Source organism: Capricornis sumatraensis, chromosome 2, assembly GCF_032405125.1.
Source record: "Capricornis sumatraensis isolate serow.1 chromosome 2, serow.2, whole genome shotgun sequence".
NCBI lineage: Eukaryota > Metazoa > Chordata > Mammalia > Artiodactyla > Bovidae > Capricornis > Capricornis sumatraensis.
In genome coordinates this window covers 43,613,424-43,685,512 of record NC_091070.1, presented here as the reverse complement: position 1 = coordinate 43,685,512, position 72,089 = coordinate 43,613,424, and the positions used below count along the sequence as shown (strand labels likewise).

The window sequence follows — 72,089 nt, the reverse complement described above, 5'->3', positions numbered from 1 at the left end:
CTCATCACCGACAGTCATTGCCTGCTCTGCCTTGCTCCAGACTGAAGGGCACACAGAGGCCTGACCCAAAGTGCAGGAAGTTGGGGCCATCACCCTACCCTCTACACTTGGCGAAATCTATACTCTTGGGCAAGTTACTTAATCTCTTCAAACTACATCTCTAAAATGGACGTAATAATAAAAAATCATTACGGGACCAGTTGTGAGGTTTAGATACAGCACAGTAAAGTTTAGCATTCTATAAAAGGTAGCCACTATCATTGTGAATAGCTTCTACCCCTGTTGTTTTGATGCTGCAGGTAGCACATCTGAAAGCACACCTGAAATTCATAATTATGGTGACCAGAAAATGTATTGACCAAAGAGGGGAGTTTTTGAGTAAGGGAGTGCGATTAGTGATGGCACTGGAACAACAGGCATAAATTGGGACTGTTTTGGGTAAACCAACCAGTTCACGATTTTCTACCCATTAGGAAATGTTTTCTCCTTCTTGACATTTCTGTCTTTTGAAAGGCATTTATTTTATTGTGTATATTGCTTAGCTCTCATTGATGGGGGAATGAATATGTGCTAGCCCTTATACCCAGCACTCTAAGGAAATGAACTCTAACACCCTTCTGATCACTATAGGAGGTAGGTGTGACCCCTACTGCACAGCTATGGAATCTGAGGCTCAGGGAGGTTACATAACTTGCCCAACCAAGGTTACAGGTCCACTAAATGGTATCTTGGGGATTTAAGACATTGGCCAAAGCCTATGACTTCTACTGGATCAGAATGTTTAGAGGTGATTTGAGGATGATTTTTGGGGGCCTTCACTCCCACCTCTCACCTGCTGGACCTAAAGGGTGGGTTGAGGTGCATATCTTCCTCCCATGTGCTTACCAATTCCCAGATCATTAGCTCTGAATAACCATTGCCTGCAATCTGATTTTCATAGAAATGGGAGCTTCATACAGTTATTACACCTGCTCCTGGTTTGTTTGTATATGGAATTTTGTGTAGTTTTCATAAGACCTGAAGAGTAATAGCTAAGCTGGCAGTAGATTATATCTCTATTTTTTCTATTTTGATATTCCCTGGGTGGGGTAGGGGCTGGGCAGCAATATCCCTAGTCCTGATGCTCTTCATAGATGAGCTATACAGAAACCCTTGTTTCGGGAATGTCCACTTTGAACTCTGCCCTGGTGATACAGGTGCACTGCCTTACCTAATAAGTAGCTATTGTGGAAAACATTAACCTTTGAAAACTTAGTTCCATGGGAGCAAAGCTATGGCTCCCATAAAACTGGGGAATGATACTCAGAACTCAGCCAAACTTCGAGGACAACTTTATCATTTCTGGGGCCCTAATTTTCAGGATGATAGCTCCCATGGTGTAAGATAATGACTGCTTCCTATAGCAGCAGCATAAGTATGAAAAGTGTTCTTTGGCAAACACGTTATTCATCCATTGTCACAGAGCCTGTCATGTCCAGAGTGCTCATCCAGAAGTAATCTCTACCTACATCCTGTCATAGCAAGCGCACGTTTTCCTCCATACCTTCTGGACCTGGTTTCTCAGGACCACTGATAAGAGCTTCCATTTAGAACTTGGCATCACTAGCAGGCAAGTCACAACTTTTGTCTTAACTAAACTTTGGCCCCAGGGACAGCCTTCATCCAGGGGGTTAAGGGCTTCCAAACTTTCAACAGTGGCATTGATGCCAGTCCTGAGGAGTGGGAAGATCAAAATTCCTCCCTCCCTACCCACTGGGAAGCATGCAAACTGAAAAATCTATTCTCAAATATTCTGTTGAGTAAAGATTCCTTTGTGTTATTTTAACTGGGTTTTTATGGAGACAGGGATTCATTTTTGTGTCCCATGTCATGAGTGACTTTAATGAGAAATGGCAGAAGTCAATTCAGGGGAGCCCACATGCACCTGGGTCTAGGCCCCCACTTCACTCCCCTGACAGGTCAAGAAACCATGCAAGAAATTACAGCCTTACTCTTCCAGAGACCTTCAGCACAAATAATGCCTGCTCCTGATTACCAGAATAATGCCTGCATAATTTGGAAAGAGGGAGATTCCCTGCTTTTGGTACAAGCACTGTCTTCTTAACCATCAGGGGTGTCTGTACACACTGTTCTATCTCCCTGAAATAGGTCACCACTTGGTGGTTTTTTCTTTCGGTAAACACCTGCTATCTTTAAGATTCCGCTTAAGGGGGGCACCTGACTTCACCTGGAGGACTTGGAAGATCTGGAAGTTACATAGGGCCCAACATGCTCCCTTTGACAAACCTCATCTCATTTTTATACTTACTAGTTGAAGGCCTGCCTTCATTCTTGGGTCACGAGCTCTAGCTCATCCTGGACCTGTCAGCCATGTTCCTCACATGGCCATCACCTGGCAGAAGCAGAGAAGGCTCTCAGTGAAGGAGTGGAATATTTGGGAGAATGTGTCTGGTGCAGTGGTGGTAGCATATCAGAACCTTGTAGGGACCCGTGGAACGCTTACCTGAAGCTGGAGATGCTTTCTGTCTCCTTTTCAGGGATCACTAGATGGTTAGTTTCTGCTTTGCTCCTGAAGTCCTAGAGAGTTAGAAGGAGGTTCCAGAAAAATCATGTCTTCCATTTGATTATATCACTTTATGGTTTATATAGATATTTCACGTATGCTATCTCAAGGCAAGGAAGGTTCTCTTATTTCCATCTTACTGGCAAGGACACGGAAGTCTCAGAGTGGTATAGTAACTTGTCCCCAGTCACACACAGTATGGGGTGGAACTGGAAAGTGAATTATCTCCTGCTGCGACACAACTACATTAACAATACAGCATCATTAAAAACTATAACAATGCTGATTGTGTCTTACTTCCAAGTTCCAGCTGGTCACAGATCATTTGGAGCCTTTTTCAAACTGTCTCTACCACTTATCAAGGATTCAATCATTGCCTTTTTGCAAGTTTACCCTGCCTTGAGGAAATTTTTATTATTGGAATTCTTATGCCTGACGAAAATCGCCCATGTTCTGCATTTCATCCATTCTTTGATAAGCCATTTTTACGTGTTTGCATTTCTGCTTGCTGCTCTTTCCTTCAGCCAGGACACTAACCTCCATGTCTAGCCTATGTTTATTCTTCTGGGTCTCCAGGTGTATCTTTTCTCGCTATTCATCCCTTGATACTTCTATGTTACCCTGTCTAACTCTGGACCCCTCCTTAGGTGAGGTCTAGAGTACCTATGACATCAACGATGCTGCTTCAGTGTCACAGGGTCTGGCCTCAGAGCCACATGACTGCTAAGTTAACTACTACGTCAGTCAATTCATGCCCAAACAGGTGATTCTCCTGAAAGCCTAACTACTCAGTCTAATATCACCAAAACATCACTGGAGCACCTTTGTTGGAACTGCTTTCAGAAATCAGTGACACCTTATTTTTAATATCCTCAGTAAGCTTCTGGTTCAAGATGATGGATGAAGCACATGCTACAGCCTTTCCTTGTCACCCCCAGTCTCTGAAAGTGATAGAAAAGATAGTTTTTACCTTCATAAGTGAATTATAAGAAAAGAAGTGTAGCCCTCCTTGGGCCAGAAATTCTGGTAGTGTAAAAAATGTTGGGATCAACCTAATGAAGGAAACAAATCAAAATACATATGGGAGAGAAGAGTATCCCTCCATAAGCAGGACAAAACCCAGTAGGGCTCCACACTGAAGGCCATGGATAAAGGAAGCTGGAGAGAAAGTAGGGACAACCAGCAGATTGAAGAGCTGGCCCCAGGAGCTCTTCTGTATCTTCTCTCCTCCTACCAAGTGGCAGCTGAAGTGGGGCTCTGCCCAAAGAAGCTATGGATAGGGAGGAGTGGGGCTGGAGACACAGAATATACCCAAGCCCTGCAGCCTCGGTACTAAGGTATTCTGACTAGAAGCACGCCTTCCTCTTCTTGAAAAGAGAGTACAATCTGCAGCAGAATATCTGGCTTCTTCCAGTCCTTCCCCAAAAGGTGGGGAACAGAAGCAGCCCAGCTGACAAAGAAATTCAGCCACAAAAACGAGCATATAATTAAGACTCACCAAATATTTGGTGACTGCCAATGCCATGGGAGAAGGCAATGGCACCCCACTCCAGTACTCTTGCCTATAAAATCCCACGGACGGAGGAGCCTGGTAGGCTGCAGTCCATGGGGTCGCTGAGAGTTGGACACGACTCAGTGACTTCACTTTCACTTTTCACTTGCATGCACTGGAGAAGGAAATGGCAACCCACTCCAGTTTTCTTGCCTGGAGAATCCCAGGGAGGGCAGAGCCTGATGGGCTGCCGTCTATGGGGTCACACACAGTCGGACATGACTAAAGCGACTTAGCAGCAGCAGCAGCAGCCAATGCCGTTGGAAGGGAGTTTATTTCACGAACTGTAAACAGAAGATTTTATAATCGATGAAATAGGGCTCTAGAATATGTTGCATCAACAGCCTCAAAGACACCAGCAGACATTGCATCCATAAAAGGATGAACAGACAATGGACATTAATACTTTGGCTTTTGAGATACAAACCTGAATGAATGGACTGAAAAGCCAAATACATAACAGTAGAAGTGATGGCTGGGAAATTCAGTCAAGGAAGTACCTTAGAATGTGGCACAAAGAGATAAAAGAGATGAGAAATATAAAAGAGCAGGTAAGAAACGTGAAGGATGAATCTGTCAGACCCAGTGTTTGTCTAACTGGCAATCTAGGAAATATGCAAAGAAATATTAGCTAAAAATATCCCAGAATTGAAGAGGACCTCCTAAATACTCAGCACTATAAATAAGTCACAGATATCTCAGTGGGGCCAGTTTTTCATCCACTGTAGACAGCCTTGATTTGGGAAGCAGTAGAAAGCCCTTTTAAGCCCAATGTAGTGGAAGAGATCATCAAACTCCATTCTTGTTGACAATGAGATATAAGCTAAATTAGATGGAAATTTAAGACCTTTTTGCAAGACTCATAAATTAGTTCTGAAGAGGCCTGCTGCCTTAGCACCCACACATACAGTTTAGCTAGTAGGATTTCCTGTTCTCTTAACACTTCCTCTAGTTTCCTTGTATAGGAGTATACATATGCTAGCTTCCTAGCAGAAGAGTATGTACACAAATTAGAAGCCAAGGAGTCAAGAGAGCAATGCCTCTCCTGCCTCCTCCCTCAGCATCCTCACCCCTACTTCTGGTTCCACCAGTGGAAATTATTCATGCTTCCCAATGTGACTCTAGCTCCTTTGGTCTCATTATCCCAACCACACTGCTCGGTCCTACCTCCAAGCATTGCCAAAGCCCTCTTTTCTGCTCACCATCAAAATCCTAGCCACATTCCAAGGCTCGGCACAAGTCCCACCTTTCACATAAAGGCTTCTTGGGCCCCCCTCTGTGCTAGTATCTCTTCATGCTTGTGACGGCATCACGCTTATTAGTATTTCCTCCTCCTAGCCTGCAGGCTCCCACAGAGTGGAAAGAGTGCCACACATGAACAATTCCACCGAACTGCTTCAGGTGCCTGTTAAAATGAGAATACCCTCAGGAGACTAATTGTTTTGGTGAGATGATTTCCTCTGACTGGTCAAGGAGAAGGAAGCGGGTGGATAGGAAATGAAGAGAGATAGCACAGCCAAGGAAATGTGGTGGAGAGTGGCTCTAGAGTTGCATTCATGCCACATCAGTGTCCCACGACCACCAATTACTCCATGGCACCAGGGTCACAACTGCTGACACATGGACCACCAAGGGAGCTTAGAGATCATCTCATTCCCAGGCCTCTCAGAGTATCCAAGAAGGTGTGGTTATCTGCCCGCCAGGACACGTTTCTTCAGTGATCACCCCCAAGGACACAACTCCAGTCTAGAGACTCCGCTCTTACCAACTATTCCCATACTATCCCTTGTTATCCACACTCTTGTGGGAGACTGAGGACGAACGGCAGCAGCAGTGTTTACTGAACTCTATGTGTTTCATCCAGATACTCTGGTAAGGCTTCAACATGCTTTATCTCTTTTCCTCCTCACAGTTACCATATCAAGTTCAGTTCAGTTCAGTTCAGTTCAGTCGCTCAGTTGTGTCCGACTCTTTGCGACCCCATATCAAGAAACACTGTTATTTTCCCAATTTTTCTGATAAGGAAACTGAGGCAGAGCTGTAGCAGTAAACATACTCACACAGTGATAGGGAGTCCATCTGAACCCTGGAAATCAAATGGCGCTGGCAGGGGTGCAGGAGGAACTTTGAATTCCCCCTGTCAGTTGTTTTCTCATTCTCTGAACCTGCAATGCCTTTCCCTCAACTTGATGTCTTGAAAACAATACTCCTCCTTCAAGTCCTGCTCATTAGGCCATACCCAGGCTTCCCACGATAATCTCTTTCTCCTCTACCCTACTGTTGATCATGCTTCTGGTTGAACAATTGTAATCTGAGCTTATATTAACAGTAATAGGGCTTCCCTTGTAGCTCAGTCAGTAAAGAACATGCCTGCAGTGCAGCAGAGCCGGGTTCGATCCCAGGGCTTGGGAAGATCCCCTAAAGAAGGAAATGGCAACCCACTCCAGTATCCTTGCCTGGAAAATCTCATGGGCAGAGGAGCCTGGTGGGCTGCAGTCCATGGGGTTGCAAACAGTCAGGCACGACTGAGCGACTAACACTAACACTTAACGGTAATATGGGTGACTCTGTCTTGTCCAAATTAACTTCTTGAGAGCAAGGGCCTCATTTGGTTCATTGCTATATTCCCAGGGACTAGAACACTGGCTGGGTCATTGTAGATATTAAATTTTTGGAGTGAATACAGTAGTCTGCATTTGTACTTGCTCTCCATGAGATAGGCTCCCCATGGCAGAAACCCAGAGATCTCATCAGCCTGGATGCCCACTGAGGCTTAGGGCAGCTGTAGACAGTGTCAGTATGAAGTGGGTCCCAGACATGTCCCTCATTCTCCCTGTAAATATTTCTCACTGGTTCCACTGGCTGCATAATTTACCACTGTATCAAGCCTTCCTCATCTGAAAGATGTTGGGGCCCAGGTGAAAAGTTAAATGACATCAAAGTTAAAGGAGAACTCACTCACTTAACAACCTGGAAATCACACTCTACTGGTCAAACAAAGGTGGTTCTGATCTGGAAAGAGCCTCTGGGACACTGGAAACCTGAAGTAGTAGGTGGATAAAGGATCTTAGGACTTGTAAATCCTGCAGGGAGTCCAGAACCCAGCACTGTATTCAAAGTATATTGATTACTGTGTGTTTCTCCACAGCTTTCCTTAGATTCTGAGAATGCGTCTGGGGCTTTAAAGAATGAGCAGAGCCAGAGGAGATGGCCAAACCTGGCCACTTGCAACTCACATTCCCCGACATCCCAGGTCAGTGCCAAGCGCCTGAGCCTATAGGTGGCACTGGCTGGCCTGAGGGTAATCGTGCAAAAGAGCCGAGAAAGGTGAAGAGGGAGAACGCTGGGGAAAGCTGTGAAGGGAAGCTGAGAGAAAGGGTAAGAACCCTGGGTATCAGATCCACAGCTCAAAGAGGTCATGTGGCCCAATCCCCTTGTTTTAATAGATAAGGAAAGGAGGTCCAGAGAGGTTAGGTAACCCTACAGTTTGAGGTCAGTCAGTGGCTCCCTCACCAGAGATTGGCCCTGCTCTAGGCCATTTCTGTGGCCTCACAGTTTGTTCATTAAACAACAGATAAGCTCACAAGTAAAGGCCGGTATTGCTGCATTTATCTGACTATTTGGGTGGTGGCTTCGGGCCAACTCATTGCTGGAATTTGGCATTTGGAATCAGAGATAGGATAAGGAAAATATCCCTCTGGGCACATGTGAATGCATCATGACCCCAGGCCTAAGAAGCTTATTAGCTTGTCAACTGTTCATTCATTCCCTTCACCAACATTTACTGAGCACATACTAGGTACAGGCACCCACGGTGTCCCCCTCGGAGGCCCCAGAGAGGAGTGAATAGTGAGGATTTGCCTTGGAGGAACTTGCGCTGTGGTGATGATGAAGGACATCCCACTGCAGAGGCAGCTTTGTTGCTGCCCTTCAAAGGACTTATCACAACCAGGTAGGTGAGCCAATGCAAGGCCTCTGGGGACCTCGGTGTGGTAAATCTTGGACACGAAGGCTCAGACGTGGCTATGAATCTTGCCACAAGAAAGAGTTTCAGTGGCCTCTGGTTGGTGGCCCCGGGGCTGCCCCCCTGTTTAGGAACCTTTCAGGTTGCTTTTGAGTCATGGAGTCACACAGCTCTGTGTGCCAGGGAGACTCTGAAGCTTGAGGAGCAACAGCCGAAACTGCTGGTGCCCGGTCCCAGAGGTTTCACTTTGACCATGGGCTCAGTGTATCCTGAGGCAGAGAGGATCCACATCCTTGACCGGGTCCCCAGGGAGCCTTGGGGAGTGAACAAGGTCACAGGGCTAGTTAACCACAGAGCCTAGACTGGAACTTGGGCCCATGACCCCAAATCCCACTACTGTGATACTGTCACTTTTGCATTTCCTCACCTCAGGTAAAAAGTCAAAATTGGGCTGAAAAAAATTCCACTACCAATAATCCTTTGAGGCCAGATAACATGTTGTGAAGCCGTTCAGTCACGTCTGACTCTTTGGGACGCTATGGACTGTAGCCTACAAGGTTCCTCCGTCCATGGGATTCTCCAGGCAAGAATCCCGGAGTGGGTTGCCATTTCCTTCTCAAGATAACATGTTAGATTCTTTTAAAATTGAGTTGAAAAGTGAAGTGGTGGGAAACCTCTTGAAGTGCTGCTATGGGAATGATGCCCAGCCTGGCCTGTTCTGCCTCTCCATGAGACAGACTCAGCCTGCTGGTGAGAAAAAAGTATGGTTTGGATGTCAAGTGACTCCTTACAAAAGGCTCTGAGGATGCCATGGGTCTCCAGTCTCTCGACATCAAACCCCATCCCACCCCCAACCCAACTTGTCTCATGGCCTGAAAAGGCCATCATCTAGAAGGCTCTTCAGGTGGTCAATGCTGATACTTTAAAACAAACTCACCTGGGGCAGGATATCAGATGCAGCCTACTGGGAAGACAATGGATTGGGTATCTGAAGGACAAGGGGGCAGCCTCAGACAGGTGAAGGTGAAAGCTGAGGTAAAGGGGCAGTCAGTAAGCAGCTGTGGAGAAAGGAGCAGTTTCACAAGCATGCATTGGAGTCATGGGACCTCAAAGATGAGCAGGAAAACCCCAGGCCTGCCTGACACTCAAGAGCTTTAGGTCTGTGTGCTCATGTGAAATGTAAATTTTGGTATTTACTAGAGAAACTTGCCTTTCAGGCACTATCAACTGTCTTTCCTATATGTAAGGAAAGCTTGTGGCTGAGGTCTCCCTATGGTGCCCTAAAGGGGAGTCCAAGCCAACTGCACAATCTTTATCCCACCAGATCTCCCTTGTTGGTTTCTATTATCTCTCCTCCAGAAAAAGAAATTCCCAGGGACTCACTTGGATGCCTGCTAGGAAAAATGACATACTCACCAGTGTCATGACCCCAATGCCAGGACATGGAAATCAGATCACAGAATGTGCACACGGAAAACTTTTCCCAGTTTTAAGTGACCACTGACAAGTCACCTTGCTCCTCTGGATCTCATGTGGTTGGTTCAGTTTTCAAAGGAGAGAACTGTGCTATTGTAAGATCTTGGAGCTTTGCTCCCCCTACCACAACCCCGCCTGCCATCCCAGATCTGATACTCTGTGTTTCCTCGATGTAGAAGTTCATGGGCAGTTTTGCCTCCCATCTTAGACTTGTGGTCCTCACATGATGTCCTGGTGTACAGCACCTTCCTCAGAAAACTTTCCACATACCTCCTGTGTCTGAATGTAGCGCCTTGTTCAGACAGGGCCCTTAATGTTTAACGAAAGCCTCCACAACTCTAATGACTTGGCAGTCAAAAGCAAGAGTCTCTCAGGACCCACATCAAAGAGAAAGGAGGAGAGATGTTTCTACTAGGTGAGAAAAGGCTCAAGGAAGGAGAGGAAGACACAGACCGCTCCTGGGAGGCTCGCAGGGCAGAACCAGTTGAACTCGGGTGACATGGGGGAGACATGAGGTAGGTTATCTGTGGTTCAGTGAGGCATCAGAGTGTGGGTAGAGAGAGCCAAGAAATAAGGCTGACTAAGGATAATTCTGGAAGCCTTATAGTTATCTGGAAGCAAAAAAAGTTTTTAACAGGATTGATGTAATGAAAACTGAGTTGGAAAACAATCTGGCAGCAGCGTGCAGGATGAACTGAAGGGATGGTCTGAAGAGCAGGACGTCAGGTGACAATGGAGAATAAAAATCTGCGTAGAGGTGGAAATGCTTCAAACACAGGGGACAGATTTGTAGTGAGCATATGCATAGCCCTGGACACTGTCCCCCCGTGGGACATAGTTGTAAAGGATGTAGATCCAGACGCCCAGCCTTGGGGGACCTCATCTTCCAGGAGCGAAACAGGAGGGAGACAACCCTTAAGAATGCAGACCTCATTTTATTCAGCAAAGGATTTGAGGAAACATACACATCCAATTCAGAAGGATAAATATAAATGATTTTAACTGTTATCCTGAACATCCCTTTAGATGAAACAATGATTTGTGTGTGACTGACCTTATAAAGTCACTCGTAGTTGAAGGCCTGGCACCAGAGCATGACTAGGCAAAGGCAGCTGCAGAAGGGATTTGCACACCAGGTCCAAGTGTGCAACGCCTCAAAGGCTGTGGGGCTTGACACTCAGCAAAGGCTGCAGATGGGCTGGAGTATGGATTGGACCCATGGGAAGATGTTCTCTTTGGCATCACATCTGAAAGTCTGAGAGGAGTCCTAGGCTCTATAACAGCTACCCATCTCCACAACTGTGTCATCCGTGTAGCCCTTAAAGTCATCAGATTTTGGGAATGCCAAGAGTGGAATGAAGGGTCCACCAGAAAACTTCAATTTGGGGAGATTTTTCCCAACAGAGGCTTTTGAAAACCACTGGACATTAGATTTTAAGGTAATTTTTTGCAAACGTCTACAAGGAAGACATTAATTTGCATTCAACTGACCACTGAGAATACACTTTGATCATTAATGGAGCAGAGGGTAGGGTTAAGGTCCATTTCAGAAATGAAGATATGGGTCCAGAGGTAAAGGGAAATCCTGTGTCAGAGACAAGACATTTTTAGGGAATATCTTTAGAACCTTGTGATAATGTGTTCAGACTGGCATACAGAGCAAATAGTCCTAGGGGGTAGGAAAATAAGGGTAAGGGGTAAGTAAAGATTTTGAGAATGACTGGGGAAATGATATATGAGAAAGTTGGGGTGGGAGGAGAAGTTTAGGAGGAAGTCAGTGGATTTGGTTTTAGCCGTTAAGTGTGGAGTGATGGTGAGACATCTAAGTGCTGATGTTCACTAGGCACTTGATGCTTCAGATATGGGGGTAAAGAAAGAGGACAGGGCCAAGAAGGGAACTGAGGGTGGGTACCCACACAGCAGCAAGAGCTAAAGTCAGGAAAAGAAATGAGTTCTCAAAAGGAGTATGAAGCCAAGAGCTAAGCTCTTAGGCTGGGAAATGCTCAGGGAGCTAGGAGCAGGTACAGAGGAATTTCTTATTACAGAGGAGCAGTGGGAGAAAGTGAAAGTGAAGTCGCTCAGTCATGTCTCACTCTTTGTGACCCCATGGACTGTAGTCTACTAGGCTCCTCAGTCCATGGAATTTTCCAGGCAAGAGGACTGGAGTGGGTTGCCATTTCCTTCTCCAGGGGATCTTCCCAACCCAGGGATTGAATCCGGGTCTCTCACATTGCAGGCAGATGCTTTACCATCTGAGCCACCAGGGAAGCCCAAGGAAAAGCCTATCAAAACAGCCATTGGCAAACAGATACAAGGAGAAGAGACAGCCAAATGGGTCCAAAGCCATTGGAGTGAAATCAAATGAACAAAGATGGAAGGGGAAAAGGTACAGTCTAGGGGGTAGGAAGGGCATTAACATCTCTGAGGGACTGATGGGAGCATAGGTAAAGCAGAAGCCAGAAGTTATGAGGAAATGGGTTTAAGGGAAGTGGTAACATGGGTTATTTGGAAGAAAAAGAAGTTAACCTGCAAAGAAGATAGGAGACCAGAGATGTAAAAGGAAAACAAGGAGAGGCAGCCAGGGAAGAACCAGGCATGTAGTGAGAGGACACGGAGAGCACGTTTGGGTTAAGAGGATGGGCTTTCAGCTCGCACAGATTGCTGCTCACCTCCCACTCTACCTACCATTTGCTTTGACATGCTGAGGCTCAGTTTCCTCATCTGTCAAATGGAGGCATAATGAACTCATTCTAGAAAGTTGTTGTGGTGCCTGAGCCCTAGTGCATGTAGAGCACTTGGTGAAACATTGCAGGTGAGAGTGAAACTGATGCTACAGGTATCTGGTCTTGTCCACACTCTTCAAGGGACTCTTGATACCCACATCCAGGCTGTTTGTTTCTCTTGTAAAACAGCAATAGCAGCTGTTACAACTTTTCTAAAAATAAAAAAAAATTATTTTTTGGAAATTCATGCCTTTGAACATTCTCCAGCTTCCATCTTCCTCTTTCTCAATTACCATAGCATCCTAGCCACACCTCCTTGCTCATCATAAAATGCTGGCACTTAGCCATGAGCAGCCTTTCCTGGTTTCTTGTTAGCTTTGGGCCAGTCCTCCTCCCCCACCTTTTTATAAGCTTTATCCTCTATATTCTGTCATCGAGTTTTGGTGTCCCTTAAGATACCCTTCTCAGTCTATACAGTTTCCATAGCCCATAAGTCAGCTTAGACCTCTTTCCTGAATTATAGATTGTATATTACCTCTTGGATATTCCAAACCTCAAAACTGGTCCAGGCTCAGAAAATGGCACATCACCCCTCTAGATACAAAGTGTGGGGACTTAGAAGTCATACTTAACATTTTCCTTTTTCCTCAAATCATTGTATTTATATCATGACTACCATGCCAACTTAACCACCAAATATCTCACAAACCTGTCCACTTGTCTCTGTTTCCCAAGACCACAATACCGCCTTCTATTGCCTGAAAAACTACGGAAGTCTCCCCAACCCTCTCCAGCACCCCTCCCCGCACTGTATTCGTCCCACTCAAGTCAGAGATTTATATTTTTAGAATGCAGGTATGACTTTGTTGATTCCTTGCTTAAAGCCCTTCGGTGGCTCGTCATTTCTCTTAAGAAAAATTCTAACCTTTTTAATATTCCTACAAAACTTTGCACAGATGTATGTTATCACTTCAGCTCAACCCCAGTGCACCCCACACTCCTCCTGCTCTCTGGGCCCCAGGTCCCCAGCCTTCTTCCTGTTCCTTGCTGATCCTTCTTTCTGCTTTACATCATGCTCACCCTTGCTCTGTTCCCATTGGTCCCAGGCCACCAGTCTCATTCCAGAGCCCCTCCTGAGATAGGACCCTCTCCAGCCATAGGTCTTCCTGTCCCCAACTGGATGTTCTCACTCACTTGGGGGAACCATTCAATAAACATCTGTAACTTCTCAGTCCCTGGGGGCTGAGGTCACATCTGTCTTGCTCCGTGCAAGAGCCCCAGTAGTCAGCCTTCTATCTGTGGGGACCGAGATCAGAAGGTGTAGCAGGGAGAACCAAGGTGACTGGGTTGTAGGGGCATGAAAGAGAGATGGGCCAGGTGTACTAGAGAGAATGAGGAGGGCAGGCTTGGCACCCAGAGCTCAGACCTAGGTGGCTGTGTCTTCTCCCTGCTGGACAGGTCACTGCCATGCTGCAAGGTAGGATTTGATAGGGTCTGGCCAAGTTGGACAGCACTTTTGCAAGGTAAGAGCCTGCCTTCCCACCTTGCAGAGGGTCAGGGCTGCATCAGGGGATCTGGGAGGCCCTTCCAGCACTGTGGGGCCCAGAGTACATCCTGACCCCAAGACACTGGTACACCTAGCCTCTGCTGTGCCCCCGGCCGACTTGGCCCTTGCTCACACTGGGGACTCCGTACTGGTATTTCTTTATCTCGAGGTTGTAGGGCATTAAGGTGGCAGGATACCTGTGGTCCATGCAGCATGGGAGCACAGGCCTAGTTCAACAGGAGGCCAAAGTCTCTGCTTGGTACAATGTGGGATGCTTCAATGAAGGAGACCACTCTGCAAACAAATGCCTGGAGAGCCAGGTATGTGAGATGGCTTTTGAAGGTACGTGGCCACATGTGTGTATATGCATGTTTGTGGGTGAGGGGAAACTATTCCTGGCACAGGGACATACAAGTAATCTCTCTGAAGTTCTAGGACCTTACTCCATTCCTGTACCATAACTCAAAGGCCTATGTTCAACCTGTGTGGCCCATTGGAATGTTCTACTGGACAGGAAAACCAATATGCAAGGCAGGGAGAATCTTTAAGGACCTTTCCATTCAGAGGTCAGAAAAGCTAACTTTTAAAAAGAGAGTCATTCTGAATAGCCTGGGAATGAATATACATAACTGAAAGGTCCTTGAATGTAGAGACCAAATGAATCCCATAACAGGCAGCTAATGGCGTGGTTCAGAGCACGGGCTCTGGAAACAGACTCCACAGGCTCCAGGCCCACCTCTACAATAACTAGCTGGGTGCCCAAGGGCAAAATATTTACCCACACTTTGGTTTTCTCATTTATAAAATGGGTACCATCATACTTAGCCTACTTATTGTGAGGATGAATGACTTAATATTTGTAAAGTGCTGGGAAAGTTGTGTTAACACACAGCAAATGCTTTGTAAGCGTTAAAAAAATTCTCATCCTTTGGGTCTTTAGTGCTCTTTGAGGCAACTTTATGACATATTTTTGAGGAAGATGAGGAATCAGGCTTCTTTGCCCCTGCAAACATTTAGACATATAGGCAGTGCTAACATTGTGCCATAGTGCAGGACAGTAAAATGACCGTGCAAGCTGAAACTATGCAAGATAATCCTAAAAATTGTACTGTAACCTATAAAAATTTTGTTGAAACATGAAATATTCTCTTACTATAGTTTTTAAGTGTATATGGCAGTGTAAAAAAATAAAACCAATATTTTAATACATTATAATTTAAACATTTGAAACATTCCAATTCTTAAAGTGTTTTTTTCTTTGTAAAAAATAAGAGTATTTCAGCAGTCCCTGCTGTCTTCTTTTTGTAGAACTGGAACATTTTTTTCTATGCCTTGCTGAACTGTCATACTCCTTTATAAATTTGCATCAGCTTCCAATATTGTATACTTTGTGCTCCCAATATTGTAATATCTCTCTGAGAGTTTCTTAAATGAGAAATTTTTGCTCTCAGCTCTTCCTCTGGGACATCATTCCCCTTCACTCTCTTCACTTATGCTTTTAACACTGGTTTCAGGTTTCATCAATGTAGACAGAAACGCTGAGGGTCTTGACTGTCAGGAGGTCACAAGGAGCTTACTCAGAATGAGCTTTACTTATCAAAATTTCAGTCTGGAAACTGAATACCTAAAAACTCAATCTGTTCAAAGGAACGGCTCACTAACAAAGGGACCAAATGATAATAGACACAAGGCTAACTTTTCAGTCTCAATTTACATATATATTTAAAAGGAAAAAAAACTGCCCAACATATGGGCAAGAAGTTTTAGTGCCTTGCACTTAGCTGTTAATGACTACTTAAATGGTAGACTAATAGGATGAATCAATAGAGTGAATCAGGCAACTGAATGAATTCAACTATGTCATGAAATTTCTGTTCTTGCCAGAAATGTGTCCTTGATTGCATATCTAAGATTTCATACAGATAAGGGGAGAAAAGTAATTATATATACTTCAGGAATCTGATGAAAATTATGGCTTCTTTCCCCCATAAAAGAGCAGATATAACATTTTATTCAGTATTTCAAGGAGTTTGCATAACCCCTGATATCCACTAACAAGACTTCATTAAGAATCTAGAACTTTATTGCTAGGTAAAACCCACCCAATTGGACCATAAAGAAGGCTGAGTGCCAAAGAACAGATGTTTTGAACTGTGGTGCTGGAGAAGACTCTTCAGAGTCTCTTGGACAGCAAGAAGATCAAACTAATCAATCCTAAAGGAAATCAATCCTGAATATTCATTAGAAGGACTGATGCTGAAGCTGAAGCCCCAAAATTTTGGCCACCTGTTGTGAAGCGCTGACTCATTGGAAAAGACCCTGATGTAGAAAAGATTGAAGGCAGGAGGAGCGGGGGACAACAGAGGATGAGATGGTTGGATGGCATCACTGACTCAATGGACATGAGTCTGAGCAAACTCTGGGAGATAGTGAAGAACAGGGAAGTGGCATGCTGCAGTTCATGAGGTCACAGAGTCAGACATGACTTAACAACTGAACAACAACAAAAACCCAGCCAAAGTCTGTTTCAAGAACACTGCAAGTCTTGGAAACTTAGAACACTTTCCAAGGGATGATAATCCTTGGAGTAGTCACCTGGCACTAGGAACTGAATGGAATGGTTGCTCGTTCTTCATTACATAAGATTATTCAATATAAATCTCTTCAACAAACTACAATCCCTGAAACTCTCTTCTGAGATTATAGGTATTAGAAATCCTTATTGAAAAGAAAGACTCAACACTACATTGTTGAAAAACACTGCAGAGTGGAGTTGCCAAGATGGCAGAGTAGGAAGACCTTGTGCTCACCTCCTTCCATGGGCACTCCAAAATTTTGATTATTTACAGAGCAACTATCCATGAAAGTGATTTGAAGTCTAGTAGAAAAGATCTATAGCTCAAGATTTAAAGAAGGAACTATAATATGGGTAGAAGGAGCATATATATAGTACAGTCAAGACCCATATCACCAGGCAGGTGAATCCACCAACAGGAGATAATTAAAATTGCAGAGTTGGCCTCCAATAAATGAGGGGTCCAGGCCTCACATAGGACTTCCCAGTCTGGGAGTTCTACCCTGGAGAGATGAGCTTCCAGAACATTTGGCTCTGAAGGCTAGTAGGGCTTGCTTTTGGGCTTCCCAGGTGATACTAGTAGTAAAGAACCTGCCTGACAATGCAGGAAACTTAAGAGATGTGGGTTTGATCCCTGGGTTAGGAAGATCCCTTGGAGGAGGGAATGGCAACCCACTCCAGTATTCTTGTCTGGATAATCCCATGGACTGAGGAGCCTGGTGGGCTACATAGGGTCACAAAGAGTTGGAAATGACTGCAGCAGCAGCAGAAGCAGGGCTTGCTTTCAGGAGCCCCAGAGGGATGTGGGAAATAGAGACTCCACTCTTAAAAAAGTGTACACAAAACCTCACATGCTCTAGGGTCAAGGGCAGAAGCAGTCATTCAAAAGCTGGCAGGCCCACTGGCAGATTTCAGAGATGCTCCTGCAGAATCAGGAGACAACTGAGCCTCAATGTGGGGAGGAAGCCACTAGCAGCAGCCATTCTGGAATCCTCCGTCTAGCTGGTTAGTGTCAGGCCCTGGCCCATCCCCACCAGCCCATTGATACCAGTCCTGGAAACTCCCAGGTCAGGTGACTAGGCTAGATGGGGACACATCCCAACCTATCAGCAGGCCTGTTTCTATACAGGCCTGAGCCTCTAGACACCCTGGAATATGGCCCCACCCACCAGGGGGCCAACATTAGCCCTGGACCCAGTTTTACTCCTCAGGGAGGAACCAGCCCTGGGATCCCCTGGGCCCCAGCCCTGCCCACCTACAGGCCAGCATCAACACTGGGACCCCTGAGGCCCTACAGCCAAAGACCCCAAAGACAAGATCTGCCCACCACTGAGCTGGAAGTAACCTTGAGACCTGACTTCACCCTCCAATGGGTGGACAACAGCCCTAGGACCCCCTGGGCCATGGTTTTACCCACAGGCAGATGGACACAGCTCTGGGACCACCAAGGGCCTGCAGCTAGCTGTGTCGCAATCCAGTGAACTCATCAGTGTACCAGCACCAGACATGGGAACCCTTAGGCCTACAGCCAGAGAGCCTACAACCTGACTCTGCCCATCAGTGGACTGGCAGTAGTGCCAGGACCTGCCCTTATTGGTGGTTGGGCGCCAGCCCAGAGCCCACCCACCAGCAGGCTAAACAACCACCCCAGGATCACAGTAGCCCCAGAGCCAGCTATTCAAGACCCAATCTACCCACCAGGAGGTTGGCACCACCCAGGAATGCCCTGGGCTCTAACAGCAGGCCTACAGCAGCTCCAGGATCCCCTGGGAGGACACCTCTCAGCTAGCCAAGTCAGGATTTGACTATAAGATATGTCAAGAAGAAATGTTGAGGAGAGGGAGAAAATTCAGAGTTGTTAAAATTCCCTGGTGGCTCAGAGGTTAAAGCATCTGCCTCCAATGCAGGAGACTTGGGTTCAATCCCTGGGTCGGGAAGATCCCCTGGAGAAGGAAACTGTAACCCACCCACTCCAGTATTCTTGCCTGGAGAATCCCATGGACGGAGGAGCCCGGTAGGGTACAGTCCCCAAGGTCACAGAGAGTTGGACACAACTGAGAGACTTCACTCACTCAAAATTCATTCAAACTTAAAAAATCAACTCAAAATGACTATATATATATATACACACATACATATATGCTCATATATATATTACTATATATAAACATTTTGGTAACCAGAAATAATAAATCTATAGTAGATATACACAGAAAAAAAGAGGACTCCACATATAACACTAAAAATAGCCATCAAATTACAAAGGAAGAGAGAAAAAGGAATAAAAAGTCTCACCAAACAAAAGAGAATTAACAAAATAGCAATAAATATATAACAATGAATTATTCTTTTAATCTGTTTTTTGGGGGCTGCGCTACATGATATTCAGGATTTAATCCCATGTAGTTTCCTGATCAGGGACTAAACCTGTGGCCCTTGCATTGGAAACATGGAGTCAACAACTGGATCACTAGGGAGTAATTACTTTAAATGTAAGTGGAGTAACTGCTCCAATCAAAAGACACAGAATGGCTGAATAGATATGAAAACAAGACCCGTATACATGCTGCCTACAAGAAACTAATTTCAGATCTAAAGACACACAAAGTGAGGGGATAGAAATGTGTATTCCATGTAAATAGGAAAGAATAAAGCCAGGATGCCAGTGCTTGTATCTGACAGAATAGACTTTAAATAATGTTACAAGAGACAAAAAAAAAAAAAAAAAGCACTACATAATGATCAAGGGCTCAATCCAGCAAGAAGTTTAACAACTATAGTCATATATGCACCCATCATGGGAGTACCTAAATACATAAAGGGAAATATTAACAGACATAAAGGGAGAAATTGACAGTAATACAAAAATAATAGTGGACTTTAACACCCCTCTTACATCAAAGGACAGATCATCTAGACAGAAAATGGATAAGGAAATATTGGCTTTCAATGACATATTACACCAGAATAAATTAATAGATGTATAGAACAGTCCATCAAAAAGTGATGCATGTGCATGTAAATCATTCCCCAGGATAGATCACATCCTATGCTAAAAAACAAATCTCAGTAAATTTAAGAAGATTGAAATATAATCATGCATCTTTTCCAGCTACAAAGTTATGAGAATAGAACCCAACTACAAAAACACATAGAGGCTAAATAATATACTAAACAACAAATGATCACTACAGAAATCAAAGAGGTAACTTAAACAGCTGGAGACAAATGAAAATGAAAGCAAATCATAAAGGTAAGAGCAGAAATGAACTGCTGCTGCTGCTAAGTCACTTCAGTCGTGTCCGATTCTGTGTGACCCCATAGACAGCAGCCCACCAGGCTCCCCCGTCCCTGGGATTCTAACGGGAGACTTAAAAAGAAAAGATCTATGAAACTAAGAGCTGGTTCTTTGAAAAGATAAGATTGGAAAACATTTAGCCATACATCAAGGAAAAAAAGAGGACCCAAATCAATAAAATCATAAAAAGTTACAACTGACACTACAGAAATACACAGGATCATAAAAGACTACTACCAGTCACATGACTTCCCTGGTGGCTCAGACGGTAAAGCGTCTGCCTGGAATGCGGGAGACCGGGGTTCGATCCCTGGGTCGGGAAGATCCCCTGGAGAAGGAAATGGCAATCCACTCCAGTACTGTTGCCTGGAAAATCCCATGGACAGAGGAGCCTGGTAGGCTACAGTCCATGGGGTCGCAAAGAGTCGGGGACGACTGAGCGACTTCACACAAATATGCCTATAAGGTAGACGATCTAGAAGAAAATGACAGATTCTTAGAAGCATACAACCTCTCAAGACTGCATCAATAAGAAATGGAAAATATAAACAAACCAATTACTAGCTATGAAATTGAATCAGTAATACAAAAACAAAAACCTCCCAACAAAAGTCCAGGACCAGATGGCTTCATAGGTGAATTCTACCAAACAGAAGATATCTAACAGTCTTTTCAAACTATTCCAAAACTTTTCAGAGGAAGAAATACTTCCAAACTAATTCTACAAGGCCAGCATCACCCTGATACCAAAACTAGATTAAGATAACACACAAAAAGAATATTACAGACCAATATCACTGACGAACATAGATGCAAAAATCTTCAACAAAATATTGGAAAGCCAAACTTGACAATACATTAAAAGGATCATACATCATAAATAAGTGGGATTTATACCAGGGATGCAAAGATGGTTTCATATCTGCAAATCAGTACATGTGATTCACATTACCAAACTGAAGAATAAAAATCATAAGATCATCTCAATAGATGCAGAAAATCTTTTGACAAAATACAATATCCATCTATGATTTTAAAAAAACAACTCTCAACAAAGTGAGAATAGAGGGAACATAACACACTAAAGCCATATATGACAAGCCCACAGTTAACATCATACTCAATGTTGAAAAGCTGAAATATTCTTTAAGTTCAGGAGCAAGGATGCCCACTCTTACCACTTTTATTCAACATGGTTTTGGAAGTCCTAGCCACAGCCAACAGAGAAGGAAATGATATAAAAGGAATCCAGATTAGAATGGAAGAAGTAAGACTGTCACTGTTTGCTAATGACTTGATAATACACATAGAAAATCCTAAAGACCCCACCAAAAAAAATTTACTAGAACTCATCAGTGAATTCAGTGAAGTTGCAGGAGACAAAATTAACATGCAAGAATCTTTCTATACATTAATATTTATTAATATTAGTATTTAATAATATTGTGTTTATATACAATAAAAGGTGCACTACTAGAGAAAATTTTAAAAATAATCCCATTCACAATAACATCAAAAAGAATAAAATACCTTAGAATAAATCTAACCAAGGAGGTAAAAGACCTATACTTGGAAAACTATAAAGACATTGATGAAAGAAATTGAAGATGACACAAACAGATGGAACGATATAATGTGCTCATGGATTGGAAGAACTAATATTGTTAAATGATCATACTACCCAAGGCAATCTACAGATTCAATAAAATACCTATCAAAACATAATACTCTTCAAAGAACTAAACAAGTAATTCTAAAATTTGTATGGAAACAAAAAAGACCCCCATTAGCCAAGACTATCATAAGAAAGAAGAACAGGAGGTATCACACTCCATGATTTGAAACAAAGCTATAATCATCCAAATAGTATACTTCTGGCACAAAATCAGACACACGGATCAAAGGAACAGAGTGGGAAGTGCAGAAATGACTCACACTGATATGGGCAATTAATCTACAACAATGAGGAAAAGACAACCTCTTCAATAAATGGTACTGAGAAAACTGGACAGCTACACACAAAAGAATCAAACTAGACCACTTAGACCATATACGAAAGAAAATTAAAACTAGATTAAAAACTTCAATGTAAGACCTGAAAATTTTAGAAGAAAATACAGATTTTGACACCAGTTTTAGCAATATTTTGGGAGATATGTCTCATCAGGCAAGGAAAACAAAAATAGAATAAATGGGAATGCAGTGGAAAAAAAACAATCTTTTGTACAGCTAAGGAAACTACCAACAAAACAAAATGATCATCTACGAAATGGGAGAGGATGATATGTACAACAAAGTGTTAATGTCCAAAATATATAATGAACTCATATAATTCAATATCAAAAAAAACCCCAATTTAAAAATGGGCAGAGGACTTGAATAGACATTTTTCCAAAGATACACAGACGGCCAACAGTCACATAAAAACATGTTCAACATCACTAATTATCCAGGGAAATGCAAATCAAAATCGCAATGAGATATCACTTTATACCAGTCAGAATGGCTATTATCAAAGACAGAACAAATAAGTTTTGGTGGGGATGTGGGGAAAAGGGAACACTTGTGCACTATTGGTGGGAATGTTGATTGCTGTAGCCACTCTGGAAAAAAGTACAAAGTTTCCTCAAAAAATTAAAAATAGAACTACCTATGATCCGGCAATTCCACTTCTGGGTATTTATGGGAAAAGATGAAAACACTAATTCAAAAAGATACATGAACCCCTATGTTTTTTGCTGAATTATTCACAATAACCAAGATATGGAAGCAATCTAAGAGCTTGTAAACAGATGAATGGATAAAGATGATGTGGGGTGTGTGTATAAAATGAAATATTACTCAGATATAAAGAGGAGTGATATATTACGATTTGTATCAACATAGATGAACCTAAAGGGTATTATGCTAAATGAACTAAGTCTGACAGAGAAAGGCAAATACTATATGATTTCACTTATATGTGGAACCTAAAAACCAAAACAAATGAACAACCATAAGTAAACAAACTCATAAATACAGAGAACAAATAGGTGGTTGCCAGAGGGGAGGGGTTTGGGGGAGGGAAATAGTTGAAGGAGATTAAGAGGTACAAACTTTTAGTCACAAAATAAGCTAGTCATGGGTATGAACTTGACAGTGTTGGAACACAGTAATAACTACATAATATCTTTCTGTGGTGACAGATAACAACTAGAATTATTGTGGTGATTATTCTGAAATGTATAGAAATACCAAATCACTATGCCGTGTGTGGTGGTATACTTCAATTAAACCTCAAAAACAAACTCATAGAAAAGGAAATCAAATATGTGGTTGCCAGAGACAGGGGGTGGAAGTGGGGGCGGGGATTAAATGAAAGTGGTCAAAAGGTACAAACTTCCAGTAATAAGATAAATAAGTGCTTCCCTTGTGGCTCAGCTGGTAAAAAAAATCCTCCTGCAATGCGGAAGACCTGGGTTCAATCCCTGGGTTGGGAAGATCCCCTGGAGAAGAGAAAGGCTACCCACTCCAGTATTCTGACCTGGAGAATTCCACGGACTATATAGTCCATGGGGTTGCAATGAGTCGAACATGACTGAGCCACTTTCACTTTGCAGTAGTAAGTACTAGGTAAGATAAAGTACAATATGATAAAGATAATCAACACGGCTGCCTCTTATATACGATTTATTAAGAGACTAAATCCAAAGTGTTCTCATCACAAGGAAAACTATTATTTTTCTATTTCTTCAACATTGTATCTGTATAAGATGATAGATCAGCACTAAACTCATTTTATAATCATTCCAGGATGCATGTAAGTCGAATCATTATACTGTACACCTTAAAATTATATAGTGCTGTATGTCAATTACAACTCAATAAAGCAGAAAAAAAATGCTCTCCAAGAGGAAAAAGGAAAGAGAAAACCACATCAGAACCAGAAAATCAAACTGAAAATTATCCTGTTCAGGAGATTAGCTGCTGTGGAGAGCTTGGTGGCTGGGTGAGACCTTCTGAGCCTTCTGCTGGTGGTATCAATCAAGTCATCTCTTTTCTTCCTGCTTCCCCACTTCTCTTTTTCCTCCTCTCTTTTTATTCTTTCTCTCCTTTTCTTCTTTCCTACTACCTCTGTCGTAGTCCAATGTGTACTGCTTCAACCAGCACATGGTGCAAGAGGTTTTTAAGCTTCATTAAAGCCAATAGGAAAAGATTGTCCTGAGTGAGTCATGTTGAATTCAATAGACTATGGAAGGCTCTGAGAATGCCTCAGTGATGCCTGCGAAATACCTTCCGACTGGAGAAGCCTACCCTTGGGGGAAGTAATCCCAAGCAAGAAAGGTAGTTGGGGATTGCACTTTAAAAAATGTATTTGGCTTCAGGGGGAAAAATATTGCCTAAACAGAAACTGCTGATGAAATCACAGAATGACTCCACCTCTGGAATGAGCTTCATTTTCATATATTTTGGTAAGAAATTTGGCTCTTAATTGAGAACTCAGTCACTCTACCCACTCAAGGGCAAGGTGATAAGGTTCTATCAGACCAAGCGTCTAAACGAACCTGAGACTCTACCAAGGTCAGAAATGCTGCACTTCAAGCCAAAAGATCTCTCTTGGGCTTGCTTGTTTTGACTCGTAACTATAAATTTGTCTTGTCTAAGTGTCCAATCATATTATAAAACAAAGCGCCAATCTCTACGGTACAGCATCCTCTGAAGCAACAGGAGTCCTAAACGTACATTTTGGGGATTTTCTAATTTTTCCACTCTTCTGATCTTCACAGGACTTTAAATTACTTCCCCTGAGATCAAGTAACACAAAATGCTTTTGGAAGTGCTGAACCCAAGGCATTACAATGTCACCAGCATGGTGTCCGAAGTTGTGCCTATTGCCAGCATTGCAATCCTGCTGCTCACTGGATTTCTTCTCTTGGTTTGGAATTATGAGGACACATCCTCAATACCAGGTAAGGCAGTCATCTATTTCAGCATCTAAGGAGATTGTTTCCTTGGGCTTTTGATACACGAGGGTAAAGGCAATTCTACAAAATGACAAAGAGTAAACCTGGGGAGCTGGCTGAAGTCCACAGCATGTAAGCAAATGAGGACTCAGGTGAAAAAATGTTTAGCCAATTATCTGCACATGTTTAATGAAAACATTAAAACAATACCTCAGATAATCTCTTCCAGGCTACACTTTGCTTTGGTAAAATCGACTTGGCACAAGTATCCTTTAAAATAAGTTTAAGATGGGGACAGCAAAGTAAAATTCCAGGAACTTATTTTTCTTTTGATTCAAACGTTCCGACTTTGCTCTGAAGGTGAAAATGTTTCTGGAATGCCTTCTGTTCCCCTTTCTGTCTCACTCCCACTTTGCCTCAGCCATGTCCCCTGCCCTCTCCCTTCTCAAACTTATTCCTTCTCTTTATCCTATTCTTTATTTTCTTTTATTCTTGGATAAGGTGGTGATGTTGATGCCAACATAAGAGCTGGATGGGTCCTGGATAGTGGAAGAAAAATGGGGGACCACTATCATTGTCTTGAAAACCTAAAAACATCTTCAACAAGCTGTGTGGACCAATCAAAAGTAGAGTATAATATAGTTATCCAGATAATTCCAGTAGAAACACCATCACTCTACACTGCTCAGAATTCTCAGAAATATCAGACTACTTTTTAATTTTCAGGGAAAATTCCTCATAGCAAGCATCTGTCTCCAGTCCCATAAGATACTTGATAAGGCTTTATTTCAAGAGCATACTCATTACATACCTTCAAGTGTGCGCCTCTTTGCACAGTGATGGAGAGTGGCAGTGTAGGGCTGCTGCAAAATGCCCTGGGCCTGGTTTCTTTATCATTTTTGAGAGAACGGCCTGTCTCTCTTGTTTGATTCAGCCTGGTATTTTAGGTTACTTTAAATGCCCAATGTAATGGAATGCTTAGTTGGTTTTCTTCTCTACTCCCTGATAGGAGTCTGAAGGAAGACTGTGCCACGGTCTTTAGCTCATTGAACCCCTTTCTCCATCACTGCTCCTTTCTCACTGGACTGTCTTCCCCCAGTGGGCACCCAAGTCAGGGTCCATGAATGGTAGAGGTGAGGGAGGGGCTATTTTTAACAAGTCGCCCCAGAGGTTTGCATTGCAGGTGATGGTAGAACTCCCTTGGAGCTTTGGGGAGGTGGGGGGAGGCAAGCACAGAATAAGCATCCCTGAAGCTCTGGACCAGGAGCCCAAAAGTGGCAGCACCTCTGGGCTGGGGACATGAGGCTGTCACACACTGACAGTCTATGACACTACCACGTAGTGCTGCCGTTCTCAGCCCTGCCTGACGTGGATCCTCATGTGGACTTCTCATTTTCCCAGGTGGTCTTCCTGAGCAGTCAGGGTTGAGAGCCACAGAATGGAGCCCAACCCTTTCATTTGATAGAAAGGGAAAGTGAGCACCAGAGAGGGCCTCTGCCTGGTCCAGGTGGTATGAGTAAGTGCGGAGCCAATCTCTTCTGTTCATAGGTGAGGGGTTAAAGCCCCAGAAGAGAAAAGGCTTGCCAGCATCACAGCTGGAAGGAAACTGCGAATAGGGAGAGCAGGGGAACCACCAGGAAGTCCTAAATCCCAGGTGGATGTTCATTTTGCTACTAGGGAGCTTCTATTGAATAGTTCCATGCTTTCCCTGGGGAAAGGTGAGGTCTGTTTAGAACGCTCTAGTTCTAGAACCCTCTAGGCCAGATCTCTCCAATCACCAGCTCTCTGGACTCTGAGTTTTATGCATATGGGGAATCTCAGGGTCAGTGAAGCCAAAGAGTTGAGAAGGTACAGTGAGCCAAATTCCTCAGCTTAACAATTTTCAAAGCAGTTTCACACCCACTTTCTCTTGTGAACCTCTGGGCACTCTGGTGAGGTAAGTGTGTTGATCCCTACTTTGCAGATGAAGAAACTGAGACATAAAGAGGCCAGCGGTCCACAACTAGTAGATGCTGAAGCTGGGACTCAAATCTAAGCTTCCTAAACCCACATTTACTAAGAGGCCCTGTGTTATCAGGTCATGGGGACAGGGGGTCCAGGAGTGTGCAGAGGTGACACACACAGGCAGAGGACACAGTGCCAGGGAGGGCCGTGAGGGTTGGCGAGGAAAGAATCAGTCCTACTTGGTGATTTGCAAGCTTCAATTTGGGGAAACTGCGCCAGTTCGCTGATCTCTGACAAGACTACGGTTACCTGGCGCCTGGCAGCTCTCCCTCCCCCAAGGTTACAGGGTGATGTCTAACCTTGCACATGGGCCCTCTTCCCCGGACCCTCTCTCTGCCCTGTGCACCACATTCTTTATAGGAGCACTGGGAAAAAGGCATGGTGATACAGTCTCCTTTTGCCCATTAAAAATCTGTTCTACATAAAATGCACAAATAAACATGCGACCACAGATCAGAACAAGAAGGAGGATGCTAGCAGGATCCCAGAAACTCCTCTTGTGCCTTTCCAGTTATACCCTCTGTCACCCCAGAAGGAAATAGCCTTCTATTCTATAATGATCACTCCCCTGCTTTCTGATAGATTTTGCACCTAATTTCATATTCTACACAATATCCTTCTCTAAACAATTATCTGCTCTTGCATGTTTTGGCAATAGGAATCCTATATTGCTTACTCTTCTGTCTCAGTTCTTGCCTTACATTTTTGCCTGTGGGTTTCATTCTGGTTGTGGCATGCAGCTGCAGTTCATATAGTATGCAGTTACATGAAGATCTCAGTGTTTAGTCACCTATTCTACTGTTAATGGACTTTTGGGGTCTCTTCATTTTGGGGCTATTGTGAACCAGTCTGCTATGAACATTCATGTGCACAGGTTTATTTTGTCTAATGAGGTTTAGCTTAAGATTCTCTTCTTAAACCAGTCCATTCAGACTGAAATGATTGAGACCGAAAGGAATTGGTGTGGTGTGGACTACTGTTTTACTTGTAGAGCTGTGAAGAGCCTCATGTTAACTTGTGTTGTTGTTTTAATTATTTTGTATGTATGACTCACCTGTATACATTAGAAATGTAAAAGGACATTTGGATTTATAGAAACGAGAACAGTAATATCTTAAGCAATTGCTCTTTTGAGTGGTACTGAAATACTGATTGTGATCTGATGACTTTCCTAGGTCCCAGCTACTTTCTGGGAATTGGGCCCCTCATTTCCCACTGCAGGTTCCTCTGGATGGGGATCGGCAGTGCCTGCAATTACTACAACAAGATGTATGGAGAATTCATGAGAGTCTGGATATGTGGAGAGGAAACCCTTATTATTAGCAAGTAAGTCTCAATAATTGGAGAAATACCTTAAAAATCAAGGTTGGGATATTTCCTATTAAACAGCAAACTTATTTTGATATTTTGCCATCTTTGTTTCCAATGTTTTTACTACTTAAAAAAGGTGAGTGATTTCCAGGTAAAAATCTAACACTTGAGACAAACAGAATAATTGGGTTTTGCTTGAAACTTGAGCTGTATATAATGAATTCTGGAAAGACTGGAAATTATTCAAAATATCTCTGAGCAGGGAATGTGGAAACAGAATACAGATGATTTGGTTTTGACAAAACACTTGAAGGAAAGGTGTTATCTTTTATACTTCCCTAAAATTTTGGTCTTAACTGTAGAAGTAAGCATGAAAACAAATGAACAAACAATAATAATAAAAAACAAATACCTGAGGAGAGCGGAATTCTGATTGCATCAGCTTGCTGATGTGTTTCTAATGCCAACAGAAGGGTAGACAGCAGACGAAGAAAGCATTCTTCTCTTTACCGAATGCTGCTATCCTAAGGTGACTGTCTGTCAGTGCCCCAGTAAAAGCAATGGTATTCTCCTGCTCCGTTACATTTTCCAGGTAACTTTGGTAGATTGAGTTCACTCCAGTGTTAACAAAATATGGATCAACTAAAGAACTAGCTTTGTGAAATATTAGTTTTCTTACTGACTGATCATAGAAAATGAAGAGTTTAAAATAAAGCACATAGATGTTCAGCTACTTTGCTACAATTTCAGCAAAGCTAACTGCCAGAATGTCTCATTAATGAGATTTTATATTTATAATCCCTGACAAAGATTTACTCAGAAACTAAGACTGACCAGGGTGTTTACTTATGTATTAGAATTGTTTCTTCAGATACATAGACTATTGCCCAGAAATAAGTGAAGCATTTCTGGAAACTACATTGGCTTTTTTCATGCCATGATATTATATATAATTTCTGAAAATACCATGGTAAACATAAAGCCTGAATACTCTGAACCAAATACTTGAAAGAAGGGAGGAGGGAAGAAAAAGATGTTATCCTTTCAAATATTTCTACCTATCCAAGAATGTTATTTTGAACCAAACTAATTCCTCAATTGTTGCCTGGGTGTTTTCCCATTTCATTCAGTTTGGTATTGTAAGAGTCTTAACAGTAACTAAGACAGACCATGTTTATATAACTAAACATGTTTATACAGCTTCAGTGGAAATGCAATTTTGGGTGGAAATGTCATTTCACTGGGTTAAAATCAAACACCCCAGTACAGTGGTTCTCAGACTGTGGTCCCCTGACCAGCAGTAGCCACATCTGGCTTTCCATCCTTGGTCCCTCCCTGACACTCTAAATAAGAAAATGTGGGGTCGGGGCCCAGGGATCTTCGACCATGAGCCCTCCAGGTCATTCTGAGGCACACTCCAGTTTGAGACTCACTGCTCTAATAGTGAGAATATAAGTGCCCTTGGGTTTTACTCCTCTTGGTGTATTGAGCTCTGCTCAGCCAAACTTAAGTGAATTTGACATGTTCTCATTTTCAGAATCAGTACTTCACTCATTTTTGCAGCCAATTTTGAGTCTCAAAATTGTCCTGGAACAGATGACGATTGAACTGGGGGACTGGAACACTGCCTCCTGCTCTTTGATCTCCCAGGGCAGCAAGCTGCCTTCCAGCCCTCCTCAAGTCAGCACCTGCCTGTCCCTCAGATACAGATGAAGGGACCCACAGGATAGTTATCCAGAAGCATGACACCTGCAGCTCGGGATCTAGAGCAGTGCTTCTTGCCCTGGCTTCACATCAAAGTCACCCAGGGGGCTGTTCAACATCCCAATGCCGAGGTCACATCCCAACTTTTATAATCTCTTGATGGGGGGACCCAGGCATTGATGGTATTTAGAGCCCTCCAGGGCTCTAAATTCCAATATGCTGCAGAGCTGGAGGGAGGAGAGGAGGTAAGAAGCTTCCAGGACAGAGGGCTTTTCCCTTCAGTATGGGGAGATACTGAAGCAGGTTGGAGTGGATTTGTCTAATTTTTCCCCCAAAGTCTAGGTCAGGTGGTGGAGGTGCAAGACTAGACCTGGAGGGAAGAATGAAGCACCTGAGAAATGATCAGATGACCAGGACAGACATAGCTTGTAGACAGTAGATACTCAGATCCCCAGATAAATGCCCAGGAACCTCACAGGCAATTCCTGAAATAGGATCCTCATCACAGCACGTGGCATCTGACCAGTCTGCACCTTACAGGAAAGTGACCTTACCATCCCCAAAACTGTCAGGTGCTTACTTCACACTGAGGACACAGACAACAGCCATCTGCCTGCGCCCAGCTCCATCCCTGCTCTCCCAGTTCTTGCCCTGTCCTGTCCTCACAGGCTTTTCTCTGGTTGGAGTCTCTGTGTTCTCTATAATTGCCTCTGAGCTGCTCGATTTTGTTGTTAAGGGCTGAGCTCCCCACAGGAATAGGATGTGTTTGTCCCCATCTCCTTCCCTCGCTGCTCTTCAGATCCTCCCAGAACTTCCTGTACCTCTTGAAGAGAGCCCACTGGACCCCAGAGAGCTTTTTCTTTGAATAATATGCCAGGCCTTTTCTCTTCTGAAAGTTTGATATCTGTCATCATTACAACTGTGCCAAGATTATGGCCCAACTTTTCAATTCAGCTTAGTTCTGAAGTGGTGAGGGCTGCAGAACTTTGGGTGGGGAGATGTCAGGCACCAGGGCTGCTGGGCTTCTGCCTGAGCAGCGTGGGGCGGCAGGGGGAGGGCATCTGATCATCTGTAGGTAAAGTGTGCACAATTCCCCAGGCAGGGGTGCTGTAAATAATGAGGGGCCACAGACACTTCATGCCATAAGTATATATTGGTGTTTGCAAGAATATCATAAAGAAGAATGTGGGTAGCATCAATAAGGGAATAGCACTTAATACACTAACTGGGGTCAAACTGGCCCATCTGCTACCAGTTTAAATACTATCTATCGTTATAGTGTTTATATCTGTTTTACTAGTGCATAAATTTATCCCCATGTTGTGGGATTTTTATAGTAAAACTCAGATAGTTCCAGGCAAACCAGGATGGTAGCCCACACTATTACCAGGTAGATATGTGCTGTATAGAAGACGAGGTGGGTGGAACATCTTTCGGATGGGGAAAAATCAGGATTCCATTTCAGATATGTTGACTTGACTTGCCTAGTACCACTGAATGGGATATTAAGAAGGAGATTCTGACCATTCAGACCTTCCACTGTACTCACAAACCAGCAAAGGAGCTGAGGAGGAGAGCCAAACAGGAAAGGGAAAACCAGGAGAGTGTGGTGGTCTGACAGCAATGCACGTCAGGGAGGATGGAACTGTCAAGTATCCAGATAGTGCCACAAGGCTAGACAGAGATGTGAGCACTGCATTTAGCACCAGGGAGGTTAAGGGTGGCCTTGACAAGAGGAGTTTCAGTGGCATTCTGGGGGCAAAATGTGACCACTCTGGAAAATAGGGAGAGAAAAATTGGAGGTGGCAGGTATAAACTCTTCAAGGAGTTTGCCCTAAAGGAGGCAGAGAAATAGAATAAGGCTGAAAGGGGTATTTGGTCCAAGTCTTTTTATTTGCTAAGATACAAGATACCATGACATGTGTGCTTTGATGGTAATGATGAGTCACAGAGGAAAAGCATCGACGCAGCAGAAAGGAGGAGTGTGCCAGGTGAGACGACAAAGAGGTTCAGGTGGCAGGTGGAACTGGCCTTGAATAGGGACCTGGAAGTTCATCCCCAGTAACAGAAGTGAAGGTTGAACGTACGGGCACTGATCCTGATGGTTGGACTTGCAGAGGTTTTAGTCGCTTCTGTTTTCTCATTAAAATAGGAAATCAAGTCTCTCTCTCTGTGTTAGTTGTGTCCAACTCTTTGCGACCCCATAGACTATAGCCTGCTAGGCTCCTCTGTCCATGGGATTCTTCAGGCAAGAATACTGGAATGTGCAGCCATTCCCTTCTCCAGGGGATCTTCCTGACCAATCAAGTCTGTAGCTGAGATTAAAGGTGAGGAAGTAGAACAGTGGAGAAGAGAGGAGGCAGGATATAACAGTCTTAGAGGAGACAAGAGCATTATTGGACTCAGAAAATGTACTAGAATGGGCAACTGCACTATGGGCCCATTTGAATTTAACTGCGACTTCCCCCTGTGTGTATGTGTGTGTGTCTTTGTGCATGTATGGTTTTACCCTGGCCCCATTCAGCTGCCAGATGCAAGCAGAGTAATCTAAGAGTTGGCTTTAGCAGGGCTGAGATTTTACCAGGGATCCAGGACAAAGTAAGCAGAGGTTCAAGGAGGTGAGGATGCATGACAGGGAGAGACTTTAACGACAAAGAAGAAATATTTTTCCACCTTTCTAGTAAGAAAAGTTCAAATGAACAAAAAAGTTAGGAGAACAGTCTCCCTACTTTTTGCCCCCTGACCTTGACCTTCTGAAGAGACCATGTCAGTTGTCTTACAGGATGCCCCACATTCCATATTTCTTTCATTGTCTCATTATGGTGTCATTGAACATACTCTTCTATTCCTGGTATTGCTTATAAACTGAACACTAGGTTTATAAGCTCAATTCAATTCAGATTAACTGTTTTGTAAGAATATTTTCCTGTTTAGTCTTAGATACTTCATATTACATCATAATCAAGAGCCCAGGGAAGGTAGTCCCATATTATGAATACTAAATCTGATCAGCTTAGGGTGGTTGCAGTCAGGTCTCTGTTATATTCATTTTCTCTTGCAGTGACCTCAGTATTACAGCTGCATAAGAATATTAGAGGGCAAAGGACAGAAAAAATGTGATAGGATTGATGGAGTGTGAGTGACAGGCACAGAACAGGTCTACAGGAAGCAAGTGTTTTTGAATGTTTGGTACCAGTTGTTCCATTGATTATCTCCCCATATTTCTAGTACTCATCAGTCTTGAACCTCACCATGGGTCTGTGAGTTCTTTAAACTCAGTAGAGTTGTTTTTTTTTGTTGTTGTTGTTTTACCACCTAAACTTCTTTTTTACCACCTAAACTGACTTCCTGGCTACTTTTCATTCTGAAGAGACAAAAGATTTGCCTTCTTTGGAGATAGCTTTTGACTTCAGTCATGTTTTGAGAAGAATAGTAACTCCAGGGACCAGGCATCTTAAACTACCCAGTATCCTTTCTGAGCCTGGGGACTCTGGTCTCTTCTCAGTGGTGAGAGACCCTCACTCTCTCAGTCAATCAATGTAACATCCCCCTTACCTAGTGTTATAGCTGGTACAATTATGGGAAGGAGGTCTCCTCTGTCCTCCTAAATGTCAGGAGAGCTCTGGGCTGATGTCCTGAGCGCCTCACCAACCTTCCCTTCTTCGCTCTCCTGATTTACTCTGGTTAGATAAAACCAGCCTACTTCTGAAAAGTGATCTTATTTTAAACTGCTTGTCTTTAGCCACACTTTCCTTGCTGTGTGTATCACCTCTGTCTTGCCTGTGTGTGCATGCTAAGTTGCTCAGTCGTGTCTGACTCTTTGCGACCCTTATAGACTGTAGCCCGCCATGTTCCTCGGTCCATGGGATTCTCCAGGCAAGGATACTGGAGTGGGTTGCCATGCCCTCCCTGAGGGGATCTTCCCAACCCAGGGATCACTTGTACCTCCTGCATTGACAGGTGGGTTATTTACCACTAACACTACCTGGGAAGCATTCTTTGCCAAGTTAGAGCCTCTGTCTCAGCATAAGTAAGATATTGGTGTCCCTTAAAGAACATATTGCCTTTAAATGTTAGCTCTTTATTAACCAGCATTTAGTTGGATTAATTTGGGATTTCTTATTCTCTTTTTTTAAACTGATGAGGTAGTTTCTCAAAACATGGAAAGACCAATATCTTTTATGAAATATGCCAAAGCTCTAGGAGTCAGAGTAGAAAAATACTGTTCTGCCTGTTTCCTAATTAAAATGTGAATACTAGTTTGTGAATAATAAGGAAACAAATTACTTGCTTTAATTATAGAATGAGGAGGGGGAAGGTGAGAAAGCTAGAGGCCTAAAATCTTTTAATTAATAAGAGTTTCAGTCCTTTCTATAGCATATTTCCACACAGGACAAAGTTTGGCTAGTTGGTCAAACTAATTCCCTGAAACACAAATAGAAGCATCTGGATATTTGTTTTTTTGCTTTTATAGTTGCTAGGAAGAGAAACTTACCCAAAACTGAGGATAATTTGGTTAATATTATCTGGGATTAAATCAAGAATATATGTGACTTAGAGAGTATTTTGGTTTGAAAATAAGATTTTGTTCCTAAAATGTATATCAAGTAAATTCATTCATATGATAATTCTGTTTTCATTTCATAGTACTGCCATTATTTCAGGGGTTTTCTTTTAAAGTTTAAATGAGAACTTGAAATCCATCACAGATGTGCGGGTTTGGCTAGTACTTAGCCCACCACCTAATCTACTCAGCTGGAGCTGAGCTCCTTTAGCCTGGGGTCTTCTACAGCAATGTGTTCTCACAGGCATTCACTGAACAACCTCATTAGAGCTAAATCATCCTTTTAGGAGCCAACTGCAACTTGGAGAGAGAGGAGCTAATGAGATGACCACCCTAGCCCACTGGAAGAATAAATGCATAGGGTATAGTAGCCACTCCCAATCTTTGAGTGTTGTCTGTTCAGAAAACAGCCACAGTAGGAGAATTTGCAGTTGAGAAACAGAATTTTAGTATAGAAGGAAGGAAGAGCCCAAGTAGTAGTGAGTACATGAAAATCTCTACAATATCAAGCACACCAAAATAAGGGAGAAAATAACATCTAAAGTAAAGCTAACATCAGAAATACGTTATGCATCCAGAATTTGCACAATTGAGCACTGTGTGATTCTTTCCAACCTCTATCCCCTGCACACCAGGAAAAGTCCAGATTCTCCCTCTTTTGCAATGTCAAAAAGATGTTTATAAATATATCCTAGGGATTTCCCTGGCAGTCCAGTGGTTAAGACTTCACCTTCCAATGCCTGTGGTGTGGGTTCCATCCTTGACGGGGGAGCTAAGATTCCACAGGCCTTGCAGCCAAAAGAATCACAACATAAAACAGATACAGTATTGTAACAAATTCAATAAGGACTTTAAAAATGGTCCACATCAAAAAAAATTTTTTTGTTTAAAAATATATTTACTTTCCTGTTATAATGTGCATATTTTCCTTTATTCCTTTGCTCAAATGTTTGATCCCTTTCTGATGTCATGATCTGTGTCTCTTCTGAACTCCACTCTGGCCTTGGACACATGAAATAGTGGGAAAGCTTTGGAAGGTCTATTTTAACTTCCCTAGCGCTAAGAGTTGGACACGACTGAGCGACTTCCCTTTCACTTTTCACTTTCATGCACTGGAGAAGGAAATGGCAACCCACTCCAGTATTCTTGCTTGGAGAATCCCAGGGACAGGGGAGCCTGGCGGGCTTCCATTTATGGGGTCGCACAGAGTTGGACACGACTGAAGCGACTTAGTAGCAGCAGCAGCAGAGTTGAGCAGGTTGGCTCTTGAGCCCCAAATTTAAGGGTTATATCATTTTAGCTCTGCCTATGGCAGCTCCTCACCGAAGCACACAAAGTGGGCATCTTTTATATGCATCCTGGCTCCTGTCTTGTAAATACTGCTGAGACTAATATCGGTTCACCCTGCACTGACTTTCTTCATGTCTCCAGCAGCTGCACTGCAAAAAACCTCTACTTCTCTGCTCACCACTCTGTCCCTCTTTTTAATTCCCAAACTCTGCTTCTTTTTTCTGATTATCTCTGTGATAAAATGGCTGTCAATTTGAAGATACTCAAGTGGAAATTTTTTGAAGTTTCAGAAACATATAGGGAGGAAAGTCACTCTGCTATGCTTATGTGTTACTAAGATGGATTTACACTTGGCCACGTGATCCACATATAAATACTGAATACTGTGACATAAACTCTGTAATCTGAAGAGCCTGTTGTCCTGCCCTACAGAGGGGTCTGGGTAACAAGCTTGGAACAGCTGTGCTAACACAGGGAGGTGGAAGGTGATACATGAGACCTAAGGTTGGTCCAGCAGTTTGTGTAAGCTTTGTATAGGGTGAGATTTATGCTGAGGTTTTTTTTTTTTTCTCCTCTGATGGGCAAGGCTGAGTGAGGTGGTAATCCTGTCTGCTGATCACTGGGTTTGTATTTTTGCTTTGTTTGTTGTTTAGATGAGGTGTCCTGCACAAGGTGCTACTGGTGGTTGAGTGATGCCGGGTCTCGTATTCAAGTGGTTTCCTTTGTGTGAGTTCTCACTATTTGATACTCCCTAGGGTTAGTTCTCTTTAGTCTAGGGTCTTGGAAGTCAGTGCTCCCACTCCAAAGGCTTAGGGCTTGATTGCTGGTCAGGAACGAAGACTCCACAAGTGGTTTGTTATGGCATTAAGTGAGATTAAAATAAATACCTCCAAACGAGAAACCAAAGATGAATCCCAGACAAATGGCAGTACAAAATCAGGCAAATAATAATTATGATAATGGGATATACATATACATACACACCCATAAGCAAAATCAAAACAGTCCAACAAAAATAAAGTACAGTAGATTGATCTGGTGAACAAAGGAAATAATTATATCTACCAGTTAAGAACAAAACTAACTAAAGCACAAGCTGGAAAACAAAACTAAAGCACAGTGCCAAGTGGGGAATAAAACAATGGAAACAAAACTAACAAATACATTGGGAAGAAAGGAAAGAAAGAATAGGTATGCAACGTTAAATAGAGGTAGATAAAGAAGAATTATATACATTAAAGATTAACTGCAAGGGGAAAAGAACAGTAGGAAAAGCAAATAAAGGGATAAATGTAGAAAAAATAATAATAGGTTTAAAAAATTAAAATTAATAAAAGAGGAACAAAAAGGAAGAAGGGGGAAAAAAGGCAAACTCCATTGAACTGCAAAAACCCAACGGAGAGGCAGAGGTTTATAACAACAATAAAAAATGTGACTGAGAAAAAAAAAGCTCAAAAGCTTAATTAGATTTCATAGTGTCAATAAAATCAACAACTACAACAGAGGGGGGTGGGAAGGGAAAAAAAAGAAAAAAAAATCCAAAGAATCTACAGAACAAGTCAAAACATAAGAATAATAAATGTTTTTCTTGAGTCACTGCTGTCAGAGTCCTTTCCCCCTCTGGGAGTCACAGTCCACCTCACCTCCCTAGGATGCCCTCCAAAACTGTGCTGTTCTCTGAACCTGCTGTGGGGCAGGTCAGAGTCTAATTTGGTCCTATTCCTGTGTGTTCTTTCCTCCACTGTCCACAGCTATCAGAACTAGTGTGTTTTCTTTTGTGGGAGCTCTCAATGTCCTTTTATATATTCCATAGACACAGAGTATGCCTAGTTGATCGTGTGGATTTAATCTGCAGCTTGTACAGCTGGTGGGAAGGTTTTGGGTCTTCTTCCTTAGCCACACTGCCCCTGGGTTTCAATTGTGGTTCTATTTCCACCTCTGCATGTGAGTCATCCATTGGGGTTTGCTCCTGAGGACTTGGGTCTGTCTCTGTGAGGGCCAAGTGTGGAGGTGGTACAGCTGCTTGGGTTGCAGGGGTTCTGGCAGCACCAGGTACTCAGGGGAGTTGGCAGCTAGGACAACAGGAAATATAGAGCTCTAGAAGGGTACTGCAACCAGTATTGGCCAATACACTCCAGTATTCTTGCCTGGAGAACCCCCCTGAAAGAGAAGTCTGGCAGGCCACAGTCCACAGGGTCGCAAAGAGCTGGACATGACTGAAGCAACCCTACATGCTTAGACGCAAGACTTTTTTTTTTTGCCTGTGGCAGCTCTGCCCCAGTAAGGGTGGGGCGTGAAGGTGGCGCAGCTGCTTGGCTTGTGGGGACCCTGGCAGCACCAAATGTGCAGGGACACAGACTGCTTCCACCGCAGGAGTTCTGGCCCTATCAGAGTCTTTTTTTGAGCCTCTTGTAACTGGCAATCGGAAGGCATCTTTGGCCAGTCTTTCTCCATAGCTCTGCCCATTCAGGCACTTAGAGGGCTCCCTTGCCTGGGGTCCTCCTCAGTTGTTCCACACATCAGGCACATAGACATGGCTGGGGTCCTATCTGTAGATCGGCATGTCAAGCACTTAAAGGGGCACCCTGGATGGGGTCCTACTCTGCAGTTCAGTACATCAGGTGTTTGATGGGCCAGCCTCTCTATTGTCCAGCTGTGGATGCGAGTTTTGCATGGTTCTATATATTAGTTTTTGCTGGTCAGGTACCCTTGTCTGCTCTCAGCTGGTGTTCTGCATGCATTTCTGTGTCTGAAGGTGTATTCCTGATGTATCCGTGAAGAGAGATGTACTCCACGTGCACCTACTCCTCTGCCATCTTGTCCTCCTAAAATTTTTTATTGAAGTATAGTTGATTTACAATGTTTTGTTAGTATCAGGTATACAGCACAATGATTCAGTTATATATATATACATATATATACTTTTTCAGATTCTGTTTTCTTATTTGTTGTTGTTTATGACTCTTTATGACTCCATGGACTATAGCCCAGACGCTCCTCTGTCTGTAGGATTTCCCAGACAAGAATACTGGAGTGGGTTGCGATTTCCTTTTCCAGGGGATTTTCCTGACTCAGGGATCAAATCTGGGTCCCCTGCATTGGCAGGCAAATTCTTTAGCACTGAGCCACTAGGGAAGCCCAGTTTTCCTTATACATTATTAAAAAATATTGAAGATAGTTCCCTATGCTATACATTAGGTCCTTGAGGGTTATCTATTTCACATATAGTATTGTGTATATGTTCATCTTAACCCCCTTTCACCTTTGGTAACATTAAGTTTGTTTTCTAGATCCATGAATCTCTTTCTGTTTTGTAAACAAGTTCATTTTTATCCTTTTTTTCCCTTTAGATTCCACATATGAGTGATACCATGATATTTTTCTTTGTCTGGTTTACTTACTATGATAATCTCTAGGTCCTTCCAGTTCAGTTCAGTCGCTCGGTTGTGTCTGACTCTTTGTGACCCCATGGACTGCAGCACGCCAGGCTTCCCTGTCCATCACCAACTCCCTGAGCTTGCTCAAACTCATGTCCATCGAGTTGGTGATGGCATCCAACCATCTCATCCTCTGTCGTCCCCTTCTCCTCCTGCCTTCAATCTTTTCCAGCATCAAGGTCTTTTCCAATGAGTCAGTTCTTTGCATCAAGTAGCCAAAGTATTGGAGCTTCTATTGGACTATTGGAGTATAGGTCCTTCCATGTTGCTGCAAGTGGCATTATTTCACTCTTTCTTATTTCTGAGTAATATTCCACTGTGTATATGTACTGCATCTTCTCTATCCATCCATCCAACAGTGGGCATTTAGGGTGCTTCCACGTCTTAGCTATTGTAAACAGTGCTGCTGTGAAAACTGAGGTGCATGTATCTTTCTGAATTATGTTTTTCTCCGGACATATGAATAGGAATGGGATCATTCGATCATAATGAAGCTCTATTTTTAGTTTTTAAAGGAACCTCCTTACTGTTTTCCATAGTGGCTGCACCAACTTATTTAATACATTCCCACCAACAGTGTAGAAGGTTTCCTTTTTCTCCACATACTTTCCAGCATTTATTATTTATAGACTTTTTCATGATGGCCATTCTGACTGGAGTGAGGTGATACCCCATTGTAGTTCTGATTTGCATTTCTCTAATAATTAGCAATGTTGAACACCTCTTCATGTGCTTGTTGACCATCTGTATGTCTTCTTTGGAGAAATGTTTATTTACCTCTTCTGCCCATTTTTTAATTGGGTTCTTTGATTTTTTAAAATATTGAATTGTATAAGCTATTAGTGTATTTTAGAAATCAATCCCTTGTTGATCTCACCACTTGCAAATATGCTCTCCCATTGGTAGTTTGTCTTTTTTGTTTTGTTTACGGTTTCCTCTGCTGTGCAAAAGTTTTAAATTCAATTAGGCCCTATTTATATTTGTTTTTATTTCCACTGCTCTAGCAAACACATCCAAAAAGATATTACTATGATTTATGGCAAAAAGTGACCTTCCTATGTTTCCCTCTAGGAGTTTTATACCAACAGTGTCTGGTCATACATTTAAGCGTTTAATCCATTTTTAGTTTATTTTTTATATAGAAAGAAAGTGAAGTTGCTCAGTCATGTCCAACTCTTTGTGACCCCATGGACTGTAGCCTACCAGGTTTCTCCGTCCATGGGATTTTCCAGCCAAGAGTACTGGAGTGGGTTGCCAATTCCTTCTCCAGGGGATCTTCCCAACCCAGGGATCAAACCTGGGCCTCCCACAGTGTAGGCAGATGCTTTTACCATCTGAGCCACCAGGGAAGTTGCTTATATAGTATAGAGAAGGTTTTAATTCATCCCTCTACATGTAGCTCTTCACTTGTCCCAGCACCACTTTAATTAAAGAGACTGTCTTTTCTCCACTGTATATTCTTGCCTCCTTTGTCATAAGCTAATTGACCATAGGTGTATGGGTTTATTTCTGGGCTTTCTCTCCTGCTCCATTGATCCATATGACTTTGGTCCCAGTATCACACTATTTTGACTACTGTAGCTTTGTAGTATACTCTGAAGTCAGGAAACCTGCTTACTCCAGCTCCATTTTTCTTTCTCTAGGTTGCTTTAATTACTCAAGGTATTTTGTGTTTCCAAATTAAAAAAATTTTTAGTTCTAGTTCTGTGAAAAATGTCATTGGTAATTTGATAGGGATTACGCTGAATCTGTAGATTGCCTTGGGTAGTATAATCATTTTAACAATATTCAATCTTCCAATCCAAGTACATGGGTATATCTTTCCATCTGTGTTGTCTTCAATTCAGTTCATCAGTGTCTTTAGTTTTCAGAGTACAGGTCTTTTGGCTCCTTAAGTAAGTTTATTCCTAGGTATCCTATTTTCATTGATGTAATTGTAAATGGTAGTGTTTTCTCAATTTCTCTTTCTGATCTTTCATTGTTTGTATATTTTTGCAATATCCACAAATCAATCAGTGTGATACACCACATCAACACATTGAAGAGTAAAAACCATGTGATCCTCTCAATAGATGCAGAAAAAGATTGATAATAAAGACTCACCAGAAAGTAGGCATAGACGGAATCTATGTCAACACAATAAAAGCCATGTATGAAAAATCCACAGCAAACATCATACTCAGTGGTGAAAAGCTGAAAGCTTTTTCTCTAAGAAAAAGACAAGGATGCCCACACTTGCCATTTTCATTTGCCATAGTTTTGGAAGTCCTAGCCACAGCAATCAGAGAAGAAAAAGAAATAAATTCAAATTGGAAAAGAAGTAAAACTGTCACTTTTGGAGATCACATGATATTACATAGAAAACCCTATCCTTTGATTATTAAATTATTTAAATGATTTATCTATACTTCCAATGCCATAGCCTAACTTATAAGCAGCCTTAATAAAAGAGCTTCTCACCAAAGTGAGCCTCTCTGCAGAAGAATTCTGTACCACTGTCCTATGAAGACAATATTCTCCTCACATGTGGAGGCCCCATGATGCGTTCAGCTAGAATTTTAAAAAATTCTATAATACTCAATGTCTTATCATGCCTTATTCTACTGAGATTGGAGGTAGGAAGCAAGCCCTGGAGGAGATCTGTGGGGAGGGGGCTGCCTCCTTCCTACCTACTTGTTCTAAAGGCTGAGACTAGGCTGTAAGAACTGGTCCGGGAGCGAGGGTAGAGGGCAGAGTAGCGGAAGAAGAACTGAGAAGTTGAAGGAAGCCTAGCCTATTGGCAAAGTCCCAGGGATGCCACATCAAGGGCTATCTAATGGATCAACATATCCTACATCTTGGGAGAATTCTGTGACCCTCTAGACCCTGGTGATTCATGATGGAAGCAGAGCCCCAAGAGAACTGCTGTCACCACCACAGAGAGCCTTCCAGGTCCACCCAAGTCAGTCAAGCTCAAGGTAGAGGTACCCAGGTATATCCTTCAGTCCCAGAGTGATACCCCTGGAGGGACCAGGCCTGATTAGAGACTCTGGGGAATAGGTGGTACAAGGCAGAACTGCCGCTTCCAGACTGAAGTAGTGAGACTTCAAATATTCCAGCATCTTCCAATTCTGAGATTCACTTCTGTGGCGGGTGGTGGAGAGGGGAGAGAAGGGCACCATCTGGAGTGAGGCTGCTTCAGGGCTGGAGGCTCTTGGAAACATGGTGGTGTGGAGGGTGCAGTTTCTTACAGCCTTGCAGCTTTGACCACATTAGTGGGTAATATTTTAGAGACTTGGTGTTAGAGAAGAAGGGCAAATAACAAATAACTCTGTGTGTGTTGTTTGTTGATCTTTAGTGATGCCCAAACAGAGAGCTAGTAGGTAGAAATGTTTTAACTGGAGGAGGAGGTTATTGTGCTAACACAAATACTTATTTAATCTGAACACTAGAAATCATGCATTTTTGTCTAGATCAAGTGCATTTGCTACAAGAGCCAACAGGTAGTCAAACTCATCATTTTGAGTTCTTGACCCTTAAAAATCAACACCAAGTTTTGCTTTTGCTGCAGATCCTCAAGTATGTTCCATGTAATGAAGCACAGTCACTACATATCCCGATTTGGCAGTAAACTTGGGTTGCAGTTCATCGGCATGCACGAGAAAGGCATCATATTTAACAATAATCCAGCACTCTGGAAAGCTGTTCGACCTTTCTTTACAAAAGGTATTCAGGTGCCGGGCACATTCTGCTGCTTTGTCTATGAACATGTCTGTTTTGAAATCATTTTTAACTTTTTCTGCTTCATAGTCTTAAAATGGTTACAGCTAACATTCATTACACATGTATTATATAGTAGGTACTATTTTAAACACTTAATTCTTAATTCCACAGCAACCCCATGTAGTAAATAATAATATCACCTACATTTTGCAAGTGAGAAAACTGAGGCATAAAGAGGTTAACTATCTTGTCCAATTTCCACCATTAGTAAATGGTAGCACAGAAGACAACCCCAGAGCCTACATATTTAACCACTTTGATCTGGTTCTTCCTGTTTCTACATCCATCTCATGGATTTTAAAAGAATTGGCTCTCTATACACTTAATGTCACTTCAATTAAGAATTTAGTGTGTCAGCCATATTTAGCATAGCCAACATGTTTGCTGAACCATTGGTTGACATCCCACATGTTTTAACAGGAAACAATTTGCAGATAACTTAGAGAATTTTAAAACTGTGAGTGGCTATGTATGCATTTCTTCCAGGCTCTGAGTTTTTTACTTAAGTAAACACATTTTTAGAGAGCTTGTGACTTTTCCCCAAGGCAACATAGCCAGATATGGAATAGCAAAAACTAGATTCCAAACATCTTTATCTAGTGATTTCCCTCTTTACCATCTGCCACTGGAATTGAAGTCTTTCTTATAGTTTTATGGGTCAAAAGTCTGATGTGGGTCTCATAGGGCAATAATCAAGATACTGCTGCTGCTGCTGCTGCTAAGTCACTTCAGTCGTGTCTGACTCTGTGCGACTCCATAGATAGCAGCCCACCAGGCTCCTCCGTCCATGGGATTCTCCAGGCAAGAATACTGGAGTGGGTTGCCATTTCCTTCTCCAATCAAGATATGGGGAAAACTCTTATTCCTTTCTGGAGGATCTAGGGAGAAAACGTTTCTTTGCCCCTTCCAGCTTCTAGAGGCTGCCCACATTCTTTGGCCCATGGCCCTATCAGTGATATTACATTCTGTTTATACATTTGAAATGTGGCTTCAAACTTTTGAGCTTAGAGGAAAATCAGACATCAGCCTGAAACTGATATTCAAGGCCAGTCCTTTCATGCAAAGGATTGATTCATGAAGGAATTAGTTGTCCTACTTGTGGATGTGACAGTCACCCAGAAAACAGCATCCCCACCTTCCATACCTCCAACTCCTTCCTTAAGTCAGAAAGTATGCTGCCAGCCCAAGCTTCCTTTTTATACATGGGTGGAAATGCTTAGAGTCTAGAACCACTTACAGGTCTCTTTCTTATTTGTAAAGTGTGTCTTCAGGGGCTCTGTAGCACAGCTGATTTGCTTTGTTTGCGCACTCTGAATTTAACAGCAAATCTGAATAATCAAAGACATAAAAAAGCAATTACTCCTAAAGAAAACTCAGAGAAACTTAGAACAAGGAGAGAAATAATTTTAAGAGTTAAACTCTCAAGTTAGACCATCTACCATCATGACCCACTAGCTGCTAAGACAGTCAGGAGCAGGGCAAAGGGAGAGAATAGAGCTAATTAACTCTACCAGGTTTCATTCATTCCTCTATCTGACAAATACATTTGGAGAGCCACCATGTACTATGGACTTGAAGTACAAAGCTAATAGGTTATCATTGCCCTGAGAGAGTGCCAGTTCTATGAGAAAGACTGCTCAAACAAGGATTTGTTTTGTTGTTATGACATTGATTGAGTACAATAAATGATTGTAGCTTGAAGAGAAACTAAGATTAAGAGAAGGTTATATTTGGTAAGGGCTTCCCAATTGACTCAGTGGTAAAGAATCCACCTGCGAAGCAGGAGACGCAGGTTCGACCCCTCGGTCAGGAAGATCCCCTGGAGAAGGAAATGGCAACCCACTCCAGTATTCTTGCCTGGGACAGAGGAGCCTGGTTGGCAATAGTCCATGGTGTTGCAGAGTCAGACATGACCTAGCGACTAAACAACAATAAAAACATTTGGTAATTTAGAAAATTAGCTGCAACCCCATAGACAGTAGCCTACCAGGCTCCGCAGTCCATGGGATTTTCCAGGCAAGAATATTGCAGTGGGCTGCCATTTCCTTTTCCAGGGGATCTTCCCAACCCAGGGATCAAACCTGGGTCTCCTGCATTGCAGACAGACACTTTACCATCTGAGCCACTAGGGAAGCCCAATCTATAATTAAACAGTAAGCACCTTAGATCAAAAGAGTAAGATCCAATTTGAATAGTTCTGTAGCAATAGCACCCGACTCCAGTACTCTTGCCTAGAAAATCCCATGGATGGAGGAGTCTGGTGGGCTGCAGTCCATGGGGTCGCAAAGAGTCGAACACGACTCAGCGACTTCACTTTCACTTTTCAATTTCATACATTGGAGAAGGAAGTGGCAACCCACCCCAGTGTTCTTGCCTGCAGAATCCCAGGGACGGGGGAGCCTGGTGGGCTTCCATCAATGGGGTCGCACAGAGTCAGACACGACTGAAGTGACTTAGCAGTAGCAGTAGCAATATTCTGCCACCCAATGAAACATAAAATATCCCACAAATCTTCTTTAGAAGGGTATATAATAAACATGGAAAATCACAGATTTGTGATTTATAACCACAAGTATTACATAGTTCATTTGCAGTCTCACAAAGGATTTGTTATCATATAAAGAAAAGTATAATTTTGAATAGTCTGTTTTTAAAATATTTATTTTTTCATTTTAAACCATAAATGTGATGACCTGCTGTAGCAAATTAAGCGAATACAGAAAAAGCATAAAGAAGAAAATGAAAATTTCCACCCACTTATTGAATAAAAATCTGTGGTCAGTTAAACTCTGAACATAAAAAGCCAAAATTGCCTGATTGCTTGTGTGCCTTGGAGTTGGAGGTAGCTCACTCTGATGCTGTCCCCTTCAGCTTTGTCCGGCCCTGGCCTGGTGCGCATGGTGACCATCTGTGCTGATTCCATTACCAAGCATCTGGACAGGTTGGAGGAGGTCTGCAATGACTTGGGCTATGTGGACGTGTTGACCCTCATGCGGCGCATCATGCTGGACACCTCTAACATGCTCTTCCTGGGGATCCCCTTGGATGGTACTGAAATTTTCATTCTCATGACTTGACATTCAGCCCTTTACTAAACAGGGTATGAGAAGGATAATGAACTCATGGAAAGATACCCTCTTTTGTACACTGTTCTTTAAATCTTTCTAAGTATTCCTAAAGTGTTTTCCTAGTGTGTCTGCATTCTTCACTTATAACCTCTTAAATATTCATAGCAAGAGCCATCTTCTGTTTCTTTTGTATCTCTTCTCATTGCTCTAGGAAATAGGATAATTCTACCCACAGCTGAAACTTAATAGATGTGATCATTTCATTTGGTCATAAATATATCCTACCACCAAACCTATGTATTCAGCCATTACCAACCATTCTTTTGCACATGATATATGCATACACACATACACACATACAAACCCATAGCCACATTCAATCTATTTAAGTTTCTATGTATATATACAAACACATACACATAAATACATGCATACACCTCTCCCTCAAGCCACTAAGTATGAAAACTTCAAGTTGATGCTGCTGAAAATGATGATGATAACTACTGTAAATTTAGTGTCTACAATGTGCCAAGTAGTATAAGAAATTGCTTCACATAAAGCTTGTGATTTAGCATTTATAACAATCCTGGCAAGATATCTCACTCAAGAAGATGATTTCCTTATTATATTATAGAAACAAATATTAAACACATCCATTTAACTCTACCACCAACAAAAAAAAAATACAAACATTAATCACATGGATTCATTCCATTCTGCTGTTGTCAGCTTAAAGAAATTTCTCCCGATTTGATTTCTAACAGTGTTCACTGATTCATCATTTATTCAACTAATATTTATCAATTGCCTATTTTACGGCAGGTTTAGGTTCTGGGGTTACAGCAATGAACTAGAAAAAGTCTTTGCCTTCAAAGAGTTTATATCCCAGTGGACATATAAACAGTAAACAAGTTACTATCTAGTAATATTTTAGGCAATAATAAGTGCCTTGAAAAAAAAAAAAAAGTAGGGCAAAGGGCTAGACAGTGAAGGGGGGCAGTTGGAGAGAAGCCAAAACTATAGAAGGGGTGATCAGGGAAGGTCTTTGATCCTCTGATGTGGAATGGACATCTGAACAAAGCCCCAGATGAAGCTTAGCCCTGAACCCCCTGAAAATCTGAGGGAAGAACATCACAGGAATAAGAACAAGGCATGATTTTCACTCTTGCCCACACCAACTGAGCTGTCACACCTGCTCCCTGATCGACCACATTTGGACAAGCAAACACTCTCCTCGCCTCCTGTCCCCACTCTTTAATTATTTCTTTCAAGAGGACATTACAGTCTGATTGACATCAGGATGGGTGTCTCATTCACTCTGAGGACCTTAGTCACAGCCTCTTGTCTGCACTCCTTTCAGACAGGCACTGTAAAAGTCCTATTTGCCTGTTCCACACTCCTAAGGTTTGACAGGTACCTATTTTAGAAGTCCCTTTTCCTTGATTCCCAAACAGCCTTGAATCTTAGGAGGGGTAAAGAAAAGTGCATTGTCCAACTCTCTGTTAACTTATGGATGCAGATTTTGTTGCTAAGAACCTGCATAATCCATACAGAGTTATGTGTACTTCTACCTGCTCACTGGGTCCTTGTTAAACTGTCAATGGGCCTGGGGGACACGGTGCACCAAAGAGGAAAGGACATGGCTCTGAGGTCAGATAGGACGGGGCTGCCAGCCACACTGGCTGTATGGTGTTGGGCAAACTTCTTCATTCCTATGAATTGCAGCTTCTGCATCTGCACAATGAGGACACTCTCACTCTCTTCGCAAGACTCTAAGGATGAAATGAAGTTTCTTTGTAAAGCACCTTACCCTGCGCCTGGTGTTTAGCAGTTGAAAATACATGTCTCTTCCCTTCCCTTGTGTATAATTTGAGAAAAGCAGTGTTTTTCTTTCCTCTAGTATTCAATGTAATTCAAGAAAATCATTTAAGAACTGACTGTTCAGGAGACTTAGAATAAGGCATTGAAGACTACAAGATAAATGCTATACTCTGAACTGAAATATAAACAGAAGAATAGTAAGGCTTTTTGCCTTTGGTGCCAAATTGAGGCCATAATAGCATTAATTACTTTTTATTTTTCATGGTCAGGAAAACAGAAGGTGTTGGATGCTCAGCCAAGGAGAAACATGTGAGATTCTAAGCTGGAGCTCTACCATAAACATGAAAACTGCCAAATCTCTGGTTAACTTGGCCATTTAGGTGCTAAGGTAGAATGAATTAGTGTTGATTTCTTTGGTGACATTCATGTGGCTGTAACACCCACTGAAGAAAGAACCTTGTCCTGCTTAGAGTCCAAGACGCTAGGAGAGTCTACAGGGGATCTTCTTTCATTGGCATACCCTTCTTGGACTCATATTTTTGCTCATCTGCTCTGATGTTTTTCCAGAAAGTGCCATCGTGGTTAAAATCCAGGGGTATTTTGATGCATGGCAAGCTCTCCTTCTCAAACCAGACATCTTCTTTAAGATTTCTTGGCTGTGCAGAAAGTATGAAAAGTCTGTGTAAGTAACACATTTTGGAATAATTATTGATGAGACTGATTTGTGTGTGTCTCAGATATTTCTGGCCTCTTTGGCAAGCTTTCTTGCCCCCAGAACCACAGGGAGCTGTTGATTAAGATGCTGGTGAAGCACTTCTTACAGCGCTTTGGGCACATGTGGCCAGACCACAGTGGAAAGGCAGCCTTTTGCCCAGGGATGCGTTTCATCTAGGAAGCTAAGAACCCCAAATCTAGAACTAGGACACGGCAGTGTGTTTTGAGTTGAAGACAACGGGGTTGGCTGAACCTATCATTATTATTTGTCAAAATTTTCTTTGCATGTCTAGAAAAATGGACACATGAAATCATTTATTGTATTACATTGAAACAATTTAATGCAATTTGTAAGAATTGACAGTAGTCACAGAAAAATTTTTTCATGATGAACTTTTATAAGGTGTGTTTTTTGTTTGTTTGTTTGTTTAATTATACATCTTATGTCTTGGGGAATCCTAAAATTTTCATTAAATGGCTTTGCCTTGGTCTCAGACTAGTCTAGCAGAAGACTGGACAAATGCCCAATGGCCTACTGGATAATCATTGGGTTTTCAGGGTGCAAGTGTTATTGTTGTTTAGTCACTAAGTCATGTCAAACTCTTTTGCAACCCCATGGATTATACCCCACCAGGATCCTCTGTCCATGGGATTTCCAAGGCAAGAATACTGGAGTGAGTTGTCATTTCCTACTCCAGGGGATCTTCTTGACCCAGGGATCAAACCTGTGTCTCCTGCTTGGCAGGCAGATTCTTTACCATTGAGCCACCAGGGAAGCTCCAGTGTGTAAGTTGCCAGCCACTAAACATGCCACCTCTAACCACCAATGGAAAACCCAGGGGATTTAGAGGTAGACAGACCTGATTTGTATCCTATCTCTACCACTTAGTAACCAAATGGTCTTGGGAAGTTCTTTAAAATAAAATATAACCTACTTTACAGGGTGGGATAGGAGTTAAAGAGATCCTCTATGTAGGGCAATTAGCACAGCACATGACACATAGGAGACAATAAACATGTTAGCTCTCTTCATACTTCTGTTCATCTTACTCAGATGTCCAGACTGTCTTAAATTCTCCAACTCTTAAAGTTCCCAAACTTGGTTGAACAGCTAACTTCATCCATTTGCACATTTTGAAATTCAATAATATTAGTCTCCAAGGAGGAAGTCAGCTTCATGTCGCTCTTACATGTTCTCAACTGGTCGATGAGTATCAGGTAGATGATTTGGACACGTGGTCCTTTAAACACTTCTCTTCGTCTCAACCAGAGCTTAGTGTGACTTGAATCAATAAGGTCAATTATTCATCTCTTCACTCTGGTCAGATTTTGTGGTGGTCTAAAGAGTCATACTGGTCTGCAGCTACATTTGGTCACTATTTTATCTTCACTATTGTCAGCAGGCCCACAGAAACTTATCACATGAGACTGTATAACAGTTCCTCTTTGTTTTCTTTAAAATTAGCTCAGCAAGTCTCTCGATATATAAAATTTGCTAATGGATAGCGAACTAGGTTAACATCTACTATGACTGGGAGCAGTAAAGATCTAGAGAAATTTTTTAGTCTTCTTCCCGATATGCCCTTGCAATATGCCAATATTAGTTTTTTGTTAAGATATCAATAACATATACAGTTATGTTTCAGTTATACAACATAATGATTCAATATTTGTATATTCGGCAAAATTATCATCATAGTAAGTCTAGTGTCTGTCACCACACACAGAAAATTTTTCTTGTGATGAGAACTTTAAAGATCCCTCTTGCTGCTGCTGCTACTGCTAAGTAGCTTCAGTCGTGTCCGACTCTGTGCGACCCCATAGACAACAGCCCACCAGGCTCTGCCATCCCTGAGATTCTCCAAGCCAGAACACTGGAGTGGGTTGCCATTTCCTTCTCCAATGCATAAAAGTGAAAAGTGAAAGTGAGGTTGCTCAGTCGTGTCCGACTCTTTGCGACCCCATGGACTGTAGCCTACCAGGCTTTTCCGTCCATGGGATTTTCCAGGCAAGAGTATTGGAGTGGGATGCCATCATCACCTTCTCCAAAAGATCCCTCTTAGCAACTCACAAATATACAACACAGGAATACGAACACATACTGTTCATGACATCTCAGTGACTTATTATAACCCAAAGTTTGTATCTTTTGATAATCACCACCACCAGTTTGCCCTCACCCTCAACTTCATGCCTTGGTAAACAACAATCTGCTCTATGTGCCTATGAACTCCCACTTTTATTATTATTTTTAAATTAATTAATTTATTTATTTTACTCTACAATATTCTACTGGTTTTGCTATCCCTTTTAAAAAGATTTCACAGGAGGCTTCCCTGGTGGCTCAGTCGTAAAGAATCTGCCTGCCAATGTAGCAGCACAGGTTCGATTCTGGTCCAGAATGACTCCACAGGAGCCAAAGCAACTAAGCCAGTGGGCCACAACCATTGAGCCTGTGCTCTAGAGCCTGGAAGCCAAAGCTACTGAGTCCAAGTGCTGCAACTACTGGAGCCTGCATGCCCCAGAGCCGCAAGGCTGTGCTCATCACAATAAGCCCACACCGCAACGAGGAAGTAGCCCCCACTCACTGCAGGTTGAGAAAAGCCCAGGCAGCAGTGAAGACCCAGCCCAGCCAAAATGAATAAATAGAACTAAAGTAGAAAGATTCCACATACAAGTGAGAAAGCCAGTATGTATTTTCTCTATCATGCCAATACTTGAAAAAATACATTGGATTTAGCCTTTTGGTAACAGTTCTCAACATTTAACTAAGGTTATAGCCTTGATTTTGCTACCAGGAGCTAGATATGTGGATAACTCTGGTTCCTTAATATGAATTGTAATGTATACATAATTTAAGGATATTTGCAAATAATTAAGTATAAATTTGGTTATTCATGAGTACTAATAGCTTCATCTACAGCATTTTATTTTATTTAAATGGCAAATAAATCCATTTTTTGGTGTCTTAACTGAGTACAGGTAGATTATATTTTCACTTTTATTTCCAGCAAGGACTTGAAAGATGCCATGGAAATTCTCATAGAAGAAAAAAGACACAGGATTTCAACAGCAGAGAAGCTGGAAGACTGCATAGATTTCGCCACTGAGTTGATTTTTGCCGAGGTACAGACCTACACTAACCATAATTCCCACACAACGTATGTATATGACTGTATGCAAGCGTACTCAGTCGTTCAGTCATGTGCTACTCTTTGTAACGCTATGGACTGTAGCCTACCAGGTTCCTCTGTCCATGGAATTCTCCAGGCAGGAATACTGGAGTGAGTTGCCATTTGCTCCTCCAGAGGATCTTCCTGACCCAGGGATTGAACCCAAGTCTCCTGCATTACAGACAGGTTCCTTACCACTGAGCCACCTGGGAAGCATGTATGGTTATGTATAGGTATCTAAAAATTCCCCCTTGTTAACTGGTGCATGTTTCTGCTTTTAAGTGTTTGCTTTAGTGTTTATATAATACCCAAACTAAATAGCTCAGTATTAGACAATCTGATTGGACTGACCCTTAAGATTTAAACATCTCTGTGTCTGTACAATACAAAACATGAAAACCAGGGAGTGCAAAGACATTAAATACATAGATAAATGTCTAAATTGTTCAGCTTTGAGCTGAAGATTATTAATAAAAATGTCCATTGTCAATTCCAGAGACTTGTAATTTCTACGATTTCATTTTGTTGAGGTGATTGATCCTTGAGTGCCACCTCCCTTCCTGTTCTGAACCTCACTCACTTTCCCAATATTTCTCTCCTTCCTATTCTTCAGAAACGTGGTGAACTCACAAGAGAGAATGTAAACCAGTGCATATTGGAAATGCTGATCGCAGCGCCAGACACCATGTCTGTTTCTGTGTTCTTCATGCTATTTCTCATTGCAAAGCATCCCCAGGTTGAAGAGGCAATAATGAGGGAAATCCAGACTGTTGTTGGTAAGAATTTATCAAACAAACAATAGAGCTCAGAAAACAATTTCTTGATATTAGCTTCTATGTCCTAAAATTTTCATGTCAAAAACTCTGTTAAAATCTGCTCAGAGAACAATAAGGCAAGTCATTGGGTTGTATTTTCATTATGCCAGACAGGTTAAAATGATAGTTCTTCCTGTGTTTTCCTAATTTTAAAATAGCACATACTCATTGAAACAATCCAAATAATGGAGAGATGTATAAAGCAGAAAATAATGTCACCTGAACCCAACCACTCTTCTCCTCAGCCTCATCCCAATTCCCAGAGGGAATCACTGTTATTATTTTGTGTATTCTTCAAGGTCTTTTTAAAGGGCCACATAAGCACATGCATGTGGTTTTATACGTCTGTGTTTAAAACACATGAGATCATCCACAAGGATTTGCTACCTTGTAGGTACCAAAGGCTTTTGAAGGTCCACTTAGGGAAATGGCTATCATTTAAGGCAGTGTTTCCGGGTTTCAAGCAGTCCTTTCTTCCAGTTGGGAGCAGAGGGAGGAAGAGAGGGTGATAGCAAAGGCAGGGGAGTAATCAGTTTCCCTCCCCCACAGTCCTGGGCTGTCAGGCCCTTCCTCTCCCTACCCTCTCCTCCTCTGCAGGGGAGCCCTCAGGTCCCTGCTCAGCTCTTCCCAACTCCATCTTCTCCTGTTCTGCCTCTGCTTCACATCATTCTTGCACTGCTTCTGATATCCCCGCCTTCCCCTAGAAATGCTGCCACATTCAAGTCAGAATTGCTTTCTGGGAGAAAATGAAATGCTTTATTTGGAACATGCTTCACATAAGTAATCTCTTTAGGAGTACATTTCAGACACATGTGAAGAGATATCTGTAATGATAGACTTTTCTTTGTTGACTTTAAAGAGTCCCTGTGAAACAACCTATTTTGTTGATGAAAGGCAATACATTAAAAAAAATTTTTTATCTTATTACCTTTAAAACAATTGAGTGCTGCTTGAAATAGTTGACAATAAGGTGAGATTTCATACAAGTATTAAATATGCGAAAGAAGGTTTCTGCAGACGTGTTGTTGTAGGAGGAAAGCTGCCTGGGAAGGTAGATAGCGAGGAACCAAAATAACCTCCAGGCTTCAGTTCTGGAATATTTTCTCGAGCACCCATTTCAGGTTATGGGTTCTGTGCCAGGTGCGGGGCACCGTGGTGAACAAGCCAGCGCCATCTCTGCAGTCCTGGGGCTCTCAGTATCACGAGAAAAAGAGAACTCGACAGGCAGGCTCGCTGGAGTGAGAAGGAGACCCATAGAATGACAGACTGCAGGCAACAAGGAGGAAATTGCTCTTGAGATCATAAGCCTTTAATACAGTTTCCTTGAGAGGTGAAAAGGGCTTGTGCTCCATGATGCCTCCCTGACAAAACAGTCCTCTTGAAACATAAAACCGGGGTAAACACTACTGCGTGTACACGTGCTCCCTCTAGACCCACACACCTGGTCATTCCTAGGAAATGACTTGGATTACCTTCCCCATCATCTGCCCTCTACCTCCCCACCCCAGACAAACACAAAGAGCAGTACATGAAGGGCTGGGTCAGTAGAGTTCTCTGACCAAGTAAGACCTCTCCTGGATAGCATAGTTATACAAGAGACAGACCTGCCTCGGGACTCTGGGTTGATTTTCATTCTACAGAAGTGATAGTCCATTTGAGAATGCTTTAAATTTTTGCCAATTCTGAGAGTTATCTGAGCCTGTCTGACCAGTGTTGGGCCATGCTGAGGCTGTAGAGGTGTCCATCAATCCCCAGCTCACCTAGGGCTTATTTTGTGTGGTAAGGATAGGGAGTTCTTGGCACCCTACCACACCAGGTTGTCCTGGATGAGATGGGGAGGAGGGATAATCTAAGACATTTTCTGACAGATGACTGCACAGGGTACCATAAGAGAACATTTCTTTGAACATGATTGAACTTACTATCTCACTTTGACTAAAGAAGAAATTAACATCTTCTAGAATTTAGAGTAGGGAACCAAACTCAAGAACCACAGAGGTGGCAGATAAGTGTTTGAAGTAGACTGGGTAGGTCTTCATCATGCTGCAGAGAGGAGTTTCTCTATAGGGCTCCTCAGACACAGCCTCAGCCAACTGCGGCCATGTGGGATGTAGATCCAATGTTTTTTGTTTTTGTTTTCTAGAAATTTAGACTTAACTATGAAACCCACTCCAGTACTCTTGCCTGAAAAATCCCATGGATGGAGGAGCCTGGTGGGCTGCAGTCCATAGGGTCGCTAAGAGTTGGACTCGACTGAGTGACTTCACTTTCACTTTTCACTTTCATGCATTGGAGAAGGAAATGGCAACCCACTCCAGTGTTCTTGCCTGGAGAATCCCAGGGATGGGGGAGCCTGGTGGCCTCCCATCTATGGGGTTGCACAGAGTCGGACACGACTGAAGCGACTTAGCAGCAGCATGAAACCCATAGGTGTTAAGATAATAAAATTCAAATCAAAATTTTCATAAGACATTCTATGGAACAAGCACAGGATATTTTACTCCAGTTACTGGTTTACATTAGAATTATAGATATACATTTTATACATACATTTTATATTAGAATTATAATATACATTTTTTAGAATTATAGATACACATTATAGGCTGCCTGGACTGCAGCCTACCAGGCTTCTCCATCCATGGGATTTTCCATGGAGAGCAAACTGTTCTGTGGAAAATGTATGATTTTAAACACTGACCATATATTGAAACTAACATGAGCTGTGTCTTTTTAATCTTATTCTACAGGTGAAAGAGACATAAGGATTGATGATATGCAAAAGCTAAAAGTGGTAGAAAACTTTATTAATGAGAGCATGCGGTACCAGCCTGTTGTGGACCTGGTCATGCGCAAAGCCTTAGAGGATGATGTCATTGATGGCTACCCGGTGAAAAAGGGGACTAACATTATCCTGAATCTTGGAAGAATGCACAGACTCGAGTTTTTCCCAAAGCCTAATGAATTTACTCTTGAAAATTTTGCCAAGAATGTAAGAGTCCTTCCTTAAAACTGAGTGTGCCACCCTTGAAAGCATCAACTGTTAAATCCCCTCTGTATTTGTGTTTGTACATTTCATTTTATTTACTCATCCCCTCCAGCCTCACCAGGTATATACATTTCCCCTGACCAGAACATGGCCACCAGTTCTGTCCTCAAGCCAAGGAGGCTGGCTCTCCAGCTCTTGGAAATGTCTTCATGGAGGGCACAAGAGAGATCAAAGTGTGAACAATTCAGGCCCTTAATTTGCCTAAAATGAGATGAAGTTTGTTTAACCAACCCACTTTTCCATTTAAACTTATCACATTGCCATCATGCAGATTCAGCTGAAGCATCATCAATGATGATCAGATGGAAATAAATGAGAAGAAAGGATTTGGTTTTTGCAGTCTGCCTTTGGTTCTTCAAATGGCCCCACAAGTACTAGTCTCTATTCTAAACAGGACTTGGTAATCAGAAGAACTCCCACCTTGTTCTTAATTGAGGTGTACTAGAGATTCTGCCTCTGTTATATCAAATTCTAGGCAATTTTTAAAAAAATCTGAATTATCCATATAGTTCCCTCTGTGCCCCCTTTTCCATTGCCATATAGGGAAGAGATATGATCTAAGTTAAACCAGTTCTCTAATTCGTTCTGCTTCTATATAAGCAACCCATGCCATGTTGCCAATTGGTCTAAAATAACTAAGCATCTATTAGGTGCCAGAATCCAAATGGGGACAAGACAGAGAGGTGTGTCCCTTTAAATATTTGTATAACAAAAAATATTTAGATTCTTGGCATTAAAAGGACAGGAATCTACACTTTTGCCTAAATTTGTCCTTGTCATCAGGTTATATGGCCTGGCACAACAACAGTCTTTGCCTCAGTGACTGGCAGAACAGCAGTAAAGATGTGGCCTTCCCACAGAGCTAGCCGGGTACTTTACATGAAAATGTAACTGGGGATTGTCGAGGTTGTGTCTGTATCACAAAGTGTGAATCAAACTGGACGGAGAAAGTCTTATCTGAGTCATAGTCACTCCTGTCTGTGAAGAAGCAGTATGGCTAAATCATCAAAACCGAGCATGCTGACTGACTGGTTTCAGGGTGAATCAAATGGAGGTGCATGACTCTCGGCTTTACTACTCTGGCTAATGTCTACTCTCTTTCCCAGGTTCCTTATAGGTACTTTCAGCCATTTGGCTTTGGGCCCCGGGCCTGTGCGGGAAAGTACATCGCCATGGTGATGATGAAGGTCATCCTGGTCACCCTTCTGAGACGCTTCCACGTGCAGACTTTGCAAGGTCGGTGTGTTGAGAAGATGCAGAAGAAAAATGACTTATCCTTGCATCCAGATGAGACCAGCGACCGGCTGGAAATGATTTTCATCCCAAGAAATTCAGACAAGTGCCTCGAGTGCTAAAGAAGTTTGGTCAGTCCCTGCCCCAGAGCACTGCTCAACAGAATTCCACATGGGAACCACCCATCTTTGCCAGGTGGTCCTGCTCACATGAACAACCATGGCCTGTGCCATTTTATAGGCTTACTTCCTGTGGGTTGTCAGCTACCCAGGAGACACGGTTCACCTGACCAGATCCAAACCAGACAGCAGACTGCAAGAGAAAACAGACGCCAAGAGTTTGTACCGGAAACGGCAGCCCTAAAGACCCAATTCCACAAAACATGCTTTGCATGAAAGTGAAAAGTGAAAGTGAAATCGCTCAGTCGTGTCTGACTCTTAGCGACCTCATGGACTGCAGCCTATCAGCCTCCTTCGTCCATGGGATTTTCCAGGCAAGAGTACTGGAGTGGGTTGCCATTGCCTTCTCCGTTGGAAAAGACAAGTCACCAGCAAAACTCACTCCAGCTCCTTACTGTCCTGCACTGAATTGGGAGCTTTTTAACATCTGGGGCAGAAGCACTCAATTTGATTACAAAGGCCAGGCCAACATCTGCGTACCTCGGATCAAAAAGTTTTCATTTGCTTTTTGGTGGGGTGGGGACTACAACATCCATACCCTTGGAGAAATGCTTACAAATTCAGCATTTGATTTTTCCTACAAACTATATTCAATTAACTCTTGTTTATCTACATGTGACTTGTCTGTGGAAAAAGTTAAATTAAAGACTATCCTTTCCCAATTTCTCAATTTATTCATCTCTTACCTCTGATACAACAGGTGTAGATTCAGGTATATGAATACAAAGTAACTTATTAATAGCCTGAATAAGATATAATTAGTACTATTCATCTGCCATACTAAAAAATTCACACAATGCATTTTAAATTAAATAAAATTCCTCTTTTCATGTCTGCATAGTTGCTTAGCTCCAGGAGTGTAGTAACCAAGAGATAAATTTAGATAATGTCACCTATTAACTCTTACTGAAGCTTCTGTGATTTTCAGTGAGGGTAAGACTCTTGAATGTATAGCTAAATCTACAACCCAGTGGGTTCAAACTTCTAAGGAATGCTCCTTCTACCATTATCCTTCTCTCTCACCATTTCTTCCCTCCTCTTTCTTTCCATGACCCCAAGCCAAGAGCAACAAGCATATCAGGAGAGAACACAGCCAGGGTAGAACCCCTACAATCACATTTTATCCTAGCTCCAATTTAATAGTTACCAATGAGATTTAACAGTTAACCTGGTTTACTGAATCACCACTATATGTAACTGTGGAAAAATGCACATCTTGGAATTAGCGCCAAATCAAACAGATGAGTGAATTTTCCAAGTAATAATAGTACTTTCCTTGTGTATTATTGATATGACCTTACAAGTGTATCTGCTGAATGCCACATAAAAACTAAAGCACTAAATTCATTTACAAACATGTAAATGTTTGCCATTGAGTCAACCTGAATATTCTTCTCATCCTGCTGTTTGGCAGTAGGGCAGTAGCTGAGTATAAAATGAGAACATAAGCTCCTGAGAGTGGAAGCTCTTTTCTTTTGTAATCCATGCCTGTCCCTTATTCTTACTCCCCATATTTGTTTTCAAGATCAATACTGAATTGACACTCTGGCCCAGAGATATTCTAATTGACCCAGAAATCAAGTAAAGGAGAAGCAGGTATCCTAAAAATTAAAAGATGGGCATTAATAAAGCAAATATTTGAAATTGAAATTATCTAGATCATCTATATGACATAAACATATGCAGAAATATATCTGTGTATCTGGATATATCTGTGTAGTCAGGTCTAGAAAGTGAAAGTTGCTCAGTCATGTCCAACTCTTTGTGACCCCATGGAATTCTATACAGTCCTATACAGTCCATGGAATTCTCCAGACCAGAATACTGGAGTGGGTATTCTTTCCCTTCTCCAGGGCATCTTCCCAGGGATCCCAGGGATCGAACCCAGGTCTCCCACATTGCAGGCTAATTCTTTATCAGCTGAGCCACAAGGGAAGCAGCCAGGCCTAGATGAGTATCCAAACACTTCAAAAGCCTGAAAGAAAAGAATTTTAGACTTAATGTATCCTCATTAATTCACCTGGTGATTATTAATGGTTTACTTTGGCTGGCTGGAGCTACATAGTAGAGCAAAACAGACTTTGGATTCCTGTACTTCATCCATCTAATTCTCTTGGACACCTACTGTATTTAACATACATATATGCAACCAAGGTCATACTCTGCCTATACAAAGTGAAATGGAAGGTGAATATAGTTGTATAGAGATAATGCAGATACAAAAATATGCTTGGGGAAGTCTGGGGTGGGGTGGGGGCAAGGGGAGAAGGAAAATATTGGTTAGCATTATCTAAGCAAACTCTCCTAGAAACAAGTTATCTGGGTAATTGTTCAGCTTGTCACTCTTTTCCCGCTATTGACAAACCTCATAAGTATGTACAGACTTGACTTAAGGATATGGAATGTCATTGACTTTACACTGGGTTGATGAACGTATATTTGAAACTCCTGTTTTCGCTTCAGAATTTTGCCTTATTGTTAAGTACTTAATTGTGACTCTGAATGTGCTGTGTATTCTGTCTTCACCAACTCTCAAAGAACTGGAATGTATAAATTATTAGTGAAATGCATACACATGAGGGCTCTATCATTTTCAACCTATGAGGAAAATTCTAGTTTCTCATCTTTGGAAGTTCCAGACACCTGCCTCTGCCTTCGTTGACCTCTTACTTTTCCCTCCCCCAAATGGAAAATCATCTAATTTAGAAAGACTCCACATAATGGGAAATGCCAGTTGGAAGCTGTCTCTTTTTATTTCTAAGCAGCACCCCTCACCATTCATGGTGCTAATATTCCACAGAAGTGTGGGGCACTGGTCCACTGGAAAGAGTGCTAGCTGGGCCCTCCTCAATCTCCTGTATTAGTTGGTCTCTGGAACTGAATTTCTCATCTGTATTTTCAAAAAGACTGGCTAAATTAAACTTTGTCAAAGTATGGAGTTGAATGGAATTTGTGGTACTTTAACTCAGCTCAAAAACAAAGTCAAGAGCTAAGGGCAAAGACAAACTCTCCGTGGCTCATCTCAAGATATTAGTCATTCTCTTACTGAAGTTTTTAGCAGGTTTTGACCTATGTCTAGGGAGTCACTGCCATACCATTTCCACCAGGTCAACAAGACAAAAGGAATGCATATGGATAAGGCAATCTGGTCATCAAACCCAGCCCATCAGGCATACATGCCTCTTTTATGTTCCATCAAGAACATAAAGCATTACAGGAAACCCAAACAGGGGCTCTGTATCAACCTAGAAGGGTGGGATGAGAGGGAGATAGGAGGGAAGTTCAAAAGGGAGGGGATATATGTACACCTATGGCTGATTCATGTTGAGGTTTGACAGAAAACAACAAAATTCTGTAGAGCAATTATTCTTAAATAAAAAAATAAAAAGAAAAAACATTACAGACTACAAAACAAATTAAAATAATTATGAGAGTTTTTATGTTAAAGTTAATTAAAGTTAAATTAAAGTTCTTATGAATGATTACTGCAAGAATAATCTTAAATGCACTGTACTTACAGCCTAAAGCAAATTTTTCACAGACTTTAGCATTTTAACTTATTGATAAAACATTTCTTGTAATAAAAATTGTAAGTCACAAGACCTGGAAGCTGAGCCTGCAGTCCAAGTGTTTTTTAATGTTTCTTTCACCTACAAATCTACAAATAAGGAGGCAGTAAAGCCTTGACTCTGGGCCCAGCCTTTTTACAAATGTATATGTGGGTCAAATGTTTATTTACTTTCTCATATCTCAGTTTTCTCATCAATCCAATAGAAATAATAAATTCCTCAGAAGGTTGATGTGGCAATTACAAGGGATAATTTAGGTGCCGCTCTCAGCACAGTGTCTGGTATAGGGCAACCTCTCAGTAAGCCTTGCACCTGATAATGGGGATGCTCAGTAATTAGGCTGATGATAACACTCTGAAACCTCTTTTCATGCAGTGGGGGGGCAGAAGATGTGCCAGATGCTTCTGCATTCATGATCTCACTTTAAATTTCCTGACAACTCTCACATTAGTATGATTGCCTGGGAAGGCCCACACTGTATTGATGACAAGGGAAACATGCCCATAAGGACTCAGCCAGTAAAGGAGTTAGATTCTTGCCCATTTCTCATTCCAAACCCTCAGCCCCTCCATCATGCTGCCTCTCTGCAGCAGGACTCACTGCTGGAAGGCTGAGGAGTCTAGTCCCAGGTTCTGGGCTCTCACCCATTCAAGTCTCATTTCACCTCATGTTCATCTCATTACCCAAAGAAAATAAGTCAGGAAATATTTTGGTTTCTTCATCCATAAAATTTGGATGATTCTACCTGCCTTACTCACTTTCCATTAATGCTTGGAGGCTCATGCTCAAGATAGGTATTTCATGGGAATGTGCTGTAAAACTTCACTTAGTATAAGGTGATGGTATTAACATGTGGATTGCACCAGCTGCCTCAGCTGGAAATTATCAGATTCCACTAAGCTATTACCTAACCATCAGGAACATTCTTAGTTTTGCATAATCTCAATTCATGTGGTATTGCAAGAAAAAAAAGAGTGGAGGAAAAAAGTAGTAATTTACTATTATCAGAGGGAAAACCAGACCTCAAGATGGCCATAAAATCCTCTCTATTTTGGCCAAATTGAGAAATGCTAAGAAACCCATGTGAAATCAAGTGGGCCTTAGAAAGCATCACTACAAACAAAGCTAGTGGAGGTGATGGAATTCCAGTGGAGCTGTTTCAAATCCTGAAAGATGATGCTGTGAAAGTGCTGCACTCAATATGCCAGCAAATTTGGAAAACTCAGCAGTGGCCACAGGACTGGAAAAGGTCACTTTTCATTCCAATCCGATAGAAAGGCAATGCCAAATAATGCTCAAACTACCACACAATTGCACTCATCTCACACGCTAGTAAAGTAATGCTCAAAATTCTCCAAGCCAGGCTTCAGCAATACATGAACCATGAACTTCCTGATGTTCAAGCTGGTTTTAGAAAAGGCAGAGGAACCAGAGATCAAATTGCCAACATCCGCTGGATCATGGAAAAAGCAAGAGAGTTCCAGAAAAACATCTATTTCTGCTTTATTGACTATGCCAAAGCCTTTGACTGTGTGGATCACAATAAACTGTGGAAAATTCTTCAAGAAATGGGTATACCAGACCACCTGACCTGCCTCTTGAGAAACCTATATGCAGGTCAGGAAGCAACAGTTAGAACTGGACATGGAACAACAGACTGGTTCCAAATAGGAAAAGAGTATGTCAAGGCTGTATATTGTCACCCTGCTTATTGAACTTATATGTAGAGTACATCATGAGAAATGCTGGGCTGGAAGAAGCACAAGCTGGAATCAAGATTGCTGGAATCAGATATGCAGATGACACCACCCTTATGGCAGAGAGTGAAGAGGAGCTAAAAAGCCTCTTGATGAAAGTGAAAGAGGAGAGTGAAAAAGTTGGCTTAAAGCTCAACATTCAGAAAACGAAGATCATGGCATCTGGTCCCATCACTTCCTGGGAAATAGATGGGGAAACAGTGGAAACAGTGGCTGACTCTATTTTTTGGGGCTCCAAAATCACTGCAGATGGTGATTGCAGCCATAAAATTAAAAGACGCTTACTCCTTGGAAGGAAAGTTATGGTCAACCTAGATAGCATATTGAAAAGCAGAGACATTACTTTGTGAACAAAGGTCCATCTAGTCAAGGCTATGGTTTTTCCAGTGGTCATGTATGGATGTGAGAGTTGGACTGTGAAGAAAGCTGAGCGCTGAAGAATTGATGCTTTTGAACTTTGGTGTTGGAGAAGACTCTTGTGAGTCCCTTGGACTGCAAGGAGATCCAACCAGTCCATCCTAAAGGAGACCAGTCCTGGGTGTTCACTGGAAGGACTGATGCTGAGGCTGAAACTCCAATACTTTGGCCATCTCATGCGAAGAGTTGACTCACTGGAAAAGACCCTGATGGTGGGAGGGATTGGGGGCAGGAGAAGGGGACGACAGAGGATGAGATAGCTAGATGGCATCACCAACTTGATGCACATGAGTTTGGGTGGACTCCGGGATTTGGTGATGCACAGGGAGGCCTGCCGTGCTGTGATTCATGGGGTCATATTGAGTCGGACACGACTGAGCGACTGAACTGAACTGAAATGAAGAAACCCATTATGATGGAGACAGATATCAGGCAAACTCTTCTTTTGGCAAAGATGTCAGATATGAATGAAATAGTTCCTCATCTGGTTATTTCCAAATATCCAGATATTTAACCCAGCCAGACATAGGCATGGGGGTTTCCTCTTCTAGCCTAGTTCAGCTTGGATAGATTAGGACCTGAGAACATGTCATTCTTCAGCCTTTCTTATTTCAATTTATTGTGAAGTGTGTTTTTTCACACCAAGAAAGCAATCATAACTGTAGGCACTTTCTTATTGTATTCAGCCCTTTACAAAATTATTTCATTTAATTCTTCTAACAATACTACAAAGCAGATATCTCCCCCATTTTACAGATTAATTCTGCCCTTTCAGTGATTAAAATCTTGCTGCTAGCTTTGTTAGCTGTTCGCTGTGCTTAGTCACTCAGTTGTGTCTGACTCTTTGTGATGCCATAGACAGGACCCTGCCAGGCTCCTCTGTCCATGGGGATTATCCAGGCAAGAATATTGGAATGGATTGCCTTGGCCTTCTATAGGGGATCTTCCCAAACCAGGGATCGAACCCAGGTCTCCTGCATTGCAGGCAAATTCTTCACTGTCTGTGCCACGAGGGAAGCCCAAGAATACTGGAGTGAGTAGCCTATCTCTTCTCCAGGGGAACTTCCTGACCCAGGAATCGAAATGGGGTCTTCTGCACTGCAGGCAGATTCTTTACAAGTTGAAATGCTTGCTTCATAGAGTTTCTCAAACCTCCCCATACAAACTTCAGCATACATTCTCTGTGTCTCAGGTTCTCTTATCAACACCTGCCCCCTCCAGTTTTTCTTGATCTGCTGAACTTATCTACCTCAGTTATAAAACATACATAAATCCAAAATCTTTTCCTCCTTTCAAACATAGCTATTTTCCCAAAGAACTGCTTAAGAAAATTATAAGCATCAGCAAGCAGGACTTGTGGAAGGAAAGGAGGTTCTGCCTTCCAGATACCCCTAAAACAACAGCATTTCCTTTACCCAAAGGTGAGGCTGGTCCTACCTGTACAGTCTAGGTTACAAGGGTTCCCCAGTCAGAATGTCTAGAGGAGCAAGGCACTTATGATCTGTAAGTAGAGCTTGTGGGGAAAAAGGAGCATGTCTCACCTGTAGGCACTGAACACAGGTTCAACATTCTGAAATACAGTGTCAACCAAACCAAGTCATCCATGACCCAGACTGGCTCACTAGCACCTCCCTTCCCATGGGAAATTAACACTTTCCCTGACCATCAACACTTTCCCTCAGGCAAGCTTACCACCCTCCACAAACATAGCTGCATGCGTTTACTACTCGTTGTTGTTCAGTTAAGACATATCTGATTCTTTGCAACCCCATGGACTGCAGCACACCAGGTTTCCCTGACCTTCACCATTCCTGGAGTTTGCTCAAATTCATGTCCATTGAGTCGGTGATGCCACCCAATCATCTCATCCTCTGTTGTCCCTCTCTCTTCCTTCTCTCAATCTTTCCCAGCATCATGGTCTTTTCTAATGATCTGGCTTTTTGCATCAGGTGGCCAAAGTACTGGAGTTTCAGCATCAGTATCAGTCCTTCCAATGAATATTCAGGGTTGATTTCCTTTAGGATTGACTCATTTGATCTCCTTACAGTCCAAGGGACTCTCAAGAGTCTTCTCCAACACCACAGTTCAAAACCACAAATACTTCAGTGCTCAGCTTTCTTTATGGTCCAACTCTCACATCCATACATGACTACTGAAAAAATCATAGCTTTGACTATACGGACCATTGTTGCAAAGTTATGCCTCTGCTTTTTAAATGCTGTCTAGGTTTGTCATGGAGAAGGCAATGGCACCCCACTCCAGCACTCTTGCCTGGAAAATCCCATGGATGGAGGAGCCTGGTAGGCTGCAGTCCATGGGGTCGCGAAGAGTTGTGCATGACTGAGCGACTTCACTTTCGCTTTTCACTTTCATGCATTGGAGAAGGAAATGGCAACCCACTCCAGTGTTCTTGCCTGGAGAATCCCAGGGACGGGGGAGCCTAGTAGGCTGCCGTCTGTGGGGTTGCACAGAGTCGGACACGACTGAAGCAACTCAGCAGCAGCAGCAGCAGCAGCAGCAGGTTTGTCATGGCTTTTCTTCCAAGGAGCAAGCATTTTTTAATTTCGTGGCTGTGGTCAACATCCACAGTGATATTGGAACCCAAGAAAATAGTCTCTCATGGTTTCCATTTTCCCCCCATCTATTTGCCATGATGGGACCAGATGCCATGATCTTAGTTTTCTGAATGTTGAGTTTTAAGCCAGCTTTTTCACTCTCCTCTTTCACCTTCCTGAAGAGGCTCTTTAGTTCCTCTTCACTTTCTGCCACTAGGGTATTACCTGCGTATCTGAGGTTGTTGATGTTTGTCCTGGCAACCTTGATTCCAGTTTGTGATTCATCCTGGAATCAGGATGTGATTCAGCCCGGCATTTCTCATTACGTACTCTGCATATAAGTTAAATAAGCAGGGTGACAAAATACAGCCTTGACATTGGTCTGTTATTTCTATATCTTTAAGAATTTTTCACAGTTTGCTGTGATCCACACAGTCAAAGACTGTGAAATCAGTGAAACAGAAGTTAATGTTCTTCTGAAATTCTCTTGTGTTTTCTACGATCCAGTGGATTTTGGTAGTTTGATCTCTGGTTCCTCTGACTTTTCTACATCCAGCTTGTACATCTGGAAGTTCTCAGTTCGTGTACTGTGCAAGCCTAGCTTGAAGGATTTTGAGCATAATCTTGCTACCATGTGAAATGAGTGCAATTGCATGGTAGTTTGAACATTCTTTGGCAATGTCTTTCTTTGGGAATGGAATGAAAACTGACCCTTTCCAGTCCTGTGGCCACTGATGAGTTTTCTGAATTTGCTAGCATATTGAGCACAGCACTTTAACAGCATTATCTTTTAGGATATTAAATAGGTCAGCTGGAATTCTATCACCTTCATTAACTTTGTTCATAGTAATGTTTCCATATGGCCCACTTGACTTCACACTCCAGGATGTCTGGCTCCAGGTGAGTAACCACATTATTGTGGTAATCTGGCTCATAAAGACTTTTTTTTTTTTTAACAGCTTTTCTGTGTATTCTTGCCACCTCTTCCTAATCTCTTCTACTTCTGTAGGTCCATACCATCTCTGTTCTTTATTGTGCAAATTATCCCCAAACTCACCACCATCAGTCAGTCATTTATTATGCTCATGGATTCTGGGGTTTAGGAATTTAGACAAGGTGTATCAAGAATGGCTTGTCTCTGCTCCATGATGTTGTTGGAGGTAGCTGAAAAACTTGAAGCCCAAAGGCTAAAATCTTCTGAAGGCTCCTTTACTCACATACGTCACATACATCTGCCCCTGGAAGCCTCAGATCCCATACATGTGGCCAGTGGGCTTCCTCACAGGATGGTGGCTGCCTGGGTTAACTATTATACAGTTACTTCTTCTCACTTTGTTATTACTAAGTAGCTTATAGGGAGATAGTATGAGACTGAATAAAAACTCTGTATCTCAATCATAACTTTTTCACTACTTTTAGCATCTACTGATGATATCTGCCTACAGTAATTCATGTACTATTGTTGTAAACTCTATTTTTAAATGCCAGTTCACTTCACAGACAACTACATTTCTTCAAGAAGCTCAAAATCCAAACAGATTACAGGTTAAATCTCGGAGACATAGAATCCCTCTTGCTCACAAAACTTCATCATTGATAAAGCCTCTTGTTTTTCTAGTTTGACAATCTTTGTTAATCCAATAGGCTACCAAAAATGATATCTCATTATACATTTAATTACACTTCTATTATTATACACTGAAGTTGAGCATCTTTTCATATTTGAACCATTTACATTTCCCTTTTGATAACTGTTCATACCATTTTTCCATTTCATGTGAACTTGCAGGATGCTTTTTATATATGGGCTTCCCTGATAGCTCAGTTGGTAAAGAAGCCACCTGCAATGCAGGAGACCCTGGTTCGATAGCTGGATCAGGAAGATCCGCTGGAGAAGGGATAGGCTACCCACTCTAGGACTCTTGGGCTTCTGTTGTGGCTCAGCTAATAAAGAATCCGCCTGCAATGCAGGAGACCTGGGTTTGATCCCTGGGTTTGGAAGATCCCCTGGAGAAGGGAAAGGCTACCCACTCCAGTATTCTGGCCTGGAGAATTCCATGGACTATACAGTCCCATGGGGTTGCAAAGAGTCAGTCACAACTGAGTGACTTTCACTCACTTTTATATAAGCAGAAGTAATTATTATATAAAAATATATTATGAAAGATAGCCCTTTATCAGTTACACAGGTGGCAAGTATTTTTTTCAGTTTTGTGTTTGCCCTTTCTCTTTTAATTTTGCTTGAAAATTCTTTCTCATGCACACTTATTTTTGTTATTTCTATGTAGAACTTACTAATTTGTGTGTATGTAGTTTATTAAAAGATTACTTCACATTCTGCTATTATTAGTTAAATCACTCATATTTTCACATATTACATTTATTATTTTATTCTTTATGAATTTTTTTTTGGTCTATCTGGAATTTGTTGTTAAAAGTAAGTTACAGATCCAACTTTTCTTTTCATATAATGATGTATTTAATAGTTGTCTGAACATCATTAAATGAATAATTTACCTTTTCCCTACCTGATACAACTTTTATAATGTAATAAATTCCAGCATATGTCTACCTTACTTTTTAGTCTATATTAGTGATATAGTCATGTTTTAATTATCATATTTATAATTTTTAATATTTGGTCTCTCCAGTATCTTTTCATTATAATTTTTCTAAGAATATGCTTTTTTTCCATGTGAACTTAGATTCAGGTTATGTGCAGAAAAATATGAATTTAATCATATAAACAGATATACATCAAAAACACATTTAGAATGCTATGTTAAGCCACACCAAAGAGGATACCATAAAAGTCTTGAGCAGTAGAAAGGTCTGATATGTTTGAGCTTCTATGGATTTGAAAAGACTTTGATACTGATACATCTGTGTGAAAAGATGTAAAGTCTCCCTAAATTAATCCAGAAATATATTACTTTCATGATAACATTTATTTGGGGAATATTTTATCTGCTTCTCACTTCTATAAGTGAATTATTTTTTCCCACCCTATCTTCTAATTGCAGCTTCTATATAGTTAAGTGTTTATAAGTACTTCAAGAGTTTATACATTCCATAAGTTTGTATCACTTAATGGAAGAGCATATCATTTCTTTCAACATCAATCACCAACACACTAAGTAGGAAATGAATCTAGGGCTCCACACAAAAGCAGAAGACCACTTTTTGTCCTCTTCTTACCCATTCTTCAAACGACCTCATGAGGGAGATATTATGATAACTCTAACTTTTCAAGAAATATAAAATCAGCACAGTTGTATGGCTTCCTTGACCTCTACAAAGTCAATGCTTCTGCTCAGCCAGCTTCAACAACTTTCTCTGTCTGTCTCCAGCTGGTTCATCAAGTAACCACTATCACAAGGCTTGGTCCCTACTGTGTGTGGAAACCTATATAGGAAGAAAAGGAAAAAAAGTAGTTTCTTTCAAGCCTTAGAAGAGGCAGAGATAAACTTCATAAAATCCTAGAAAAGAAGCTGAGATAGATGGGCAGAACTCAGGAAAAGAGCCACCTAGAACTCCTATATGAATGAGTTCCTCAGGAAAGTCAGGCAGGATAGTGGATAATGCCTGGTTAGAGAAAAATGGTCATTACATTTATTTGTAGGTTTATTCTGAATGGTTTTACAATCCTTAAATACGTCTTTGATAAATTTTCCACTGTTGTATATAATGAAGCTTTCAGTGGTATTTTACAAAGAGAAATTTGTTTTTATGGAGCTGAAATACAATGAGGCTAATTTTGTAGTTTATTTTTAAAAAGCAAGTGTTCTGCAGGGAGTCCCTTGGACAGCAAGGAGATCAGGATCACTCCTAAAGGAAATCAACCCTGAATATTCATTGGAAGGACTGATGCTGAAGCTGAAGCTCCAATACTTTGGCCACCTGATGCGAAGAGCTAACTCACTGGAAAAGACCCTGATGCTGGGGAAGATTGAGGGCAGGAGGAAAAGGGAACAACAGAGGGTGAGATGGCTGGATGGCATCACTGACTCAATGGACGTGAGTCTGAGCAAACTCCAGAAGATGGTGAAGAACAGGAAAGCCTGGTGTGCTGCAGTCCACGGGGTTGCAAAGAGTTGGATGTGACTGAGGGACTCAAGAACAACTGCAGGGAGGCAAGTGAGTCTCTCTCATGACTTAGGAAACATTTCTGAATGGGAAGCAGCAAAGGAAGGTTCCATTTGACAGCCACTGAGAGGATAGAGAAGTCTAGACAGGAAACCCATAGTTGTCGTTTCTGAATGGAAAAATCTTGAAAAACTGCTCAAAGTATTTAAAGTGAAGCATCACAAACAGAACAGGAGCTCTGACCTGACCTATGTACCATGCTTCTCTTCTGCTATATAATATAATTTTCACATTTTCTCTTATCCAGAGTCCTGCTTTGTTGACTTAAGTATTCATATTCAGTGGATGGACCATGTGAGCTGACCATAACTCAAAGTTCAAACCTTACTTACTTGACTCATCCACCTTCAAAACTGCCTTCTGCTCTGGCACGAGCCCTCCTTGTTCTCCAGATTCTACAGCCTGTCATCCAAGGCTATCATTTCTACATTTAAACTATTTTAAAATTAACACTTCCTTCCTACTGCAACATCCCAGTCCTGGCCTTTATCCCTGAATTCTAGATTCTCATTTATTCAACACATTTTGGCCAGGCACTGACTGCTGGTATATTCAGCCACACACTGGGCAGGGGGTAGGGACAGGAGGCAGCACCACCTGTGGACCAGGGAGAGGGCTTATTCACAGAGGGTTTCAGGTGAAACTGGGCAAGTCGAGAAGGATGAGGAGCTTCCCTGCTGGGCTTCTTGACACGAACTCTTTCTAATTCAATCCACCATAACTTCTCTTCAGCCTGACTGCTCTCTTTCATTCCTGAGTCAAAGCTTTCAAGTTCCCTCCTTCATCCAGGCAGCTCATCCACCGAATCTGTCTCGCTCTGTGCTCAGAGATACAGATGGGGTGATATCCAGTCCCTGGCCTTAAGGAGTTCAGAAGGAGAAAGACCAACAGAACCACAAGTAAGGAGCTGTCTGAGGCAGGGATAACAGGTGCTCTAGGGGCCCAGAGAGGGCATAAGGAGTTCTGCTAGGCACTGGAAAGAGCTGGACTGGGGGGGCCTTGTTTTCCAGGAGAAGGTGACATTCACACTGGACCCTGAAAGATGAGGAGGTTACAGCTAGACGTGGGGGAAGGCTAGGCAGAGAGCATCCCAGGCAAAGGGGGCTGCAAGTGGAAAGACACAGAACAAATGGAGGGGTCTGTAACTGCAGTCCCTCTCCATGGTGGGAGAGGAGGTGCACAGTTAGTGGGGTAATGACCCAGATTCTGACCACCTCAGAATGGTCATGATGGCCATATATTCCCTCCAGCGGGCAGATTTATCATTCCTGAGGGTGCCTGATGCAATAACAACTAATAATAAGGTTTCAAATGAATGAAATCCCATGCATCCACTTCTGACTCATTTCACACGCCACTGCACCGATATGGCTGGGCTTGTATGGGGCTCAGCAGTCACTGAGAATCAGGCTCTGGGATCAAGGCTCATATTCACAAGTCACAGTGTGGACTGAGCTGGTGTACGTACTAGACTGAGGCATCAATGACCAGCTGCAGGAGTGCTGCCATCTGATGGCTCAGATGAGTTTTCCTCTCGGATGTACTCTCAGTTGAAGAGAACAGCCTCATTCAAAGTCATGACCCCTTCCCACAGATAACCCACATCCAGTGATGGATGCAGGGAACAAAGCCTGGGCCTCCTACCTTGATACAGAACAACTTGAAAGGGCCGTTCCAGCTCCAGGGCCTCCCGTGGGATTGGCTGACCTCTGTCGCATCTGCATGGCACTTCAACTCCCTCTTCCCTCCCTGCTGTCTTCATACCCCCATAGGTGTTCATCCCAAGAGTACCCCCAGTGCACGTACATCTCTGCCTGTGAGTCTGCTTTCCAGAGAACCTGATCCACAACAGATACCCTAGGTGACTTGGTTCCAATGCAAACAAACCAGATGGTATTAAATAGTTTCAGAAAGACTGTACTGATCTGAAGGAAGTTGGTCAGCCATGGAAAGCCTAGAGAGGTTCACCCAAGCTCTGTGCTGGGAGAAGGAGCCTTGCTAAGGCCTCACCAGCTCTGTTCCACCTGGAAGGATGCTTCCCTCCTGGGGACAGAGGGTTGCCGAGATTTGGTGCCATTAAATGAACCCACATCCTGTAATTAAATCCTCTCTCCCAGTTCTCATGCTCAGCAATAGATACTCTGATTCTCATCTGCCTTTCTGTGTACTTGCAGACAGAGAGTCCTGAATGTGCAGTCCATCTGGCAGTTACAATTTCTTATTTTCATCAGCACATTGACTTTCAGGCTTGAGGCTTGTCTCCACAAACTCCATCAGCCTGGGTGGATTTATTGATGCCGAGATGGTGAGGGAGACATATTGCAAGACCATAAAGCATAGCCTAAAACTTGGATGATGGTCAGTTCACCATGGCAATGACCTTCTGGGGGTGTCTCAGTGGACAGACAATCCACTGCTTCTTATGATATGTCAGCTAGACTTTCAAAAGTCTATAGACTTAGTTCAGAGGGAACACAGAAACAGTTCTGCTTTCCCCATGTAGCCCCTTCTCAGACCAAACTCACTAGGAAACAGACCTCTTTTACCTCAAATGTCAGGGGAGATGACTGATTGGAGGTTGAAGAGATTTTTCACAAGCAAAGGAAAGGAAAAGAATTGAGAATTTCCCAAGGAATGAAACATGACTAAGGCCCTCCTGTAAGGACATGTAGTTGGTATATTAAAGCAAGATTTGTAAAAGTAATTTCCTTGGAATAAAGGAGATAGTTTCACTGATAACTGCTTTCTGAGTTCACTTCAAAACCTCAACAGTAAACTGAGTGATGCAGATAAAAATTAAAATTCAATTTTTAAGGAAACACCAGAAAAATTTAAACATATAGCTTTTTCTCTTTGGCCTTTTTCCTCCTGTCTACTGTGC

At 42.2% G+C, this 72,089-nt stretch overlaps 1 protein-coding gene across 1 annotated transcript; it reads left to right on the top strand.

The window, feature by feature from the left end:
* Window positions 1-24,501: 24,501 nt before the first annotated feature.
* Window positions 24,502-56,804, top strand: CYP19A1 (cytochrome P450 family 19 subfamily A member 1). Its single transcript, XM_068964566.1, has 9 exons — window positions 24,502-24,646; window positions 27,820-27,970; window positions 42,501-42,655; window positions 45,584-45,760; window positions 48,169-48,283; window positions 51,327-51,441; window positions 52,102-52,264; window positions 55,054-55,295; window positions 56,459-56,804. The coding sequence occupies exons 1-9, from the start codon at window positions 24,502-24,504 to the stop codon at window positions 56,705-56,707; spliced, it is 1,512 nt and encodes a 503-aa protein (XP_068820667.1). The 3' UTR covers window positions 56,708-56,804.
* The last annotated feature ends 15,285 nt before the right edge of the window (window positions 56,805-72,089 follow it).

Excerpts from the sequence above, each read along its gene's own strand:
- CYP19A1 (XM_068964566.1), top strand. The coding sequence starts at position 24,502 with ATGCTTTTGGAAGTGCTGAACCCAAGGCATTACAATGTCACCAGCATG. Across the intron at positions 45,761-48,168 it reads CCTGGGGATCCCCTTGGATG|AAAGTGCCATCGTGGTTAAA; the intron begins GTACTGAAATTT and ends ATGTTTTTCCAG. Across the intron at positions 48,284-51,326 it reads AGAAAGTATGAAAAGTCTGT|CAAGGACTTGAAAGATGCCA; the intron begins GTAAGTAACACA and ends TTTTATTTCCAG.